This window comes from Camelus ferus, chromosome 4, assembly GCF_009834535.1.
Source record: "Camelus ferus isolate YT-003-E chromosome 4, BCGSAC_Cfer_1.0, whole genome shotgun sequence".
In the NCBI taxonomy this organism is placed as follows: Eukaryota; Metazoa; Chordata; class Mammalia; order Artiodactyla; family Camelidae; genus Camelus; species Camelus ferus.
In genome coordinates, this window is record NC_045699.1 from 51,698,344 (window position 1) to 51,770,432 (window position 72,089).

The 72,089-nt window shown below is 41.3% G+C and overlaps 1 long non-coding RNA gene across 1 annotated transcript; it reads left to right on the forward strand.

The window, feature by feature from the left end:
- The first annotated feature begins 21,408 nt into the window (after window positions 1-21,408).
- On the forward strand, window positions 21,409-49,086 carry LOC116663208. Its single transcript, XR_004319379.1, has 4 exons — window positions 21,409-21,742; window positions 23,280-23,445; window positions 40,313-40,516; window positions 46,542-49,086. It is a non-coding gene; the product is annotated as an uncharacterized LOC116663208 (long non-coding RNA).
- The last annotated feature ends 23,003 nt before the right edge of the window (window positions 49,087-72,089 follow it).

Sequence of the window (72,089 nt, forward strand, 5' to 3'; positions counted from 1 at the left end):
GGAAAATTGAGGCCCATGTATTATGATAAAATAACAATCTTTGGAAAGACAAATTAGCAAACTAAGGGAAAGTGCTATGTGAATGAAGGTCCTTATTGAGGCAGTCTCTAATAACAAAGACTTGAAGCAACAGAATTAGTCTGAGGGGAAGGTCTAGGAAAACTGTGGTATGTGTGAGAATACTGTGTAGCTAATGGATATATCCTTATCATTAGGAAAACAAGCATGAAGCAATGGCCTTACCACTGTGTCTTCACTCCTCTACACTTGGCTCAGTTAGCTCCATACACACTGAAATCAAGGTGAAGGCCAGCTGGACTCGGAAGAGTCTTGTTTCCAGGCTCCTTCAGGTCATTGGCAGAATTCAGTATTTTGCAGTTGTAGGACTGAGGTTTTTCATCTTCTTGCTGGCTGTAGGCTGGGGTTCACTCTCATCTCTAGAGGCTTCTCCCAGGTCCTTCCATGTGGCCCCCTCCATCTCAGCACTGGAGAACCTCCTTCGGGTGTTCCTCACTTTCTCTTTTGCCTCCAACTGGAGAAAACTCTGCTTTTATGGGGCTCGTGTGATTGGGTTAGGCCCACACGCATAATGTCTCTATATTAAGGTCAGTGTCTACTTTTGCCATGTAACATAACATCATCATGGAAATCAAACTAAGAGGCAGGTGGTGCCATGGGGTCGTCTTAGAGTTCTGCCAGCCACACCACAGACAGGACTCCCTCTCTCACTTCCTTCAAGTCTTCACTCACTTTTCAGCAAAGTGTTTCCCGGAATCTGTCTGAAATTTCAACTGCTCCTCCAGCCCCCGCCCAAACTTCCACTCCCTTTGCCTGTTGTTTTTTTTTTTTTTTTTTAAATTCTTCTTTAGCACCTATCATCTAATGTACACTATATTTTACTTATTTAATTGTTTATTATCTGTCTCCTTCAGCAGATGTAACCTCAAAGAGATCAGGGACTTTGTTGTTCTCCGCTGTAGTTCTCACTCCTAGACTGGCACCTGGAACACAACAGATAATAAATATGCATTTGATGAGGGAATAAATGATACAAAATTATATAGAGTATGATTACAGTTATTTAAAAATATGAATGCATATAAACACAAATAAAATAGTATTGTTAAAATGGTAAGATTTTAATAGCTTATAAATCTGTTTTCTAAGCTTGGCACTGCTCTTACATTGACATAATAAAGAAAAGGCCCGAAAATGGGGCCATTCTCTGGGGAGTGGGAATTAGCCAAGTATGACCTACGTCGTGAGCAGATAGTTTTGAGGTAATGCTAAGGACTCAGCATCTCATTGTAGGCAGAAAAACATGCCAGAGGCGATGTGGTCACAGAGAAAGAGCGTGGGAAACGAATCGCCAAGACCTGGACTTGAGTCTCATTTCAAGTATTTACTAGCTGAACCTCCTTCCTCACTTTAGAGATGAGGACACTAACTACTTTCATCACTGGGCTGCCATGAGGATGCTGGAAGATGCTCAGTCTTGCTCGCTTTCACTTCACCCAGTCTTATTCACCTTTGTGATTTCCAAGAGAAAGACTTTCGTGCTGTACCAGCTTCTCTTCTTCATCTAACTTCTGTGCAGTTACAGAACAGGACTTTCTTGATAGGGTAGGATGATTTTTCAATAACAGTAATATCACCAAAATTTTTTAAAAGGAGATATTGGTTTCCAATAATTTAACTAGCTTAAAATAACAAATCGAAATTCCTCTGTGGATAACAAAGTTTCCTGTTGAGCTCCAAAAGATTCTCCAGCAGTCTCAAATTATTGTACCTCGAAATTGTTTCAATAACCGCGTTCTATAAGACAGGAGTTTGTAATATCAGGTATTGATCAATACAAGATTGGATATTAGCTTTTTAATCAGAAACGGGGGAAAATGAGTTTAAGTTCTGATCCTGTCAACTTCTCACTATTTGGCCTTGAATCATTCACCTTACTTCTCTTGGCCTTCTGGTACATTCTGAGAATCCTTGCATGCATGAGTAAATGACTCTTTGTGAAAAGATAATTCCCACAGCAATAAAAGCGATTACATTTTAAGCATCTAGTATATTCCAGGCGCTGTGCTATATTCTTTACATACATTATCTTAAAAGCACAAAACAAGCCAATCAACTGATACCGTTGTCTCCATTTTATCCGCAAGAAAGCTGAGGCTTAGAGAGATTAAGTAAATTCTCGAGAGTGGCACAATGAAATGCTAGAGTTGCTCTACTGCTATAATCTGTTAACATTATTTTGAATTTGGATTACTCTTTTCAATGCATTTACTCTCTGGCCCAATTTTGTGTCAAAGAGGATTTGGTTCAACATTCTATGCCTTTATCTAAGTCCTTAATTTTGAAAAAAAATAACAAAAGTTTGTTTGTTCCTTGCTACATCCCCAGTACCTAGCACAACATCTATTAGGTAGTAGGTGTTCATTAAATCACTTTTGAATGAATGAATGATACGGGGCAAAGACAAAGCCCTGTGCCAGGCCTCTACTGACATACAGTAGTATTGGTCCTTTTAGTTACAAATATGCTGGACTATGTTGTTGAGATATCATCATTTCTGTACTTTTATCTACAATTATTAAAGGGAGACATTCTGAAATGTTTTGCTGTGGTTAGGTACACTCTATCTATACTTTCCCCCTAAATCTACCATTCTGATAATCTTATTTTACAAAAAGTTTAAGCTGTATCTCATGTTTCATGAATATATTATTTTTATCATCTTTCTTCTCTTAGAGTTCACAAATACTCCATTTTGTCACTTGACCCAGTAAATTACTTGGGATAGACATTTAAGCACAATATATATTTTTGCAGCACACTCCTGTTGGTAAGGCAAGATAGTATTTTTCTCTCATAATTCTTATAAGATTCCTGGCAGAATTTTGAGGCTACATTTGGGAAGTTTTCTCAGCTGCAACAACAACAACAATAACCATTTATTGAAAAGCAGCATGTGTAAACACAGTGTAGACCCCGACCTGTTATTATCAAATTTAATTCCCCCCAAATCTATGAAGTAGGTATGACTGTCTGAAATGTACAAAACAGGAAGCCAAGACCAAAAGAGCTAAATATTTGCCCCAAGTCACCCATATGGTAAGTAGTATCAGGATTTAAAGCCAGGTCTCAAACCCCAAAGGTTTTGTTTTTAATGAATATCTATGTTTCTAGGCCAGGAAACATATTAAAAACATCCTAATGTTTTCTTATGATTACTTCATGTGTATTTGGCTTCTGTTTTCTTTTGTTTGGATTAGGCTAGGTTATGCTGCAGTAACAAGTAACATCAATGATTTTAATGTTGTACTTATGTATCATATGGGTTTACATGATTGCAATGACTGGACGATCATGCTGGAAAGTCATACACAGGCAATTCATTGTTTTAAACTCAAAAATGATACACATCACTTCTGGCGACACTCCATGGCCAGAGAAAATCACGTGGCCAAACCAAACGTCAAAGGATGAGGAATCACAAACCTCCCTTGGATCTGGGAGGAGATAACCAGCAGTCAGTGGATAGTGGTAGTGTCTCCACAAATCCATGTGTTTTCTGCCCTTTTCAGAGTTGAAAATACTCTCTTTTTTAACACAGGAACAAAACATGGGTTGTGAAGTTCAGTTTTCATTAAAAATTATACCATTTTATATTTTCTTTTTTATTGAAGACAGTCAGTTTACAATGTTGTGTTGATTTCTGGTATACAGCATAGTGATTCAGAGATATATAGATAGATTCCTTTTCATATTCTTTTTCATTATAGGTTATTACAAGGTATTCAGTGTAGTTTCCTGTACTGTACAGTAGGAACTTGTTGTTTATCTATTTTATATATAGTAGTTAGTATCTGCAAATCCCAAACTCCCAATTTATCCCTGCACCCCTCCTCCCCCCCGGCAACCATAAGTTTGTTTTCCATGTCTGTGAGTCTGTTTCTGTTTTGTAAACAAGTTCATTTGTGTCATTTTTTTAGATTCCACATATAAGTGATATTATCATATGGTATTTTTCTTTCTCCTTCTGGCTTACTTCACCTAGTATGACAATCTCCAGGTCCATTCATGTTGCTGCAAATGGCATTATTTTATTCTTTTTTATGGCTGAGCTGTATTCCATTGTGTGTGTGTGTGTGTGTATGTATATATATATGTGTATGTGTATATGTGTGTATATATATATATACACACATATACATATATATATATATATCTCCACAACTTCTTTAGCCAGTCATCTGTTGATGGACATTTAGGTTGTTTCCATGTCTTGGCTATTGTAAATACTGCTGCTATCAACATTGGGGTGCATATATCTTTTTGAGCTAGAGTTTTTTCCAGACGTATGCCCAGGAGTAGGACTGCTGGATCATATGGTAAGTCTGTTTTTAGTTTTTTAAGGCATCTCCATACTGTTTTCCATAATGGTTGTGCCAAATTACATTCCCATCAACAGTAGAGGAGGGTTCCCTTTTCTCTACCACCTCTCCGGCATTTATTATTTGTGAATTTTTGAATGACGGCCATTCTGACTGGTGTGAGGTGATACCTCATCATAGTTTTGATTTGCATTTCTCTGATAATTAGTGATACTGAGCATTTTTTCATGTGCCTGTTGATCATTTGTATGTCTTCCTTGGAGAATTGCTTGTTTAGGTCTTCTGCCCATTTTGGGGCTGGTCTGTTTGTTTTTTTGTCACTGAGTTGTATGAGCTGTCTGTATGTTCTAGAAATTAAGCCTTTGTCAGTCACATCATTTGCAAATATTTTCTCCCATTCCATAAGCTGTCTTTTCATTTTGTTTATGGTTTCCTTTGCTGTGCCATGTTATATTTTCTTATAATTATACCATTATATATTTTCACATAAAAATTATGCCATTAGATACAGTACTTGTATCTTGAATCTTACAGAAATTAAGTAAGCACTTTTAGCTGTCCTTCACACTTACCACAAGAAACACGTAGATCTAATCATTATTTCCTAGCCAGTTGGTCACCTCCATTGTTTCCCCATTTTATACATATTCTTTAAAAATCTGCACTCATTAGAGCCCCCTGAAATTACCTCATGAAACTACCCCTACTCTTTTTCAGCCTTATGAAAACTTACTGTTGTGAAACCATAATTGCAATTTTGTGTGCCCGATGTCCCCAGAGATTTTTTTTTTTTAATTCTGGAGATTAAGGATGGTTGGAAAAGAAGGACTCAATTATTTATTCCTCCCCCACCTTTATTAACAAGCTGTTGGAGATGAGAAAAATAAAGGAGTTAAAAAAAAAAAACAAACAACAGAGAAGCATTCAGGAAGGAAAACCCAACACAGGGCAAAAGTGGTGAAGCAAAGTCAGGAGATGACAGCTGTGCAGCGTATCTAGAGAGAAGCCAGCTCAGATCACAGGAGGGGGAATGGAAGACAGAAACTCTGGGAGAGAAGGTTTCCTGGCAGTCTGTTACATTTGAAAGGTAAACATACAATTGATCTCATGGAAAAAACCAAAAAACAAAAAACTAAGGATGGGCACACTGGAGACCACTCATGACAAAAGCAAACATAAAAACCAGGCAATCATTAACTGTAGGTAGAGTAAATACGTTGTACAAAATGGAATTATAACTGCTGAATTTGGCTCTGCCTGGTACAATATTGAAACAATAACTTTAAATACTGCTATTGTTTAAACAGAGTTAGACAGAGCTGTGGTAACTTATTTCCAAGTATCTCCCATCCTGCATGCCTTCTGCAATGAGACTCTGCCAGTCTTCTCACCCAGAGGTGGAGGTGGTTCCTCCTCTCCTAGGGTGCAGGCTGGCCTGGTCACTTACAGGGACCCACCCACTGGCAGAAGTGAATGCTGAAGCCCTGGAAGGCTGGACTTGAAGAGACAGTGTAGCTTCCGTGTTCAAGCTTTTGGAGTGCTTCCTCCTGGAATGCTTCCTTGAGACGGCCATGTTCTGAGGAAGCCCAAGGAAAGCATGTGCAGGAGTGCAAAGGAGCTCTGAGCGAAAGCCCCGCGGAGTGTAGCTCCCAGCCAGTCCGCCGGCTGAATGTGGTCTCAAATGAAGCCACGTGAGACCAGCAGAAGAACCACCCCACTGATGCAGAGCATCACGAAAAATAACAAATCCTTATTTCCTTAAGCCATTAATTTTGGGGTGATTAGTTATCCCCAAATGGGCAACTGAAACAATATCTGTATCGGGAGGCAAGGAGAGATGGGGTGACATGAGAGAGCTAAATCATCAACTAAAATGCCAGGAAATTAATAAATCATAGCTTCAAAGAGAAATCAAGAAGAAAAGCTCTAGGACTGCAGGATGAGAGATGTGGTGAGAGATGCCAGAAGAAACAATTTAAGTGTTTTAAGTTGTTGCCTGGGGCCAGACCGTCGGGTAGGCCAGGGGAGTGCAGGTTCTCATTATAGACCTTTTAGTAGTGTTTGATTTTTAAAATGTGAACATGAGGTGCTTTGATAAAAGTAAAATTGATATATATTTTAAACTTTTCTCTGGGATATGCAATCAAAGGAAGAAGCCAGGGCATACGAAGGCCTCCGGGCCCGGCAGATGAATGAGGAGACAGCTCTAATTTGGTCAATTGCTGTCTGCGGACCATCCTGCCTGCCCCTCAAGGCTTCTCTTCCCAACTAGGCCTCGCTTTTCAGTTTCAGTTCTTAGCAACCAGTTCAAAATGAGGATGTCTTTTAATGTACAGGCGAAGGCTTACGAGTAACTTAGAAGAAAAAAAAAAAAAACAAAACCAGGAGGCAGCCATAAACTATCCTTTTGTCTTTGGCTAATTTCTTTCATGGTTCCCTGTCTTTTTAAAACAAAAAGTGCAGAGAAAAATCCCAGAAACCCTTCGGCTACTAACACCTAAAATAAAAGGATAATATATTTAAATCACTGGCTCTGAGAACCTCTAAATAGTCCCAGCTCTGTGCAATCTGCTTGCTGGAAGACTTCTAATTCTTGTGTGGTCTTCGGGGTCCCACCTTGTTTGTGGCTATTCATTATCATCTTGACATAAATCTTAAGGAACTTGGGGTTCCTCCAGTAATATATAGATAGGAAAAAAAACTTGGGAAAACCTGCTTATTCTTATTTCTTCCTTCTTTCTCTTTACAATTCTTGATGCCATTCTTTGGCCTCTTAAACTTGCTTGCTTAAGCCAGCCTTTATTTCTTAGAGCAGCACATTCTGTGGCTTTGGCTGTGCAGGTCTGACCACTGGACAGCTTGGCTGGTTCATGCTTTTCAAAAAATCAGTCAAAGCAGCTGTTTGGCAAAGAGCATTGAGTGATTTTTCTTATTTTCCAGCAGAGCTGCTGTGGAATTACACCACTTCAACTCCATGCTCTCTCCTTCCCCCAAGTATCTTGACTCACTCTTTAACTGGCCTTCCTATTCCTGCCCTGTCCTTGCCCCCACCCCCAGCTTAACCTGCTTTCAAAAAAGCACCCCAGGATTATGTTTTCTGATTGGGCATCTCCAGGATTGAAGGTGGAGCTGTTCTTTGGGAACGGGTCATGGAATGGGTGGACGGTCAGTTTGCATGCAGTGATGTTAAGATGGAAGGTGTGAGTGAAGGCCCCGTTTCTGCCGTCTCCATCCCCGCCAGCGTTAGTTACTGGGCCAACCTCGGCCAGTCTAGCACCATCCCAGCTTGTGACAGGCCCACTACCCCTGGGACTTGGAGTTGAATCTTATGCTCACAGGCTACTCTCTGCCCTGCCAAGCAGAACAAGAACAAGAATTAAAGCCAGTGGCAGAGCACTGTTGTGAGTCCGACATCAGACTGGCTACTTAGCGCGAATCCTTCCACCAGTCCTGAACGTTAGGTGTGCTTGTTCCCATTTTGCAGAAGAGCTCACCCGCTGGCCCAAGGTCACGTAACTAGCCAGAGGTAGAGGCAGGATTTTGATCTGTATCTTTCTGGTCCCCAGACCTCAGTCTGCTCTGTCACGTTGCTCCAGATACTACTGGCCTTCCAGGTCCCGCAAACACATACTGCTGTGTTGACCTGAAATAAGCAGGTCCAAAATGGCTTAGTTCTGTCTTACACCGAGTCTCTCTTCCTAAAGGTGTGAGTCTCTCACTGCCGCACTCTTTCTAGTGAATTAAGCCCCCTTCATGGTGACACTTGTCTGAATTTGGCCAGTCCACTGAAATCTGTTCCTTGAACCCCAGGCAGCTTCGGCAGAGGCCAGTCTAGAGAGCGGCCAGTTCCCTCAGCCCTGGCTGCCTGGTCTTGCCTGCCTCCCCTCCCTGCTGCCCAAGACATACGCATGTCATTGTATCCTGAGCACTGGGTTATACTTAGTGTGGGACAAAATGAATCAAGCACAGATTGTGACCTCCAGGAGCTCCTGTCTGTCGGAGGTGGCTGAGATGCATGGCTGTATGCCGCTAGTAACAGTCCTCGTCACTGGAAGCCCCTGTAGAGCTCCCACTGTATGAAGGGCACTTTAAGAAGGTTATTTCCCTTTGTCTTCACAGTAGCCCAGTGACATAGGCTCTGTTATTATCCTCTTTTACAAAGAATGAAACTGCAACACGTAGGTAAGATTATGAACCCAGGCAGTTTGGCTCCAGATCCGAGCTCTTGAACACAACTGGGTTTAGTGGAGATGCTGCATAGGTTGCAAGAGAAGTACAGCTCATAGGAACTGAGAGGAGATAGGGCTGTGTAAAGCTAGGAAGGCTTCCTGCAGGAGGCAGGACTTGAGTTAAGCCCTGAAGGATGGGTAATATTGGACCATAAAGGCTGGGTACGCAGGAACGGAATTTCAGAGGGAGAGACTAGCAGTCAGCTGGTTGTTCGAAGGCTCTCGTTGCTCAGACCTCAACCTGTCTCCTCTCTGAGTTTGACATGAGCCATCAGCCCAGCACTGGATGCCCAGCAGTGTGGGAGGCTGGGTGGTCCTTTTGTCTATCAGTCTAAACATGTCTTTGGAAAAATACCTTTTTCCCCCTTTAACATGCTGCCCGGTTTCCCTCCTGGTTTATTACTATCTCTGGGCTGTGGAGTCCTTCCTTTAAGGATGTCAGTATGAAAGGACCTGGAGTGAGGATTTGACCCAGGTGGGAGAGCAGCCATCACCGTGTCAGAGGAGAGAATTCACTGCCCTGCCTAGGGAAATACTTTCGGTGTTGCTCAACCCCAGCGGGGACAGATGGCAGCAGGCCATTTAACCTCTGTGCCTTTCCCAAATGTGACGTGTCTGCTCATCTTGTTGATGACTGAACTGAGAGGGACACCATACTGAGAGGGCTGGGGAGAAACCTGAGAATGGACTCCTTATCCCCCTCACCCCTTCCCATGCCCATCTGCTCCAAGAAAATGATCATGTCAATGATGAACTTGTACCCCGTGCTTCCCACCGATGGCGCGGCACAGAGAGACAAGCGGGGGTAAACGTAATCCCCACCAACATAGCAATGCCCTTGGCCACAGCAGAAACTGGGTTTTTCTTAATCCTCTAACTTTAAATCCTTTCCAAATACAAACTCATTGACCAGTTAGCGTCATCTTGACAGAACTTTTTATTCACGTCATCTGATGGCTCCTCTCCAGATGTGTCATCATGGGTTGCCTCTTCTAAGTGTAGTCATTACGGTTTCTTGTTTTCATTTTCTGCTGAGTTACTTTGCCTGCTCCTGATGTTAGAAATGAACCTCTTCTCTCTTTCCTAAGCCTGAACTCCAGCCTCACTGTTTATATTCATTGTGTTCCAAAATAATTAGTCACTTGCCTTGGCAGTGTATCTTTAATGTGAGTTTTCTCAAGAGATACTCTCAGAATCCTCAAAACAAGGAGACTCAAAATCCTTCAGGTTCATAAATGGATTTTTACACTGCTTTTGTGTGTGTGTGTGTGTGTGTGTGTGTGTGTGTGTCCGTGTGTGTGCACACATGTGTTTTACTTTCTTCATCTCATTTCTGTTGTATCTCCCAGTGAACCTGGTACATGACTAGCCTCCCTTCAGAAGTTCAGGGCGCCTGGAAAGAAGATGTGGGGTCCTGAGGTGGGCGGTGCCCTCGCTTCTGTGGAGTCACATGAATGTAGCAAACGTTCCCAGTAAGTCCTAGTAAGTCGAAGGAGAAAATGGAATGAAAAAAGAGGGGGTGAGAAATGTCCTGTAACATGTTATTCCTCTCGGCTGGGGAGCACCACATGCAAAACTTCTCCAGTCACTATGAAGAGTCAGTTTTTTGAAGAAGTTCAGTGAGGTGATATGAAGTCATGTAACCTTACTGGACAATTTAAGTTCCCAGGACTCATGTTAGTTCAGGTGTGTTTTCCCTCCTGTAAGATCTTCACCATCAACTTGCCTTTTTATATTTATAGGGTTGCTATTGTGTCTCTTGTCCCTAAAATTTCCTAAGCCATATTCTCCCAATGCACTGGACTCCAGGCAAAGGGCATCTTTGAATTCCCGGTAGTGTCACCGGATATTTGTCTGTGTGCTAGTTGAATCCTTGTGCAGCTTTGAATCCTCCTCCCAGAGAAGTGCGGGGTTTTGGCTCTTGCAGATTCACTTAATCTTTTGCAGTACATGAATGATCCCTTCATTCTAAAGGCCACATGGTTGATTTGGTAATTTCTATAGATCTGTCTCTCACCAGTTCGCTTTTGTCTGCTCCTTCCTTTTCTGTTACTTAATTATTTCGTGAGATTTTTACTCCACCTTATTTACCATCCCCCGGTCAGGCCATTCTCTATTCTTCTCAACTTCAGAGCTTTACAGCCTAGCCTCCAAGAGCCTGGGGTTTCATCTCTGCTTCTTGCGTATCGTCCCCCGTCCTGCTAACTGAAGCAGAGACCAGGCATTATGTAATTCCTCACTCCACTGGTCATTTGTAGGGCTGCCTTTATGGGGATTTTGTCTCTGAAGACCTCATTCCATGGGAACTCTGATGTCCAGAAAGATGGACAGCAGAATTGCAGGTCACTGACTAGAGTGAGAACTTGTCTGCTGTTAAGTTGTCCATGTTCGTTAGTTTGGTTGGAAAAGCATGTTTTTTTAGACTTCTGTGCACAAAGACTTTTTTTTTAATTACACAAATTGTATTTTGATAATAGCATCCTGTGAGCTTTTAAAATATTTCAAGATGGTTTTATCGTAAGGGCTATGAGCTTTTAATCATATTTGTAATTTAATAGTTTTATTTAAACTATATTTTTGTTAAAAATGGCAACTTGGTAAAACAAGGCTTACAGTATCAATTCCTACTTATTTTTTATTGAAGTATAGTTGCTGTACAATATTATATAAGTTACAGGTGTACTGTATAGTGATTTACAATTTTTAAAGTTAATATTCTATTTATAAAATATTGTCTATATTCCCCATGTTGTACAGTATATATCCTTGTAGCTTATTTTATAACTAATTTTAAAAAACTGCAGCACTGAAATCCCATTTTGATTCAGACTTAAATATAATCAGTTAAGCTAATTCTAATACATTTTGCAAACTCAGGGCTTATAAAACATTCAGGAAAAAGACCAATTCAAGTTATCTTTCAAGCACCTACGTTCAAAACAGTTTGCTAATTCAGTGTTGGAAACTTTAACCAGAGTATCAAAATTAAAGAGATAAGAAACAACTGTATGAGAAATTCTGGAAATCTCAAACCTCCAATTTCCAGTCTTTTCACTTTCCAGTTCATCTTTTTTTAATTGCTGCTATAATGCTCTTTTAAAATATAAGCCAAATCAAGTAGCTTCCCTGATCAAAAGCCTTTAGTGAGTTCATTTAATGCCATAAATTAAGTCCAAATTCCCAGAACTGACAATGCAAAATCTTCACAATGTGGTTTCAGCTTCCCTTATTCTCACATTTTCGCCGTTTATTTCCTGCCTCTCTTCCTCTGTCCCTCCCTCCCTCCCAGAATATTAAACATCCACAGTAGAGCAGACATAGTGAGACACAAAGGGGACTGAGTCATCCCTCAGAGATCCCCAGTCTCCATCCTTCTGCAAAGGTCCATAGCATGTTCTACATACCCTGGTCCTACTGTCTTCGCTCCACCATGTTCCCACCGGTGCACTCCGGTGCTTCCCCCTAGATGCCATCTCCACTACCAGTCTCTCCCTATCTCTACTCTCTCCACCTGAACTCATCTCCTTCCTGAACACTCCACAGCCTAGGCTGCCCGCCTTTGATGTGCTTCCTGTAGTATATTTTTCTTTCATTAAAAAATTCTTTCTTGCAGGGAGGGTATAGCCCAGTGGTAGAGTGCGTGCTTAGCATCCACGAGGTCCCGGGTTCAATCCCCAGTGCCTCCCTTGTAAATAAATAAATAAGCCCAATTACCTCCCCCCAAAAATGAAAATAAATAAAAGATAAAAAATAATAATTAAAGACATCATTAAAATTTTTTGGGATCATGAAAGCATTACAGAATCACTATGTAAGACTTTGAGAATGGAGGTAAGTGTAAAAAGAAAATATGATACATGGTCTAGTGTACAGGGTAGTCAGCGAGAATCTGAATATCCAGAGTCTAGTCCGCTCTCTGCACTGAGGAGCTGAGGGACATTGAGCATCGCATTTACCCACTGTAGGCCTCCTATTTCTTCTCCTCTAAAAGGTGGGAACTCAGTTCCTCATCAGGGAGGACCATTCTGGTTGCAGAACTCTCTGTCTAGTTTACAAGTCTACAGATGTGTTTTGCACGTCTTGGCTCCTCTGTTGGGCAGTGACATGTTCTTGTGGACACACCCAGTGCTTGGCCCAGAGCGAATCTGCCAACCATCTTGGAAGAATAAAGGCATGCATTGAGAGTCTCATAATTTTATCCCTAATAGACTCCACTTGTAATCATTTTCAGCCATTATATCAAATTTATCTAGCTTATTTAATGAAACATGCTGGACTTGAATGTTATTATTAGATGTAGGGTTTATTATTCTGGTCTCTTTTGTGTTTCTTTCTCTTCTAACTTAAAATGATAGCACTGAGCAAAACATTAGATTCTATCCACTTGAACAAACACCCTACACATTACTTAAAATGATTTTGTTCAAAGTCATTGCAAACCCATACAATGCATGAGTCTATGTTTAATGCTATCCTTGCTTCTGAAATTTGAAGTTTTTTCTCTGTCTAGAACTCTGTGATTTGAAGAACTGGGCAGGGGGGGTGGGAACCGAGAGTAGCAACTTCATCGTAAGGTTATCCGGCAGTAACTGGGTAAGGGCATAGATTTATAAATCCCTATAGTTCTTTAGAATTTCTGTATATTTGGGGGCAGGTGGGAGAGGTTGTTCTGTAACATTACCTCTTTCCTAAATGTGATAGCCACATTATCCTTCCTCTATGTTTGCTACATAATTACCCTTGAGAGTAGTCTCTGGGTCTTATATAGGCAACCAGTAGATACTTTGTTCCCTCTCTGCTTCCCAGTGTGGAGGATGGAGTGGGATGAAACCAGAGCCTAGTCCTGGGACTGCTACTTGTTGGCTGGGTGAAGGTGGGCAGATGGCAACTTCCCTGTGACTCAGTTTCCATCTCATTAAGTTGAGTTGCCTTCCTCTCCAAATTGTGGTGAAGATCAAATAAGATGGTATGATAAAACTACAAAGGCCCTTTGGAGGTGGCGGGGGTAATTCTCCTTTAGCCCTGTCCCCAGGGTTCTCGGGAAAGCTATCTCATGCCCCGTCTCTATCCTTTGCTAGGGACAGAGTTCAGTGATCAATACATTTTGCTTTAACATTATGGTAACACTAACATGTAAACAGAACGTCTGCATTGATGTGTTCATTGCTGTCATCTATTATTTCCTGTTATTGGAAGTTTTTCTCTAGGCTCCCTAGAAATGTATTAAAACTATTCGATTATAATCCTATACTCAGGGTAGTTAGCACTTTTAAGAGAATAAACATGAAGTCCCTCTTTACCATGCCAGTATAATATCCTTTTATTCCAGAGGGATGAAAAACAAATGAACAAACAAAAATAGTTTGTTATCGTCAAATGGGATAGAGCACTAACCAAGAAACGACAATGGCTTAAACTGTGAAAAATAAGCCTCCCTTTTATTTGCTCTCTTATCGTATGAAAATTCACCACACATAACTTCCCCCACCCCCATCAAAATAGAAGCATACCAATCAAAAGAAGAAACTCTGGGTGTGCTAGTCTTTCTCCCACTCCAGTTTTATTGCGATGCAGTTGACATAGAACATTTTTATTAGTTTAAGATATACAACATAATGACTTGATACATGTGTACATTACAAAAGGATCATCACATTAAGTTTAGTTAATATCCAACACCTCCCGTGGCCATGAATTTTTTTTCTTGTGAGAACTTTTAAAAACCTAGTCTCTTCACCATTTTCAAATATACAGTACAGTATTGTTAACTATGGCTGAGTGTTGTCTTCTAAACTGGTCTACCAGTATCCTGTTCGATTATGCCACCTGCTCCCTGCCAACTGTTTTTTTAACCAGAAGCTTCCAATGCGAAACAACTGCTCTCTGCTAATTGAGCAGATTCCTGCCATAAACTCTGTTTTGAAATAGCAGTTTACTTCGGTAACACAGGCTGATGTGTTTGAGTTGCTGAGTTTTTATTTGATTTCACAATATATATATGAGAGCACACATAAAATTTTTTTTCGTAGGGATTATCCTATACATTTTTACAGAACAAGATTCCCAAACCCAGCTCCGGAGAGTCAAGCAGTTTGCCCAAGGTTATGTAACTGCTGGAGAACTGAGCTGTGACTTGCTCTCAAGCCCCAGATTCCACATTTTCTTCATGACATGCCTGATCATTTTCCCTCATCTCTAGGCAGTAGCAGCTTCTTTTCCCCCATCAATACTCCTGTAATTCTGCTTTCTGGACCATGCTGCTTCTCACATTGAAGGATGCAGTTCTATCAGTGACTTGGAGGAATCAGTAAATGTCATGGCCCCTGGGCGTGAATAGTGCTCTATCACAGAAGTAAGAGGAGAGAACAGTCTTAAAATGAGGCGCAAGGACTTTATTTATTTGAACTGTCCCATCGAGGCCATCTTCACCAACTAGGTCTCTAAGTTCCCTGCTTGTTTGGTTCCGTGGGAATGACACTGTCTTTCACGAGGCTTCATGGGAAACAGACAGACATTTCAAATCTCATTACCTGACAAAGTCAGGCTTCCTAATAGAAAGAGAACGAAGGCAATTTATGTGGGAGGAAAAAGTGAGTCAGTTTGCTTTCTGACTAAAAGATGAGAGAACGCCAAACCATAAATCCCAGGTAGACCTGTATCTTCTCAGTTCTGGGGCTGCCTCCTGACTCACCCCATAATGGGAACAAATGCTTTCTGTAGGGAACTTGTAACAGACCATCTCTACTGGAGACTGCAGACCTTTCTCAGCTTAGGTGACAACGTGGTCCTGAGGTGGTTTAGAGCAGATGACACACATAACCTCCTGGATCCTCTCGTGACCCTACCATGGATGGAAGCCTGTCCTGGTTTCTACCTTTCCAGGCAATCAGTTAGCTATTATTTTATTGGGATCGAGGTAATATCAACATGGCATCTAAAGGAGAGAAGAGAGCAAATATATGCAGTTCTGTGTGAGGGACCGTGATCTGAATGGCAGTGAGATTAAATGACTATGTAGTAAGCTCTAGCCACGGGTCAGGCACTGAGCTGTGTCCTCCTTTTACCCATGGTCTTTCTTTTAATTGGCGCAGCCACTCTCCTATGAGGTTGGTAGAATAAGGACGAACATAGATCTGGCTTAACTGAACTGCTTTATTGCCATCCATAATTTAGCCTCCTAATCAGTCTGAACCAGGTCCTGTGGGAACCAGTTTTAAAGACAAGGGTCCCTCGTGGAGCATTTTTCACTGGCAGGTCCTCTAATCTCTCTTGGCTTTACATTGGCTGTCGGCTAGGTGATGGAGGGTTATTTGCTCATTTCTTTTTCAGACTGGAATCTTCTGATATCTGAAAACTAACTAGCCACCTGGTACAACATGGTGGGCGACATTAAAAGACAGACCATTTGGAGTCAGGGAGATCAGGTTTTGAATCCCAGTCGTATCTCGTCATCGCTGTGTTGTGCTGGGCAAGTCACTTTACTTCTCTGAGGCCCAGTTTACTTATCTGTAACATGAAGATGACAAAACCTATCTCACTGGGTTGTTTTGGAGGTTGAATTCGATGTTTGTCAAAGGCACTAGGGACAGTGGATGGTCAGCCAGAGGAACAAGGCGAGAGTTGAGGAGGAGAGCTCTGTGAGAGGTGACCCATTAACCAAACGTGTAGTATCAGAGTGTAAAGATGATGCAGGAAAGGGTGAGTGGTCAAGGTGTTTCCAGGCATCGTGACCCCTAAACAAAGGCACTGATGTGGGGAAAACACTGATGACAACCGAAGACAACAGCTTTTCCAGGGTGGCCTCATTAAACGTTTAACTGGACCAGGATATTTTGTGGGTTTCCACACACGGCCAAGAACCTTACACTGTGTTTTGTTTTTTCTCTGAATACCTCCCTCACCATGCAGAGACACAGACTCAAGGCTGGCTGGAAAATCTACATGCTTACTCTGTCAGAGAACACAAACCGATTATTGTGGTTAAAGTATTTTCTTGCTCTGATATGTCTCGTTTCAGACAGCCTCTCCTGCCCTCCCCGAGAGGGTGGTGGGAAGAATGAGTGACATGATTTACCAGGAAGATAAGGGAAGGGGGCTTCAGGTGACCTATAGGCTCTGTGAAGTGGGAGGTCACTGAAAGGTCAGGCTGAAACGCTGCATTCCAGAAAGCTAATACTGGGTGGGGCGGGTTGTTCTCACTCCCCCCCAAGAGGCAGATGCACTGCCTACAGCATTTCAGGTTGTTTTGATTATCTGTGAACTCACGTATATTGTCCTCTCTCCTCTGAGTGGCCCTGGCCTTGTTGTCCCGATAGTGGGAGATGCAGAGGAGGCGCACGATGTGGTCTCTGCTCTCGAGAACCTTATTTAGCTAAAAAGAGAGGCTGGAAAATGAAGAAATAATATAAGATGTACTCAGGATGCTCTTGAATCCTGAGTATCACTGGAATAGGAGACCAAATTATGTTCTGGCAGACACTTATCACTGATGAAATACTCATCAACCCATCTCAAAATGGAGAGAAAGAACAATATTTTAACATCCATATACTGGTGTGTATTATAGAACATATAAATCTGGCCATTATACTATAATTACCATTTTATATGTATCTATTATATACATATGTATCCAGCTATCTTTCCTTCTGACAGGTCTTTATTTCGATTTGATTATTTGTCCTTTAGTGTTTGCCTTTGATTTTTTTTCTTTATTTTGTGAGATAATCATGAGACTGTAAAGCCACTGTTTCTTCGGGTTCCATACGTGGAAGAAATAAGTTTGTGGGTTGCCCAGACTTTTGCTTTCTTAGTGCCACTGGTCCCTGGGAGTCACTGGTTTAAAGCAGGAAGAGGAGAGTTTATTCTTGGGGGGAAGGAGGAGCCTACTGAGGAAGAGGTGGTGATACATGGAGATGGTTAGGTGAAGCCAGGTTAGGAAGTTAGATTTCACATCGTAGGAAATCGGGGACCATTCACTGTCTTGAACTAGAAAGTGACAGTGAAAACCGTATTTAGGGAGGTGAGTTTGTCATCGTGATATGAGATGGATTAGAGGAGTGTGAATTAGCCATTTATTTTAAGAAACATCACTTAGAGAAATTCCACCCCAAGTTACTAAAGGCCAGGTGATATTCAAGAAATTTTCAAATGAAAGATTCAACTAAGAGGAAAAACCTCAAGGAGTGCAGTACTTGAGACTAGTCCCCGGGTTTCCAAGCCTCTGCTGCTTGTAGAGTCAGAACGTGAGAAATGGGCTCTCCCTTTCTCATGGGAATGAGATGCGCCTGCTGTACCACATGGGGCAGCAAAGTGGGCCAGAGGGCAGGCTCGGGTCTAGTGTTCATCTTGGCTCCGTCTCTCAGCAGTTGTGCAACCCGGAGAAAGTTAGGCTTCATTTTCCTGCTATGAAATATGTGAAACACAGTATTACCTACATCACAAGGGCGTTGTGAAGATTAAAAGAGATAATGCAAGTATTGTGCGCATCAGAGTCTATGGCCCAGGGCAGGCTCTCAAGAAGCAAAGTTACCGTTTGCATCGGTGTGCTGGTTGGCAAGACACTGACTCCCTCTGAGCCCCAGTCCACTCAGCTGTGAAAGGAGCGGGATCAGAACCGCCTTGAACAGTCATTGTGAGAACTAGAAGAGATGGCTGTGGAAGCACCCTGAAACTGTACTTTGCTCTGTGGAGGCTAGAGTTTATGATTACAGTTGTGCATAATAACTATGTCATATAAAAACCATGTGTCTAGAACCTGAGCTTACATAGGTTCTTTTACATTTAAATGATCCCCTGGGTTTACCAGTGATGGGATAATCTATGCAGTGTTCATAGGTTAGGGCGCTAGATGGTTCCAGCTCCCACGCTCGGCACTGGGCAGTGTAGTGGACAGGCTCGGGGCGCAGCGTCTGGAGACTGGGCTCAGCCAATTACTGTCTGTATGATATTGGTTAGGGGACTTAGCCATTCTGGCTCTTGGCTTCTGCATCTTGACAAGAGTAGCTATAGACAAGATATCAAAAGAGAATGAGCATCTGGTCAAGAGGAAGCTCTCAACACATGGCAGGCGTTTTTACTATGGAGGGAGGGAATGGCACACGCAGGGCAAGCCTTCTCCCAGGTCACCGTCCTTCCCTTTCATTATTGTCCATAGCTGAAGAAAACCATAGGATCAGGACAAGACTTTTGGTTAGTGGAAACTGACTTTTATTGTTTTCCATCAGTAAATATTTCTGTAATTGCTAAAACACATCAAGAAGGGGGCTCTCAGACTCCCATCTTCTAGATGAAAAAGCTGAGGCTCTGAGAATCTAACATTTCCTGCCCAAGGAACACAGCTAATCAGAGGTAGGCTGGGATTTGAACCCAAGTATTTTCCTTCTTACCATGTAAGGTGAGAATTACCCATAAGTTTTCTGCTCTAAGTCTCAATATTTGTCACTGCTATCCCTCATGCAGCCTAGATTATATATAAAATTATATGGGTAGGTCCTTTGTTCAAAATATGTTTGGGATGACTTTTGATTTTAAATGTAATGCCATAAATCACCCATCTATTAATTAAGACAAATTCCTTTGGGAATTTATGTTTCCATAGTGATATGCCATTCTAAACAAACACTATAGCAGACATTGCAATCCATATGAGAGGGGATGAGGGTAGAAATGAATATTTGTTGAACGCCTTCCACTTGCCATGTACACTACATACGTTATTCCATTCAATCCTCAGAGGATGTATCTGTTATTAAGTAGTTATCAGGTGCCTCTTCTCTTTCCAGTGTTCTGGGTGTGGAGGGTCTAGAATCAAAAGAAACAGAACCCATGCCTTTGCAGGAAATCAACAATCTTCGGGGAGAGATAAATTGGATATATATGCCAGGTGAAAAGGAGTGCCGTGGGGGAAAAAGCACAGAAAGGGGATGGGGAGTATTGGTAGGAAAATAGGTGTGTTTGTCCCCATCCAATAGGAAGGGTCTCACAGAGGCAGAGGCTTTGAAAAGACATAAAGGAGATGAATGAATGAGCCGGGGTGACACCTGGGGAAGAGTATTTCGGGCAGAAATAAATAGTAAGTGCTAAGGCCCTGAGGTAGGAATATAACTGGTCCATTTGAAGAACAGAGGAACAGAGTGGCTGGAGTGGAGTGAATGAGCAAGAGACTAGTAGGAGATGAGATCAAAGAGCTTACAGGGGCCCGAACAGATAGGGCCTTGTAGACCTTTGTAAAGATGTGGGCTTTTATTTTGAACGATTGAAACCACTGGAAGGTTCTAAGAAGAAGGAGAGCAGTCTAGCTGCTAAGAGCATAGCGAATGTGTAGAAGGATTTTGCAACAATCCAGGTAAGGCAGGAGGGTAGCTTAGACATGAGTGGTGGCTGTCTGAGAGAGGAGAAGTGGTTGGATTTGTGTGATGTACTGAAAGGTAGAGCTGATGGATGAGATAAAGACTATGAGAAAAAGAGAGGAGCCAGGGGTGACCCCAGGGCTTCTGGAACTGGAGCTGGAAGATCAGAGTTGCCTTTGCTCAGGGCAGAGAAGACTACTCAAGGAGGTGCTGCTTAGCACCTCGCTCACACCCACACACTGAGGCTTTCCCCTACGTGACCTTGCCTCCTTCCAACTGGGCGAAATCCACAAAATGATGAAATCGCGTCACTCAAGTTCATAAGCAGGCATGGTGTGGTTGGAAGACTCACCAAGGGCTCTGAAAATGATTCTCTTTCTTCCCCTTTCAGACTAATTAGGAAACAAATTCTTGTTGTGAAATTCGAGTGCTCTAGTAAACCCAAGCCAAACTCTTGGTCAACTAGTTGATTATGGAAAATAGGGTTTTCCTGGCAACTCTTCCATGTGCTTCTACTGCTTTTTCCCTATCGCAGAGATGGACCTCAGTGCCAAATTACTTCTTTTTCTCCAAAGTACATCTCCTTGGATAACCTCTCTGGCGGGTGTGGAACCACCACAATGGTTATTCATGGTTGGTCTTTAGACTAAAAAGCATCAACCAGGGGAAAACAAATGAAAATGTAACTGTTTCATTAGACTCACAAGTGGGTAACTTCAGTGAAGTTGCAAGGCGTGGCATCCTGGGACGCATGGATTTAGCTCAGCCTTCTGTGAGGATGGTGTCTATGTTATTGGCCACTCTGGGTCCCAGAGTTGTCAAGGCAAGACTTACCCCTCCCAAACCAGACGTCTCGCTATCCCTCTGCCTGCAGAGCTTTTCTAATTCAGACAAGGTTTGCAACAGACAATAAAGGGATGAGTTGAATGTGATTAAATCCCCACGCTGGAATAAGAACTATATAGCTAACTCATAGTCAAGTAGGGCATATTTCTATATCATATACCATAGATAAACATAGTGCTGGTGTCAACTCCCAATTTTCTTTCTCTAAATAATAAGTGAAAATATTAAGTTGGTATATTTATTCACTCATTCATTTATTCATTTAGTTAACATTTTAGCAACCCTCGTACACCAGGCATTGTGCTCAGTCACTGGAGTGGCTTCAAGAAGCTCTCACCAGCTCTCACCATCTATCATGGGAAGGGTCAGAGTGGAAAGTACATACGTCCATGATGTTCCAGGCACTGTACTAGGTCCTGAGGGTACAGCAGTGACAAGACAGATAAGGTCCTTGCTCACATAGATCTTATGAAAAACATACAAATATGATTAGAGATGTGATTATTTCAGAGAATGGTGCTATATAGATCCCCAAAAAAGTGATAACTGAATAGAAGGTGAATGGAGGTAGAGAGTTGAGATCTTTTACAAAGAGTGGTTAGGACAGGGATATAATGATCGGAAAGAAGGAACACAAACGTGGAGGCAGTTATGGAAAGAGGGGGGGAAGGAACAGAGAGAAGGCTAGTGTGGTTAGAGTTTAGCAAATGAGGTTGATCAAGGGCAGAGGAAGGGGTCTGAGCACCGGGGTTTTGCAGGTCATGATTAAGGAGCTCTGTTTTTTATATTAAGTATAATTGGAAGCTATTGGAGGGTTTGATACAACTTAAAATGTATGATTTAACTTTATGCAGGGCAGAGAATGGACAGGAGGGGCCAAGATGGAAAGAAGGAGACAGTCAGGAGGCCACAGCAGGTGAGAGATGGTGACTAGGACTGGTGGGTAGTGGTGGAGGTAATGGAAAGTGGTAGAGAGAAGAGTAAGAGAAGTGGAATGCCCAGAGATGGCCCCTAGGTTTGGGGCTGAGCCACTAACTTAAACAGGCAAGACTGGAGAAGGAAGGAGATCATGAATCAAGAGTGCTTTTTGGAACTTGTTAAGCTTGAGATGGTAATTAAATATCCAGGTCTGAAGCTCAGGGGAGAGGTCAACATGGGAGGCGTTAAAATAGATGTGGTATCTCAACGTTGTGATCATACTGCTCAGACAGAGACTTAGAGACAGAAGAGAGGAGGGCTGAAGACGGAGCTCTGAGGCATTCCAGCATCCACACCGCAGGCAGTGGAGGAACGACTTACAAGAGCAGCTGAGCAGCATCAGAGGAAAAATAAAAGACTGATGTCACAGAAACTGAGAGAAGGGATTTCAAAAAAGGAGAGGTGGTCATTTTTTCCAAAGGCTGCAGAATGTAAGCGTTTAAGGAAAATGCTAATGGATAATTGATTGCTGGATTTCGCAAAATAGAGTTCATTGGTTGTCTTGACCATGGCCCTTTTAGTGGAGATGTGTATAGGATATATGAAAACACAAAGAATAAGTCATTCTGGAAAGTCACTCTAAGGGAAGTAATACAGAATTTGGAATCAAAAGTTTGAAAGTGAGTTAGGCAAAGACAAGTGTCGGGGGAAAGTATTTCAGTAGAGAGCTCAGTATAATTAATCAAAGTTACAGAAATGTGGTGTAGGGGGAGCTATGAGCAATTTGGTCTTGCTGAATGATAAAGTACTAAGCTGGAAGCTGGGGGGAAATTCCTTTCCAGGGCTAGATCATGAAGGGTACAGTGAATGACATCTGGAGGAAATGAGGAACTACTGAAAAGTGTTTAATCACAGAAATGGCATTATTTCATCTGCATCTGCAGCGAGGTCACTCTGCAGCCTGGACTGTAGCAGGCAAGGTGAGAGTCAACAGTCCCACAGATGGACTGCTCAGGTGTTATGGTAAAAGATAACGTGGATAGCTGTTTCAGGTAGAAAAGAGAGAGCACATCCCAGAAATAGTGAGGATGGAAAATTGGCAGGTCTTGATTGTGGGTTAGTCAAGAAGGCCTTCTAACTTTTACTCTTCAGTGACTGGGTGAATGGCAGTGCCAGCACCTGTGGTGGGCAAAACTGAAGGGGCACCTGGCTCAAACAGAGGGTTAGTAAGTTCACTTTCTCACCTGTTGACACTGAGGTGCTTGTGGGGCACGCTGAGGGAGTTTTCTAGTACTGGGTATTAATTTGGAGTTTTGTGAAGAGGTGTGGATAGAAGATAAACACACACCTATTCTAGGATCACTGAAAAAATATACAAGGTATTTAACAATTCGAAGATTGATAACTAGCTCTTGCTAGTTTTAGTAGCACAGTGGCAGTGTGATGAGTCTGATGTTTGAATTTGGAAAAAAGAGAGAGATTGGACAGTCATTAAAAGGATATGTAAGATTGAAGAGATAATCTCTCTTGTTTAGGATGGGAAAAACTTCAAAATGTCTATTGGCTCAGGAGAAGGAATGAAAGAGTGATTCAGGAGGGAAGTGGACTGACTGAGAATGACTAGACGAGGATGTACCCAGGACTGAGATGAGCGCTTGGCTGTGATCCAGAGCGAGGACAGCTCAGCCTCGGACACTGCAGGTGAGCAGCTGGTGTGAATGCGGAGCAAGCGAGAAGGCCCGGTTTTCCAGAACCCTTGAAAGGCACAAGATCGTTTCTGAGGATGACAGAGGTGGGTGTTGGGTAGGGGACTTGAGAGCAGTGGAAGTTTGAAAGCACATCAGTGAGAGAGAGAAAAAGGAGATGACCAAGACCTGATAAGGAGACTGATGAGCCCCTCCTGGCTCGTTTAGGAGAGCGTGAGTGTGTGGAGCTGTCAGTCTGTGGCTGCCTGCTTCTTCTGGAAGCACTAAACAATGCAAGTATAGAAGTGGAGAAAAAAATGAAAAAGTAAAATACTGAACCCAAGATAGGTTTATGCTGAAGTAAAAGATGAGAGGAAAAAAGAACCAATGGAGAGAGTAGTTCGATGTCTGGTAGAAAAAGAGAATGGAAAGATATGAATGAGCCAAGGTACCAAATAGGTTGAAGGACACTTAAGACCAGAATTAAGATATTGAGGGACCTGGAAGGTGGTTTATGTGAGAAACTGAAACTTAGTATTTCAGAGGAGGAACATTCCAGGTGATGGCAAGTTCTAAGGAGTGGCCACAAGAGTGAATGACCAGGTAGAGTGAGATGAAAAAGAGGGGAAAGCCTTAAGGGCTACTGGTGTTAGATGGCTCAGCATGGAAATTAATGCCATTCTCGTGACAGAGATTTATGTGGGGCCAGAATCCACAATACATGAAGGGGAGGGACCGTGAAGCCAACAGAAGACAACGGTGGGTGAGAACAGAGGCTGGAGGATTAGGAGTTTTTACAGGAAGTGGATGAACAAAAATCTAGAAGCAGTATGGAGAAACAAAAACCTCAAACCTACCTCCTGACGGTTTTCAAGGGGGAAGGTGGAAGGATTAATGTATGATAAGCTTAAATATGGGAGAATTTATTTATAATGGAGGGTTCCAGAGGTCTTACTGGGAACATTTGAAAGAGAGGAGCAGTAAGGGGGTATAAATATGAATTAAGCAGAAACGACGATGGGGCTTTGTTTTGGACAGCCAGCACTAGCGGGAAGCTGGTGGAACGTGCTGGCTGCAAAGACTTACAGAGAACATTGGCATAAAGCAGTAGTCAGTGAGGTCTAGCACTGCCGGCACTTTGGCAGCCTGCTCTAGTGACTGGTGCAGGGGTAACCCTTCAAGGTCAGAGACTGGGCCGTGGGCCACGTGAAGCCTCCCACTGGCACAGACACAGGAGGCTTTTAGCTGTAGGCACTGAGTTCTCTTCCCCGGGCATGGTCAACTTCCTTCTCTTTTTCTTCCACGTGTCCCTTGATGTTCTGCTCCCTTGCCCTTCAGCCACGAAATGTCAGTCTCTCTATCAGTCTGTGCTTTGCTTAAGTCCCCCTTCAGTGCGCACTTTGGGTACAGACTTTATCACCTGATTCCTATGCATACGTGTTACCTCCAGCTATGTATGCCAGGGCCTGCTCTTCACTCTTTAAGCAGGTGCACCTTGTGTTTTTCTCTTTGAGGGGTTTTGATGCTTTCGATGGGGAGAATAATTCCTCATGGGAACTGAGAATGAAAATTGGTACCTTCTTCATTCTGCTCATTGGCAAAAATATTGAAAGCGGGACACTTCCTGTGTAATTCCACTTAATTGTCCCACTTCCACAGTGATCACGCTGTCATCGGGGCTATGTCATGACTGTTGATAACATACAAAAGAGTATGTGCTTTTCTCGGGTATAATTTCTGCAGCCTTAGAGAAATCTAGGGTGCTCTGTGTAAGCATAAATAATGTAAGAATCACCCGGAAGGCCTGGTAACTCTACACTTCTCTTAATAAAAGGCAGAGTGCAATTTATAAATTCTGGCTGCAGCCGCATCCCCCAGAGCCTTGTTCTCACCATGCAGATCTGGAAGCCTAGCAGAGGGCAGAGAGTGAACAAATCTTTGCTCTAGGATCAGAGGTTACTTCTGTGTGACTTGCTCTCAAACATCATTATCTCTGATGCCCTGACCTGTCCAACTGCTGGAATTTCCATGCCCAGACCTACCTGGCTTAAACCACCTCTGCTTACTATTTAAACTTAACCTGAACAGCATTCCTCCAGTCCTGTTGGTTGCTTTGGGCTTAACCTATTGCCTTGTATTTCTAAAAGATGGAGAAATTGGGCTTTGGTGGGAGACCAAGCTGATCAAAAGGGCTTGAAACTGACTCTAGAAAGTGAGAACCAATCTAAATAAAAACTACAAATCCATACACTGGGATAAACAGCATGACCGATATCCCTACCTTTTGTTCTGCCCCTGCTAAATCATTACCCACTTACATAGACCTGGTCATATCGTCACCCTATCCCACAGCCTTCTGGGGTTTCCTAACAAACCATGGGAACAAAATTCAAAATCCTTAGCAGGACCTTCAAGGCAATGTCTTACCAGGTTTTAATCTGTCATTGCAATCCCATTTCTTGCCCTTATATTTCAGTCACATTGTAGTGACTTTTCCAATATGCACAGAGTTCTTTTTTAACACTGCTTTGTCTTGCATATGTAAGTACCTAGTTGCAAACTGCCTTCCTACCATCTTTTGCCTGAAGAACATCTCTACAACCTTCAAATTCCATTAAGTCCCAATGTAACCTTCCCTGGAAACTTTCCTCAATATCTACAGCCAAAGATGATGGCTCCCTTCTATGTGGTCTTTATATATATGTCTATTTAAGTGTTAACACATTTCTAGGGTAGACTGGCTAGAAAAGCTTGGGCACGAGCTGAATCTGCAGTCCACAAGTCAGATTTCTTTCTCTTCAGTGAAACTTCAGTTCTGCTCTTAATGCTTTCAGCCAATTGAATAAGGCCCACCAACATTACTGAATTTATATTAGTTAAAATCAACTAATTGCAGCCATTAACCATATCTACAGAATATCTTTACAGCAACACAGTATTATACAGCAGTAGTACTACAGCCTAGCCAAGGTGACACAAAACTAACCATCACAGAAAAATATAGTTACCCATGGGAACCAAGGTCTCAGATACTTGAAAGCAGCTGTAGCAGAAGGATCTTACTGTGGGATCATATGGAACCTATCATTGTTTTTTCTTTACTGGTCACATATAGCAGCTATTAAATATTTAGAAATAATTTAAGGGATATATTCATTGCTTTTTGTATTACTAGCTTATATCTTTAGGCATTTGATTTCAAAACTAAATCTTTGGAGAGTGACCAGAAACAGCCATGTTCTTTAAAGACTTTAAAGCAGGATTATGACTAAAATAAGTGAGATGAGGAAAAGCATGCTTGTAACAAATGAAAAGACAGAAATCTCAGTGGAGAAAGACACACTATTTTGAAGAACCAGAAGGTTCTAACTAATTCTAATGTAATACTGGGTTTAAAAAACATTTACTCACCAAAGAGGATATAAAAAATGTCCCACGGCATACGTGATTGGAGAAATGCAAATTAAAACAACAGTGAGATAGTAATACACATTATTAAAATAGCCAAAATCTAGAACACTGACAACACCAAATGCCAGCATGATGTGGAGAAAAAGAACTCACACTCATTGGTAGAATACAAAATAATACGGAAACTTTGGAGAAAGTTTGACAAAACTAAACATACTCTTATGTTATAATCCAGCAATTAGGCTCCTTAGTATTAACCCAGAACTGAAAACTTAATGTCCATAAAAACCTGAATACAGATGTTTATAGCAGCTTTATTCATGTTGCCAAAACTAGGAAGCAACCAAAATGTCCTTCAGTGTGTGAATTAATAGACTGTCCAGACAATGGAAAATATTATTCATTGCTGAAAAGAAATGAGCTATCAAGCCATGAAATGTCATGGAGTAACCTTAAAGGCGTATTACTGAGGGGAGGGTAGAGCTCAGTGGTAGAGCACGTGCTTGGCGTTTGCACGGTCCTGGGTTCAATCCCCAGTACCTCCATTTAAAAACAAACAAATATAATTACCCCCCTAATTTTTAAAATTTAAAAAAAGGCATATTACTAAGTGAAAGGCCAACCTGAGAAGGCTACATACGATGTGACTCCAACTATATAACATTCCTGGAAACTTAAAACTATGGGGACAGTAAAAAGATTAGTGGTTGCCAGGGGATGGTGGGGAGGGAAGAGTAGATAAAGCACAGATAATTTTAGGGCACTGAAAATATTCTGTATCATACTGGAGGACATCATTGCTCCACACATAAGCCAAACACAGAAAGACACTTGTTGCATCATCTCACTTATATGTAGAATCTGAAAACATAATTGATTAAGTTGAACTCCCAGTGAGAAGAATGATGATTACTAAAGGCTTACAGGTGGGGTAAAAGGCGAGCTGCTTATCAAAGGGCACAACTTTTCAGTTATTAGATGAGTAAGTTCTAGAGACCTAATGCACAACAGGATGACCAACATTATTATAAAGAGGTAGACCTCAAGTGTTCTCACCACACAGAGATAACAAAAAGGGTAACTGTGAGATGATGGATATGTTAATTAGCTTGATTGTGGCCACAATTTCACAATGTATATGAATACTAAATATCACATACACTTTATGGATAATCTTATTTGTCAAGTGTACTTCAGTAAATCTGGACAAAAACAGAATTCTCTATTCAGAAAAAAATAATCTCTAAAATGAAAGTGAAATGCAGGGAAGAGTATATAGCTCAAGGAGTAGAGCACATGCTTAGCATGCATGAGGTCCTGGTGTTCAAGCCCCAGTACCTCCTCTGAAAGTAGATAAACAAGCCTAATTACCTTCCCCTCCAAAAAAAATAATAAATTTTTAAAAATGAAATAAAAATGAAATAAACACAATTTTAGATAAAATAAACTTGAGAGTTCACCTGCTTCAGAGTTGCACTACTAGGAGTGCTAAAGGCAGTTCTTGAGGCTGACAGAAAATAATACAAGATTATATTTGGCTCCTCAAATAGAAGTGACACATATTGGGAATGACAACTATGGGGTAAATATAAAAGTTCATTTTTTTCCTCTTAATGTCTTTAAAATACATATGAACATTTAAAGAAAAACCCATAGCATTGTTTTGCAGGTTGTACAGTGTGTGTAGGTAGAATGTTTATGAAAACTATAGCCTTAGAGATCAAAGGGACTAAATGGACTTCTACAGCTGCAAATTTTCTACTGCAGACTATGAAAAATTAAGAATATTGTCATCTCTAGAGCAATCACAAAAAAATGACATAGCTAAGACCCAGCAATCCGAACCCTAGTTATTTACCCAAATTAAAAGAAATTTAACAGCACAATCTGGAGATCCCAGGTGTCAATCAGTATGAGGATGGGTAAGGAAACTGGCATACACATACAACAGCATACCACTCAACAATAAAAGTGCAAAGGCTTACTACTTGTGCATGCATCATCTTGGGTGAATCTCCCAGACACATCAAATCTTACATGAAAGATACACACTGCATGATTCTATTTTTATGATATTCTAGAATAAGCAAATTAATTTTTGTTGAGAAAAAAATCAGAATGAAATTTATCTCCAGCGTAGTAGGGGTAGCAGTGATAGACTGGAAAGAGGAAAGAGAGCGCTATCTGGAGTTATGGTAACATTCTGTATCTTAATAGGGACTTGGGTTACAACAGATGTATGCATTATCAAAACTCAACAAAAGTAAAGTTTTGTGTATTTCATTGTATGTAAATTTCACATTCAGAGAAAGTGACCATTATTGAACTCTAGTAATCATATGCATGGTGAAGTAGAGGGAAATAGAGGTCTGTAATTTGCTTTAAAATGCCTTAAAATAGATAAGATGATGTATGTAGTGTGCAGGAGTGAACAGATAGGTACGTAAGGAATGGAAGTCTAATATATGTTAATGATAGAGACTGGGTGATGAGTATACAGGTATTGATGGAAGGATTCTTTCAATTTGCTGTCTGACAATTTTTATAATGCATGGTAGGGGGAACTAAATGGATGAGCAAGCATTCAGAAAGGTTTAGAGTTTGGTTGTTTAGCTGTAGTTTCAGAAACGTAAGTGTTTTATTTTTAAAATATGGTATTGGCTACCATATTTGTCTACGAATAATGATCCTATGATGCAGAGATAAAGAAACACAGAAGTGTTCTTAGACATTCCTGAGAATCAGCTTCGGCTTGGATGAAAGAATTTCTAAAGTCTGGCTTTGAGAACCAAATGTTTCTTTTAGCATGGAAGTAGATTAGGTTAACCTCTCCTTTTCTCAAAACCCCAGGGCTTGGAGCAGGTGGAGTGTGACTTTCAATCTGAAACTGAGAAGTGCCTTCTTTATTCACCAGCCGTATCTGGAGGAATCAATCACTTGATTGACGGAGTCCTAAATGACCCGGTGTTTTACGTTGCATAATAGTACTGCAGGTGTCTTTCAAAAGGATGTTTCAGATAGGACAGTGAGCCCCCTTCCTTGGTAAATCACACTTGCCCATACACAAATAAGTCCTTTGTTTAAGTCCTGGGGAGTGTGTTTAAAAAATCTACCATCTCCACTTGGACTTACAACCGTCTTAGTTCTATTTTTCTTTTTGATGACAGACACATTTATACCTATTCTTCACTCAAAATCTTCCTTTTGTCTGAAATAAGGTAGTAGTTCTATAATTCAAGAATTTCATTATTCTAACAGATAAAGCTTATTATCAAAGTTTTGATTTGAAAATTAGAAGATGGTGTCTCACAAGTCATGGATTTGATTTGGCTTGGAGAAAGATTTGTGATTGGGAGGGATCTGAACTCAGCCCCTCTCTCTGTAGAATAAGAACAGAATATTCAAGAACAGAGTCGTAGGGTGGACAGGAGCCCATAAAAGAACACTGATGGACAGAGGTGAATATATGGTACTGATGGTAGTAATTCTTGACCCTTACTTGGGAATGAACATTGAAAAAAAGTTAGAAATGGATATTACAACTCCTAGGATGAAGATAATTTTCTTCATATATACCTCTCTTCCCCTTTTCCTTCCCTTTCTCCTACTCTTCTTGTGCCAATATACTGTAGGAAATGGATTGCTATATATAATGTACATTATATATATTAAATATACTGCATCTTTTTTATATAGGTAGGCAGTTGTCAGTCTCAAATAATGAATCATAAACACAGGAGGTTGGAACCATCACTCTGATCACTGCTTGGGTGCAGAATTAAAGAGGAATGTTGTAGAAGGATGAATGAGAGTCTTCATGCCAGTTATAGGTAAATGTTAAAAATTGTACTGGCTCATTTATTTATATCTCATCTTCTTCCAAAAATAATTTGATTTACCTTAAAGTATACATATACCATATTGTCAAAATGGGAATAAATAAAAATCATGTAGAGGAAGTAAATACATGTATAAAAATACTTGCAAAGTATACTTATTATAATGTGATATTACAGTTAATTGTGCATTTCTTCTAAGTGAGTGCAAAAAAAATCACAAGTCATATACTCCAACAGGATAAAGGAAGCAGAGCAGTTCTCTAGTAAAGAACATCTTTGCCTGTGCTAAATGTTTAAAGAAATTTAATATACTCATACTATGCATGAATATTTATGGAGCTCTTTAGTTTAAAAAGCTCTCTTTTTTCCCCACTAATACAAGTTTTTAAGTATTTTTGTCTCATTCTACAGAAGAATAGATTGAAGCTCAGAGAAATACAGTTTTATAACCAGTAAATTACAGAGCAGGAGTTCCAGCCTGTATCTTAGAACTCCAAATCTTGTGCTCTTTCCGCATCCCCATGTAAGGGACATTGGCCATGATAATGGATGCTGTTTTCAACAGTACACTTACTGAAGATGCATACGGGATGGAGGCAGCATATGACCATTTCCTAGATTGACCCTTGGTTAAAAGCTGAGGGTATAGAGGTTAAAGCAAAACTCATCAAGGGACTTGATGTTTGGGATAATTTACTGAAGACTAGGTATTTCGCCAGTCAAAGAGTAGCATCCATATAGAAAGGGAGCTAGAGGGACAAATTCCTTGATAAATTCACGAATCTGCTGGGACTCCCACTGCCCAGATTCAACAGAAAGAGGACTTGGGAGTCCTCTGATACATTCCAGATAGGTCAGGGGCAAAGAGCAGGGTGGAGGGCAAATCTGGAGGTGTACACCAGAATGAAGATGGATGGACATTGGTACAGGAATGAGTTGTCTGGAAAAAGCACACAGAACAGAAATTTGGTAAATGCTGATCAGAGAAAGACCTATCTGCTCTCAACACAGCTGGGATTAGTTTTTGCATAGATTAAGTTTAAAAAGAGGAAAAAAGAAAAACTTTTCTTGAACACCAATATATTCCAGGGGTTGTGTAGGTCACTTTCTATATATCTGCTCATTTAATTCTTGCAGTAATAACATTGGATATAATTAAGACTCAGAGGGGCCTAGGAATTTATCCCATAAAACAGCTAGTAAATAACAAATCTTGAGATTTGAATCTAGGATTTTCTAACATCAAACCTTGGACTTTTTCCAAACCCTTTGCAATTTTCTGCCCACTTTATATGTCACCAGAGGAAAGCCATAACACTTCTGCACTGAAGTAGAATCTTAATGTTTCTGAAGAAGCAGGTTTGGATTACTACATATACAAGTTGGCTTACTTATTTATACAGTCATGGTTCTATCAAGACCAAAAGTTACCACTCGAGATTATGGTAGAGAGTATTTAAATTTGGAAACTTCCGAGACAATAACTAGTCATCTGCCTTTCCCATAATGATAGCTGCCATTTACTGAATATTTAAAATATAGACTATTCACTTTCTATGCCTTAAATCAATTCATCCTCATACCAATCATATAAAGATAAATTTTGAAAGTGAAGCAAAGAAGGAGAATGGAGAATGAACAGAGTAAAAGGGGTAGTGACAGAAGCTAGACTTCTCTGAATAAACCTTGTTTCCTCAATTAGCAAAATAAAATAATGAAAAAATTTAAAAATCCCAAAACAGTAAGAAGAGAGATGTTTTAAACTGGATATAAATTTGTTAGCATAGCACTATAGAGAGGAACATTTTCAAGTGATTTAAAACAGGGTACATCCCTCTAAGGATGTACAGACAAACTACTCTAAGGACAAACCCCCTCAAAACTGTAAAAAGAAAGTTTGAAACTATTCGGTGTAATAATTTTGTGAGTAATACTGACTGTTATTCTGAAAATGTTATACATACAATGTATTTTATATATAGTTAATATGATATAATATAATAAAGTAATTCACTGTCATTAGGACCTAAGATTTTTAGCCTAGGAGAAAAAGAAATATAAAATCAAAGAATTTAAATAAAATCCCAATATTGTCATTGGAACTGGAAATATCAGTATGTAGTTATAACATATAGCATTGTACACTAAAAAGACTTAAAAATAGCAAATATGGTAGCAAGAAGCACCCCTGGCACACAAATTATGTAAGTATCTTTTCCTACTAGAGTAGACAGATAGGAGAAATGGAGTCTAGGTCTATAACAAAAACTGTACAGGATGATCTTAAAACACCTTATTATACCAGAAAGTAAGAAAGCTATCAAAAACTACTTGGGTGATGTCAAAAGGACTCAAGAACCAATGTAAAGAGACTTTTCTGGACCAACCTGAGGCATTTTGTGAATCTAAACGAATAATAAAATCTATGGGTTAAAAAACATCAAAAATATGAAAAACCTGAAGGAATTACACCACCACAGCAATACAATTAAAAAAAAAAAAGAAAATACTATGAACAACCATATGGCAATAAATTGGACAACCTAGAAGAAATGGACAAGTTAACATACAGTACACCAAAAATTAATCAAGAAGAAATAGATCATTTGAACAGACCAATCACTAGAAGTGAAATAGAATCAGCAATAAGAAACCTCCCTGCAAACAAAAGTCCAGGACCAGACAGCTTCACTGGAGAATTCCATCAAACATACAAAGAAGAGCTCATACCAGTCTTTCTCAAACTCCCCCAAAAGATTGAAGAGGAGGGCATACTCCCAAACTCATTCTATGAAGCCACCATCACCCTGATACCAAAGCCAAACAAAGACACTACCGAAAAAGAAAACTATAGGCCAGTAATGTTGATGAACATAGATGCAAAAATTTTCAACAAAATATTAGCAAGCAGAATCTAACAACTCATTAAAAGGATCATACACCATGATCAAGTTGGGTTCATCCCAGGGACACAAGGATGGTTCAACATAAGCAAATCAATCAGTGTGATACACCACATCAACAAGACAAAGTACAAAAATTGTATGACTGTCTCAATAGATGTAGAAAAACATTTGATAAAATTCAACACCCATTTATGAAAGCCTTCCTGCTAAAATCTAAAACAAGACAAGGAAGCCCACTCTCACCACTTCTATTCAATATAGTATTGGAGTCCTAGCCATGGCAAGAAAAAGAAATAAAAGGGATCCAAGCTGGGAGAGAAGAGGTAAAACTGTCACTGTATGCAGATGACATGATAATATATACGAAAACCCATAAAGGCTCCACACAAAAACTACTAGATAAAAGAATTTGGCAAGGTAGCAGGATACAAGATTAACATACAGAACTCAGTGGCATTTCTTTACACTAACAATTAAGTATCAGAAAAGGAAAGTAAAGAAACAATCCCTTTTAAAATTGCATCCAAACAATAAAATACTTAGGAATAAATCTGACCAAGGGAGTGAAAGACTTATATGCAGAGAACTACAAAACACTGACTAAGGAAACTAAAGATGACTTAAAGAAATGGAAAGATATCCCACATCTTGGATTGGAATAATGAATATTGTTAAAATGGCCATATTGCCCAAAGCAATCTACAGATTTAATGCAATCCCTATCAAATTACCCAGGACATTTTTCACAGAACCAGAACAAATAATCCTAAAATTTATATGGAATCACAAAAGACCCAGAATTGCCAAAGCCAAAGCTGGAGGAATAACCCTCCCAGACTTCCCACAATACTACAGAGCTACAGTGATCAAAACAGCATGGTACTGGTCCGGAAACAGACATATGGATCAGTGGAACAGAATAGAGAGCCCAGAACTAAACCCACAGATTTCTGATTAATTAATCTATGACAAAGGATGCAAGAATATACAATGGAGTAAGGACAGTCTCTTCAGCAAATGGTGTTGGGATAACTGGACAGCTGCATGTAAATCAATGAAATTAGCACACTCCCTCACAACAGACACAAAAATAAACTCAAAAAGACTTAAACATAAGACACTATAAAGCTCCTAGAAGAAAACATAGGCAAAATATTCTCTGACATAAATCATAGCAATGTTATCCCAGGGCAGTCTACTCAAGCAATAGAGATACAAGCAAAAATTAACAAATGGGACATAATTAAACATAAGCTTTTGCAAAGCAAGGGAAACCATAAGCAAAACAAAAAGACAACCTATGGAATGGGAGAAAATATTTGCAAAAAGTGAGACAAGGGCTTAATTTCCAGAATATATAAACAGCCCATACAACTTAATACTAAAAAAAACCAAACAACCCAATCCAAAAATGGGCAGAAGACCTAAATAAGCAATTCTCCATGAAGACATACAAATAGCCAGTAGACAGGTGAAAAATCTCATTATCACTAATTATCAGAGAAACGCAAATCAAAACTACAAGGAGGTATATCACCTTGCACCAGGCAGAATGGCCATCATTCAAAATTCTACAGATGGTAAATGCTCAAGAGGGTGTGGAGAAAAGGGAACCCTCTTGCACTGCTGGTGAGAATGTAGTTTGGTGTAGTCATTATGGAAAGCAACATGGAGATTCCTCAAAAAACTAAAAATAGACTTACCATATGATCCAGCAATCCCACTCCTGGGCATAACCCAGAGGGAACTTTAATTCATAAAGACACACTGCACCACCCCACAACCGATGTTCACAGCAGCACTATATACAATAGCCAAGACATGGAAACAACCTAAATGTCCATCAACAAATGACTGGATAAAGAAACTGTGGTGTATTTATACAATGGAATACTACTCAGCCATAAAAAATGATAAAATAATGCCATTTGCAGCAACTTGGATGGACCTGGGGATTGTCATTGTAATTGAAGTAAGCCAGAAAGAGAAAGAAAAATACCATATGATATCACTCACGTGTAGAATCCAAAAAAAGACAAAGGAACTTACTTGCAAAACAGAAACAGACTCACAGACATAGAAAACAAACTTATGGTTACTAGGAGAGGAAGAGGGTAGGAAGGGATAAATTGGGAGTTCAAGATTTGCAGATACTAACTACTATATATAAAATAGATAAGCAACAAGTTTACACTATATAGCACAGGAAACTATGTTCAATATCTTGTAGTAACCTATAATGAAGAAGAATGTGAAAACAAAAGAAATGTGAAAAACCAACAGTAACACATTTTAAAAGAAAGAAAAAACAAGTGGGACCTTTGTACAGCAAAGGAAACCATGGACAAAACAAAAGGACAACCTACTGAATGAGAGAAAATATTTGCAAAATGATTTGGCTGATAAGAGGTTAATATCCAAAATGAATAAACAATTCCTATAACTATCAAAAACAGAAACAAAAAAAGCATACACACACACAACCCAATAGAAAAGGGGGCAGAAGACTTGAACAGCTTCAAAGAAGACATACAGATGGCCAACAGGCACATGAAAGGATGCTTAATACCTCTAGTTATTAGAGAAATGCAAATCAAAACCACCATGAGGTATCACCTCACACCTGTCAGAATGGCTATCATGAAAAAAGACCAGAAATAACAAATGTTGGCAAGGATCTGGAGAATAGAGAACCCTCATGTACCATTGGTGGGGATGTAAATTCATTCAGTTGCTATAGAAAACAGTACAGAGGTTCCTGAAAAAAACTAAAAATAGAAGTACCATATGATCCAGCAGTTCCACTCCTGGGTGTGTGTGTGTGTGTGTGTGTGTGTATCAGAAAAAAACAAAAACACTAATTCTAAAAGATATATACAATAGCCAAGATATAGAAGCAACCTTAACTGTCCATCAACAGATGAATGGATAAAGAAGATGTGATACAGAAACACACACAATGGAATATTACTCATCCATAAAAAAGAATGAACACTGCCATTTGCAACAACACTGATGAACCTAGAGGGTATTATGCTTAGTGAAGTAAGTCAGACAAAGAAAGAAACACTCTTATGTTATCACTTATATATGGAATCTAAAAAATAAATGTATATAATGTGAGAAACAGCCTCACAGATACGGGAACAAACCAATAGAGAGGAAAGGGGTAGGGCAAGATAAAGAGTGTGAGATTAAGAGATACAAACTACTATGTATAAAATTGTACATCCTGGGGAAATATAGCCATTATTTTGTAATAAGTTTAAATAGAGTATTACCTTTAAAAATACTGAATCACTATGTTGTACACCTAAAACTAATATTCTAAATCAACTGTACTTCAATAAAAACAGGGGGAAAAGTCAGTGGCAACCTTGAAGTATGCTGAAGAATCAATTCTCATTTTTCTGAAAGCTGGTAATAGAGAAAGAATCAAGTAATCCACCTGCTTTTCCTGTACAACCTCAGGATAAGCAAATGTCCTTGTGGTTTATTTTTATAAATCTATCCCAGCTCACGAAGGAAGAATTAAAAAATTACCATTTTGCAAACCTCTAGTAAATTGTGGATCTGGGTAATTATAATGACTACTAACATCATACCAAGAGAGAAAAGTGGACACTATGTGCCTCCTATTGGAATTACAAAATAGATCCTATGAAGTATTTTTTGCCAAAGCATCAGCAGTAAGTCAGATCAAGCTTCTGGATATAACTATCAGTTTTTCGGGGGGGGGGGGGGGGCGGGAGGGGTGATACAGTAGTAGAGGAACATGTTAACTATTATTATAAAGTTGGCATTCAACAAAATCCAGAATGTGAGAAATACTTCAGAATATCACTAATGACTTGATTTCTTCACAAATAAATTGTAAGGAAAACCTAAGAGGGAGGAGAAGCTATAGCTTAAAAAAGATCTGAGAAACTCATAAAAATGAAATGTGTGGATATTGTTTGGCTCTTGATTAAAACAAAACAAATTGTAGAAACAAATGTATGATGAGATAACTAGAAATATTTGACACTGGATTTTTATGATATTAAAGAACGATTACAAGTATTTATGAATATTAATGAACACAACATACAATTCTGTTCTTTAAAAGAATCCTTATTTTTAGGGATACTTACTGAACTAAAGAAATAGTAAGATGTCTGTATTTGGTTCAAAATAATGCAGGGACTTGGGGGTTGGAGTTATGTGGGAGGGTTGACAAAAGTTACTCTGAATTGGTATTTGTTGAGAATAGGAAGTGTGTGTGGGGGGCAGGTCCATTATATTTCTCTTTATATCTATATTTGGACTGTTACAGAGTAAGTTTTTACAATGGTGTTTCAGTAGATAGGATTACCAAGTTCCACATGTGGATGGTTCAGAGATCTATATAATTTAAGAAATTGAAAATAAATAGCTCATCCAGTTACCAATTTAAAACAGTTCTTCTATAACTCCTTTTACACATAATGGGTATGAATCTTGGTCTATAAACTCCAGTATGTAAGAGAAAAAGCATTTCCAAAATTTTTCTGAATTTTTGTGAGGTTCTCCCGGCCTCATCTGCCTGGATACCCAGCACGGCCACTCCATCTTTGGGGTCTCATCTCTCCGACAGACTCTGACCCTGAAAGGAAGCATGCTTCTCCTCTGCTCTTGCATTCCACAGGTTTTCTGGGGTTCATCTCATTCCTTCCACCACTGACCCTCAGCCCCACACAGGGTGTGGAGTGAAGTCAGGGGGCCAGATGTCTTCCAGGCACCTACTCCTGTCTCCTACGCCTACCTTTCCCTCCACTCTTTTTGCTTTCCCATCTCAAGAACACAGTTCCAGTCTCAGAAGCAGGACGCCTGGTTTGTATTTTTCCCTCTGCTCTGAAGTCACTTCTATTTCCCTGAGAGCTAGGCGTTGAAATTCAGAGACCAGAATGAGACTCTGATTTCCTTTCTGAAACAACCCCTTCCCAGTGGGAATGAATGAACTCCTAAGTGCAGAGCTAGGCAAGGGAAGGGAAGGTAGTAATAATAAAAACAAACATCATTCTGAAAATAGTAACAACAACAAACATTAAGTGGCAAGCACTTTTCTGAATGCTTTACATGCATCAATTCGTCGAATTCTCATACCAACCCGACAAAGCAATTAATACTATCTCCATGACGTGGATCATGAAAGTGAGGCAGAAAGCGGTTAGGTTACTTGTCCAAGATTGCACAGGTAGTAGGTGGTAGCACTGGAATTCCAATCCAGGCAGTCTGACTCCAGCTATGTGCTCTTTAAAACATTAAGAAAGACAGGCTGGGGGAAAAAAAAAAACAACCCAATGTATGTGAAAATGCTAGTTGAGGTGTTCTGTGCAGGTATAGTCCATTTTAAAAAAAACCATCAGAAGCATAAAACCAGCTGCCTCTTTATCATTTTCTTTTCTCCATCCACACACAGCGTAGGTGATGTGGAGGAAGAGGGAAGCGTCATCCCTCCCGAAGTCTCCCAGGTACATCTTGCTGTAGCACTGGAATTTACACGATTAAATTTCCATCTCATTTCAAATGATGACACGAGCCTTTAGTTCAACTAAATGTTCTGATGGACCCGCAGTGGTCACGGAAGCGGGAGTCCTGCGATGCAGACCCCAGACCACCTGACTGACCGAGGTCATGCTTACTCCCTGACCACACCAGGGAGCTTACCTGCGTTTTGACCTGAAATTGAAGGTGGATGGTTGCAAGGCCCCTACGAGCATCTGACCTGACGGAGGGAGAGGAGCTTCAGGCCTTGGGCCTGTCAGACAGATACCTTCCCACCAGCTGTGACCCTGCTGGCCCTTACGCAGCACTAATGAAAAGGCTCGAGGAGTACCAGATGGAACACACTCGAACCTTCCAATCAGGGTTCTTCCATCCCCTTCGGCTCCTCTCCCCACCGTGCATCATCTGCATTAAAAAGCCCAGTGGATCCTTTTCAGCTGCTTCCCATCAGCCCACATAACGTCCTTCCTGACACTCCTCTGGGAGAGTCCCATGTCGTCCGTGTAATAAGACGGAGGAGGGTGCGAATAATTAGAACTTAGATTGTCAACTCGGTCTCTAAAGTCAGTCACACAGAAAATGCGCCAGCTTGACATATGATGCACGGTGTCATTTTATGGAAATAAATGATCTAAACTGCTTAGTTTGGGGTAAAACGTGATAGCATATTTGATGTGTCCCAATCACTCATTTTTACGGGAGCAGAAGCAGTAACACTGATTAAGATGAATTCCTCGGAGCCAATGTCAGTTAATTCAACTTTGGTTGTTCATGCAATATGATGCATCTAACTTTGGCTTTTCTTCTCTTCCCGTCACCCACCGTCAGAGATGATACATTTAATTTTAAAAGGCACATGTAGACATAAATGCATTTAGGACTAAAGATGCTCAGGTATATGTAAGCACAGTGGTCTCTGTATGAAATTGTCATCGAGATACGACTGTATATTGCAAATTCGTTATCGGAATCCTAAATTGATGCATAGAAAACACACACCCAGACACACACACCTTGACGGAGGTTAAACAGCTCTCCTCCCCTTCTTGTCATAATAACTTCACATAATGATAGTGCTGTCATTATAAATATTTAGAGGCTTCTGCATCCTGATAATTGGATTGTGAATGTTGGCAAACTCGGAGAATAATTTTTAAATCAGCACAAGCATCGTGTTCAAAGCGTTTTCTTGGATTTTCAGAATGAAAACCAGAACCGTCCTCGATTTCTTAGATGACTGGGAAGCATGAGAGATGCAAATACACCCAGCACTCTTGTTATTCCTACGTCTCCCTCCAGTAAACTGAAAACAGTACCTCCCCTCTGTGAATCTGCCACCCTCCACATGCTTGGCCCGGATGCCGTACACCTGCTCAGCGTCTTCCGGAACCCACTGGAGCATATGGTAAGACTCACATATTGCCTCATCCCAGGATGGCTTGGGAACGCTGGTCACCTGGGCTCTGTTTTCAAGTGGTGTGACAGCAGCTGTGGGAAGCCCGGAGAATGACAGGCTCTCACTGCTCTTCTTAGCAGTGGGAAAGGAGAGCAAGGGGAACAGAAGGGACACATTTTCCTATACCCGGCAGCTCTGACTTGACTGTTCTGTGAAAGAACACACTGCTCACTGGCTTGCCCCACTGTGAGCGGCTGTGATACAAGGGAAACCCTGTTGTTGTTTTTAAACTGCTAGTCAATTGTAGTAGGCAAAATTACGGCCCTTAAACATACCCAAATTCTCATCCCCAGAACGTGTGACCACGTCACCTTCCATGGCCAAGCAGAATTAGGTAGATGGACTTAAGGTTGCTAATCATCAGACTTTAACATAGGGAGATTATTCTGGATAACCTGGGTGGGGCCAGTGTAATCACAAGGCTCTTTAAATGGGGAAAGGGTGGCAGGTGTCAGAGTAATGCTGTGTAAGGACGTGACCTGATGTTGCTGGCTTTGAAGATGGAGGCAGGGGGCCACTGGGCAAGGAATGTAAGCAGCCTCTAGAATCTTCAAAGGGCAAGAAACAGATTCTCCCTAGAACCTCCAGAAAGGAACAGAGCCCTGCCCACAGCTGGATTTTAGCACAGTGTGACTCACGTTGGAACTCTGAACTACAGAAACGAACGGAATAAACGTGTCTGATTTTGAGCCACTGAGTTTGTGCCTATTTGTCAAAACAGCAGTGAGAAACTGATACATGGAGTGCTGGCTTGAGTTGTGGTTCTCAACTTCGGAGTGCATCCAAATCATCTGGGGAGCTTTTAAAAGTCCTCTGGTGGGGGACACACCTCAGAGCCATCATGTCAGAATCTCTGGGAGTGGAACCCCAAATCAGAATTTTATAAACTCCCTGCAGATTTCAATGCACAAGCAAAGTCAAGAAGCAAAGATTTAGTGGTTAGAATCCCAACAGTGTTTTTTTCCTTCAGGGAGTTCAGATCATTTCGTTTGAAACCCACCCCTTGTCATGACTCGCTAGGACATGAGTGTCTCTTCCCAGCTGGGCCATGCCCCCCTCACTCTGCAGGCAGGACAGCCTCCAGAGTGGGGTTCAAATCCCATTTCTATGGTCTCAAGATTGAGCCTGGACAGTGTATTTCACCTACACACTAAATGCACATGTACACATACATATTTGCATCTATAAAAACATACATGTATGTGTATATATGCACAAACTGCCCTTCTATAAAATGGGAAGTTGTTTGTGAGATTTTACATGTAAAAGTTTGGCATAGAGTAAACGCCCATAATGGAAGTATTTTAGTTGAAGTACTTGAGAGCTACTAAAGATGGTTTTTTAAATCCTCCTCTGGCAACATTAAAAAATACGTGTTTATTTGCCTCTTTTATATTTTTCTGGACCTATGCATCCCCAAGAATGTTCTAATGTGGGAGCCATACTTAAATTTGTTTTATGGAAGTATTTTTTTTAATATTAAAACACTTAGTCATCACCCGTAGGTGAGGCTTGTCTACATGTCCCTGTTTGCTTCCAGGCTCAGATTGCCTGCTATGACCTCAGGCAGTTTCCATCACCTTGCCTCCAGCCTCTGTTTCCATGTTAACAAAATGGGGACCAAATTTCTCCTCTCTCCCATAGCTGTTGTGGGGATCAGAGAGAGCAAGTGTGAAGTATCTAGCACAATGCCTGGCCTGCAATCATGACTTAATGAAAATTTTACAGTACTGTGGTCAAGTCCAAATCCAGCGATTGGGATGGAAGAGTCAAGTGGAAGTTCAGTGGGGGTGAGATAGGGGAGAGAGTTGCTAGGCCTGGTGTCAGCGAAGAGATTCAGGGCTGGGCCAGATGTCCTCATTTTGCAGGTGCCAGCAGGTGTGGCAGAGGTGGGCGCAGCTGTGTGCAGGGGTTTCTGGCCTGAACATGACGCAGAGCCAAGCCTCAGGAGAAGTGGTGACCTAGGACACCTGGTTGGCTGCACGGACACTTAAGAGTGCACTAGGCCAGCCTGTACCCAAATAACACAGGTGTTTTCCATTAGCCCTCCGTCCTTCATCCCTTGAGGGCAGGGGCTGTGTGACCCACAGCTCTCTGTCATCTGACTCCCCAGCTCAGTTCCGGGCACACAGCAAATGCACAAGAAAACCTTGCAGGTTCATCAGCCCACAGAAGTCACCTAAAAATGATTAAGAGAAATGTAACACATTCTGTCCTCCTTTCAGCTGCAGTGAGTGGAAGAAAGTAGTGTGGTTCTAAGAACCAGGGTGTTAGGCCGGAGTTTGGGTCACAAAATTAGTGTGTGGTGAGCTCAGGCTCACGGTTTGATCTTGGCTGGTTTGCCTGTCTTTCCTAAGGTCAGTTCATCGCTTCAGGAGTGACGGAGTGATAGCAGTACCTGCCATGTCTCTCTCACAAGATTAGTGCCCTGGTCAAGTACAGTGAGGGCAAAGGTTTTCCATACATTTGAAATAAAGTCATAATTTGGGGAAAAAGTCATATCTGGCTTGGAAGAAAAGAGAAAACGTTTTAAAGAAGCTATCCAAGCGACATGATACTATATATAGAAAACCCTAAAAGCTCCACACAAAAACTACTAGAGCTGATAAAAGAATTTGGCAAGGTAGCAGGATACAAGATTAACATACAAAAATCAGTTGCATTTCTTTACACTAACAATGAACTAGCAGGAAAAGAAAGTAAAGAAACAATCCCTTGTAAAATTGCATCCAAAATAATAAAATATTTAGGAATAAATCTGACCAAGGAGATGAAAGACTTATACATGGGGAACTACAAACATTGATTAAGGAAATTAAAGATGACTTAAAGAAATGGAAAGATACCCCATGCTCTTGAATTGGAAGAATCAATGTTAAAATGGCCATACTGCCCAAGACAATCTACAAATTTAATGAGATCCCTATCAAATTACCCGGGACACTTTTCATAGTAGAATAAATAATCCTAAAATTTATATGGAATCACAAAAGACCCAGAATTCCCAAAACAATATTGAAGAAGAAGAATGAAGCTGGAGGAATAACCCTCCCAGACTTCCCACAATACTACAGAGCTATAGTAATCAAAACAGCATGGTATAGGCATAAAAACAGACATATGGATCAATGGAACAGAACAGAGAGCACACAGATAAACCCACAGAACTATGGTCAATTAATCTTTGACAAAGGAGGCAAGAATACACAATGGAGAAAAGATAAGTCTCTTCAGCAAGCAGTGTTGGGAAAGCTGGATAGCAGCATGTAAATCAATGAAGTTAGAACACTCTCTCACACCATACACAAAAATAAACTCAAAATGGCTTAATGACTTAAATAGAAGACAAGACATATTAAACCTCCTAGAAAACATAGGCAAAACACTCTGGCATAAACCTTAGCAATGTTCTCCCAGGGCAGTCTACCCAAGCAATAGAAATAAAAGCAAAAATAAATAAATGTTACCTAATTAAACTTATAAGCTGTTGCACAGCAAAGGAAACCATAAGCAAAACAAAAATACAACCTACAGAATGGGAGAAAATACTTGCAAATGATGCAACTGACAAAGGCTTATTAATTTCTGGAATATATAAACAGCCCATACAACTTAATACTAAAAAAAGCAAACAACCCAATCCAAAAATGAGCAGAAGACCTAAACAAGCAGTTTTCTAATGAAGACATACAAATGGCCAATAGGCATATGAAAAAATTCTCAATATCACTAATTATCGGAGAAATGCAAATCAAAACTACAATGAGGTATCACCTTGCACCAGTCAGAATGGCCAGCATTCAAAAGTCCACAAACGATAAATGCTGGAGAGGCTGTGGAGAAAGGGGAACCCTCCTACACTGCTGGTGGGAATGTAGTTTGGTGCAGCTGTTATGGAAAACAGTACGGAGATTCCTCAAAAAACTAAAAATAGACTTACCATGTGATCCAGCAATCCCACTCCTGGGCATATATCTGGAAAGAACTTTAATTCAAAAAGATACATGCACCCCAGTGTTCATAGCAGCACTATATACAATAGCCAAGACATGGAAACAACCTAAATGTCCATCAACAGATGACTAGATAAAGAAGCTGTGGTATTTTTATAAAATGGAATACTACTCAGCCATAAAAAAGAATAAAATAATGTCATTTGCAGCATCATGGATGGACCTGGAGATCGTCATTCTAAGTGAAGTAAGCCAGAAAGAAAGGAAAATACCATATGATATCACTCATACGTGGAATCTTAAAAAAGGGGGGGGGAGGGGGACACTATGAACTCATCTACAAAACAGAATCAGACTCACAGACATAGTAAACAATACCGGGGGAAAGGGGGTGGGAAGGGATAAATTTGGGAGTTTGAGATTTGCAAATGTTAGCCACTATATATATAAATAGATTTAAAAAAAACAAGTTTCTTCCGTATAGCACAGGGAACTATATTCAATATCTTATAATAACCTTTAATGAAAAAATATGAAAATGAATATATGTATGTATATGCATGACTGGGACATTGTGCTGTACATCAGAAATTGACACATTGTAACTAACTGTACTTCAATTTTTTAAAAAGGCAAAAAAAAAAAAAAGAAGGAGAAGAAGAAGAAGAAGAAAGAAGCAGCAGCAGCTATCCAAGGGTAGTAGCTAGAGAAATTTTAAATTCTTCAGGATTCAGACTCCTGTTTTCCAGATGCAACTGGTAGAAATGTGCTAACAGTGAACACATTGGGTGGGGCATAAGCTGTGAAGCTACTGACGCCTGGGCTCAGATCCCAAAGCAATCGAATTTGCTCACTTATGTGGAACCTCAGCCAAGACACAACTTCTCTGACCTTCAGTGTCTTTTTCTATAAACAGGAGAGACAATCTGGAGATGGTAGTGCTGACTGTTATGAACTTTCACTGCACGCCTCTAACAGTGCCTGCAATGTGAAATGTAAGAACTTAGCACCCTCCCCCGTTTCCTGGGGGCTCTCTGAAGAAGCCCAGTTGTCTGGAGGGCAGGTGATAGTTGGAAGCCTTCTACTACAAGGCAGTAATTATTTCAGTTATAATTTTAAAGACATTATAGTTATGTATGTACATATATACATATAACATATATAATTTATATATAACTATAATATGTACATACATGTGTTTGTATGTATGCATATATGTGCATATCTATAGGCATTCCTACAGAAAAAAAAATACACAAGACTAATAAACCAAAATCTCTATTAATCCCCTTTTTAGAGATGGGTTTCCTTTTTTAAAAAAATCCATTTTCACCAGTGAAACATGAAGCCGAACTATTGTCCTATCTGACTTCAAGGATCAGACAGCTGGAATTCGCTCCCCTGAGGCACAGTCAAATCTAAAGCCATACTCAGGAGGCTCTAGAGAAATGCACTTAACAGCTCTGGTGATTTGTGGGTTGGCAGCCTCTTCCTGGGTTCTAAGTGGGGCCAGATCATCTGCCTCCAGCCACCCCTAAAAGGCCCCCCCTCTCTCACTCTGCCCTTTACCCTTGCCGGGAACACACCGCTGTGGCATAGAGTCTGAGAAAGGACGCAGGGCCAGGGAGCAAAAGGTGGCAATCCTCAAAGCTCAGCACTTCCTGCTGTGAGCCGTTCGCACAAGGCAGATTATGGAAACTCTGCTTCTCAATGTCCTCATCCGTGAAATGGGCATGGCCTGAGTTACAGTTATGTCACAGCATTGAATGACATCATGCTTTAACATCTTCATATATTTCTAAACTATGAAACATTATTGTGATGTCCTATAATATAAAAATGGAAGAGTTTGGAAAAACGAGAACGGAAAGTACGAGATTGAATTGCTTATTGCTCCCTTCGAACCGCATTCCTAGTTTCATAAAATCTCCTCGGTTTCATCCTTTGCTGTTGTACAGTATCTACTCACACTGCAGTTGGTAGCTCAGGAATGTTTGTAACGAAGGCCCTTCATTCAACAGAGATTTATCACGGGACTACAAAGTGCCAGCCCTGATCACACCGGTGAACGGAACAGACAAAAGATCTGCCCCGTGGTGCTCACCTGACTTTTGGAAATCCCAGCGCTGGTGACCTGAGAGAGGCCTCTGACACACAGCTGCCCCAGTGGTTTGTTTCCCTCATCTTCTGCCCAACATAATCCTGGGGCCCAGATCTCTCAAAAATCCACCACGTGGCTTTAGTCCAGGGACAGGCACTTGGCATTTAGGCCAGGCCAGTGTTTGGTGTTCAGAAGTTGGACAGGAACCATGTGCTGAGTGCCAGCGATGCTGTTTGGGAACGAGTATCTGGGTTTAATTTCCACTGTCTGTCAGAGGGAAGCTTTGATCAGACCCTGCATTTTTTCACTTCTCCTAAGTGACTAGAGGCTACTACAGGCCATTACCACTGCCCCCGTGTGAGCTCGGGGTTGGCCATGACATCAGAGATTTATTTACATGAATTTCCCCCCAGCCGCCCTGCGTATGCTTCTCTCTCCCCGCTCCAGTGGTGGTACAGCTAGTGCCAGGGGCTCAGTGTGGGACTGAATGTGCGTCCTGGAAGGTACGGGGTGGGAAATGGGGCGGGGGACCCACACTACTGCAGAAGGAAGTGCAGACCAGGAGTAAGTGACTGCAGCTGGCTCCTAATGGCTTTTCTTCTCTGCCGTCATTTTCCTTTAAGCCCAAAAGAAACTCTTTGTAATACGTGTTAAAATTATGGTTCAGATTTCTGATGATCAAGTTACATAGATTAAAGTAATGGAGACCAGACTCCGCATCAATTCAGGTATAAATATGGATGAAATGAATGTACATTATCCACTGTTATAAATCTGTGTGTTCAAGGAAAGACATAAATCTCCCAAACCTTTCCTACGTCGGGGTATGAAGGGTTTTTTTTCTTTTTCCCAGTGTTTTCGATGAAATTATGATTTGGAGTAATTTGCTGGTTTTGCAGAAACCTCTGGCTTTTTTTTTTTTTTTTTTTTTTTTTTTTTACAAGAAAGGGTAGAGTGTATTATTTATAATGGCAAGTCATTAAAATGCTCCATCCAGGAAGTCATCGCTGCAGAGGGGGTTGGAGAGGAAAGGGGTAATACGGCATTCCAGATGTGCATGTGTGGAGAAGGGCCATGAGTTTGGTTAAATTTATAGCACCTGGCTCCGCTGTAAAGGGTTCTTGCCCTGGGGGCATTTCTGTTTCTCCCCCCTCCCCATGGCCCTATCAACACTGTACCCGGAGGGACTCAAAGGCGTCGGTGCGTGATGGACACATGGCCACAGGATGTTGTGGTCTGGACGGGAAGACGGCGTTCTCGCTCCTGCTAAGCCACAGGGCTGATGAAAGTCTGAGCTCCTTGTAGTCTGGGGCCCTCACAGGGGCAAGAAGCCTCCTGGTAGGAGGGAAAGAACAGAGCCCAGCGCTCCATGGAAGCATGTACCCCAGCGGTCAGCTGAATAGCTGCACGTTTGGTCACCTCAGTTTCGCCCTCTCAGGTTTGCAGTCTATAAAATAAAGATGATGACGTGCATTCTATAAGGCTGGGGTGAGGACCCAGTGAGACTGTGTATGCGGACACACCGAGCGCCCCTCCTACTGCTGAAACTCCCAACCTGTGGCTTAATTGATTTGCAACCACCATTGTCCCAAATGGAACCGCCTCACAGACCCTTAGTCATCCAAGGCCCCTGCTGACCTCACATGGAGGGTCCACTGCTTCTAAAGTCCTGCCTAGTAAATGAAGAGCTTGACAAGGAGGCCCAGCTTCTGCCTGTGGTATTGGCCCAGTCTCCCTCCTGTGCGCCATCCCAATCAGCCGAACGCCACTTCTTCCTCATTCTAGCCAGCCAGAGGGCACACTGGGAGAAGTGGGGCACACCCCTTCCCTGTGAGGGCCAACCTGGAAATGACCGACCTCCCCTCCTGCACATTGTGCTCGTCAGAACTTAGGCAGGTGGTCCTACCTAACCCTGAATGGGGCGGGGAAAAGCATCCTTTAGCTGGGTAGCCACGGACCTAGCTCAGTTCCCTTACCATGGAGGAGAGGCATAGGGATACTGGGGGATAATTAGCCGTCCCTTCTAGGGGTGGGGGGTCACAGGGAGTTGTGCCAGAACGCAAATGGAACCCACATGTTTGAAGAGAGATTTAGGTTCTGCAGGGGTGGAGGAAGGAAGACTATAACCCATGGATTGTGAAATCTCTTTATGCCTAGTAATCAGATTAACCAGGATGCAGCTATGTGTCTCACTTTGATAATGTGCACATTCCAGAGGCCAAGGTCACTGGGCCTGTCCTACCACAAGTCAAGTCAAGTTTACGTTCCTCTGCAGCCACAATAAGTCATCCTGTGCCTCCCCACTGCCCAAAGTGTTTCACCTCTCGCACACTTCCCACGGCCTGCTGTACAGCTGTTGATTCCCAATTGCTGAATGAATGAGTAAGTGAATGAACGAATAGATGAGTTAGAGTGAAGTAAAGGACAAGTAGAAACTGGGCAAAGAGATGGTAGAGAAGTCAGTGGGCACTTTCAAAAACAAAGCCAAATTAAATAAACAACAAGGTCCTACTGTATAGCACAGGGAACTATATTCACTATCTTTGAATAACTTATAACGCAAAAGAATATGAAAAAGAATATATATATATATGTAAATTGAATCATATGCTGCACATCTGTAACTAACACAACATTGCAAATCAACTGTACGTCAAGAAAAAAACAAAACCCAAAGCCAAATCATCTCCACTCACCTGAGCTACCACCTCCCTTACTCTTAACGGATGTCCTTGCTTCTCATTTATACAGAGAAAAAAAACAAAAATTCTCTTGTGGCTGCAGCAGCCCAGCACACTTACCAGCCTGTGTGTCCATCCTTTCTTCCTTCCTTTCTGTTAAGCTGAGGGACGTATCCCACGGGACCTACCGTTCTTCCCTTCGGCTCCTCGGGGTCTTGTTCCACCATGATGCCACCTCCCAGGCATCTTCACATTACTCCTCCTCTTCTGGCTCCTTCAGACTTTACGTGAGTTCATAGTTCTCCCATCTTTAAAAAAAAGATAAAAATTCATTGAAACCCTACCCACAGTCGTACTGACTCTCCCTCCCCTTTCATGGCCACACTTCATGAAGGCGTTGGCTGAAGGCACTGTTCCTCCTCCTCTCACCCCCAACTCCCTTCCCATCCGTCCCACTGAAGCTTGGCTCCCGCCCCTCCCACTGCCCTGACTCTGCTGGTCAGTCACTGAGGGTCTTCCTGCTGCAGTTGCCAAGGGCGTCCTGTAGTTATTATCTTCACTTGGTCTCTTGGAAGCATTTGACCCTGGCAGTCACTCTCTTTGTAAGAAGCTCCTTCCCATGCTTTCCATAAAACACCGCCCACCCTGGTTTCTCTCCCACCAGGATGCTGCTTCTGTGTCTCCCATATACTCTCTTCCCCTGCTCAGCACTGGGGTTTCTCAGGCACTGTTCTGGACTCTCTTTGATTCTCACTCTGCACAGAGATCCTGGGACATCACGTCCACTGCAATTATTTCTACACATATATAATCTATATGTGGGTGATGTCCAAATACGAAGTATTTCCTCTCTCTAGATCTAACTGCCTCCTGGACTTCTCCATTTAGTTATTCTAGAGGCACCTAGAGTACGTCACGTCGAAACTTAGATTCAGACTCTGCCACTCCCGAGCCTTGTGCCTTGCTTGTGTCTCATTTGCAAAGTGGGAGTAATCATGATTCAGGATGATGGTGGGGTCAAGTGGACTGATACAGAAGAATGTCATATGTGTACTGTGAAATTCTGTATGCATGTAGAGGATGACAGTTTATATCAACCAGTAAGTCCCCACTGAGTACCTACAGTGTGTCCAGCCTGGTTCTGGATGTTGTGGGGATTACAGAAGAGAATAACCCACGAGCTCCTGTCCTGAGGACCTTACAGATTGATTGGGAAAGGGGAAGCGAAATGATGAAGCACTAAACTGTGATTTAGGCAGCAGAGCTTCCAAAAATGGGAAGGCCAGTGTCATCACCAGTGGCATTGTGAAAAAGCCCTCTGTTTCCTTCCAGCCCCACTCATCCTCTTAAAGATACTACCCTGCCCATAGCCTGCAGTATATACAGCCCTGGTGACCACACGCCCTCTCACCCACAGCCAAGGTTATTTGGACTGATACCCGTCTGACCTGGGCTGAGCAGATCACAGTGTCGCTCCCAGGGAGACGTCATTCAGGCAGCACTGAGAAGGGGTAGTGTAGAGATGACTCCAGATTTTATGCCATGGGGACATGTAAGTAAAGGTTATGGGGACCAAAGCTCAAGAATCCGGCAGTGAAAGTCTGTCCACTGAAGGGAGAATGGAGCAGATAAGCAGAGAGAAGAGGAGATGTGGACCATGTGGTCCCAGGGAGAGCAATGGGCAACAGAAGACCAAGCGGCTTCCCAGTTCTCAAGACCTGGCTGGGTTTCCTGCAGTCGTGTTAGCTTGCATCTCAAAGTCCTGTGCTCGTGCTGTTATCACAGGGTGTCGTGTCTCATGTATGTTCTTTAAATTATAGCAAGGTATTTCTATATTATGCTCCAGTGTAGATTTAAACTACAGTCTGATTCAAGTTGACCAGAATATATGAGGACTTGATGTTTCTCTACCTCTGGTTCCTAGTGGAAATTACTTTCCTTCATGCATCTACTGTACATTAATTACATTAATAACAGTACTAGTATTTTGCTTTTGTAGTGGTTTACCATTTACAAAGGGATTTCACGAACATGATCCCATTGGGGTCTCACAGTAACTCTGCACGGCTCAGAGTGGGTAAGTGACTGATTTGGAGTTACACAGCAGAATTAGGACATAAATCGAGGCTGCCTGACTCAGTCCAGTTCCAAGTCAGGTTAAAAGTATAAAAGTTCACTCAGTGCACTGTCCGACCTAGGCCTGAGTGAGGTATGTGTGCAGAAACCACTTGGAATATTGCAAAGACTCTTAAAGTCATTCTTGTTCGCCTTTTGTATTCAAATTCCCAAGGTTCCGACAGAGGAGAAAGCCCAAATTCAGCTCAGGTCACCACTATTTTCTGATTTTTTCTTGTGTATTAGCTTTGAGCTGGGCCCTGATTTTTTAGGAATAGACTCGCAGAGAGTCTGACACATCTGCATTCGAGCAGGCAGACAATCAAGCCTGCCCTGTTAAAACATCAAGTGTAACTTTCCAGAGCTTCTTTACAGTGACAGGGGTTGTGTTACCCAGGGACAGCAGTCCGTTGTTTTGTGCAAACTCCCCATCTATTCAGCCCCGACATCTGGCTCACAGGACACCTGATCTAGAGGATGCTGAAAGCAAAGTATCACAGTAACTCAGGGCTTCTGCTGCTCAGAGCAAGAGCTTTCATGTAATCTCATAAAACTTGCAGAAGCTGCTCGCTCATTCCCAAGACAGCCTCCTCACTCCCATCTCTTTGGAGAGGAGGAAGAAAACCAGTGCTGGTCACCCTTTCCGAAGAGTGAGCCGAGGAGATGCTCTCACATATCCCCCGTCTCAGGAGAGCAGAGAACTTCCGGGGAGGAGGGAGAGGTGAGCTCTGCGCAGTGGGCCCTGAGGACAGGCTTCGGCTGATGGATGCTCAGCAGCTGCTCCCTGCTGCCCCTGTGCTCCGCCCTCACAGCAGACCCCCTGCCCCTCCTCCCTTGCAAACGCGGGAATTGAGGGCTAGTTACATCAAACAAAAGTGGTGCAGGGTGACGGCTGGACTAGAAAGTGAGCCTGGCGGACAAAAGGACCCTTAACTACCAGTCACACCCCCAGCAGCATTTCTGCCTCCTCCCAGGTTCCCCAGGTAGAAAGAGAAACCATAAACACCAGCTCCCTGATTAAAGCAGCATAAAACAGGGCCACCAAAGCTTCGGTTGTAATCCAACTCCCAGGCTGATCATTGGCTGCCTTTCCAAGAAATAAGCTGGTCGTAAGAACAAACGCTGACGCCCCTCGATTTTTAAGAAATGGAAAGAACTTTCAGGCATGGCATCGCCCTTCAAGCCTCCTTTGTGTGTGAGAACCTCAGAGCAGATCTCCGGATCCTGGGGGGCCCAGCACATGGGCCTGTCTCCTCTCAGGGGAAGCGCCAAGCTTCCTCTTCCTGGGCCCTCCAGCCGAGGCTCAGCCGCTCAGAAATTCCTGCTCCTGGGAGACCTGAGCTCGAGAAGGGCAGCGCCTTAGGGGGCGGGGTGCCTGTTACTGCGCCACATTTTTGGTTAGAGCAGAGGTCAGCCTGGCCCGGCAGTGCTGCAAATCCTGCCTCTGAGTCAAGCATCTTGGGAGGTGCCTGAGCCAGTTTGCATGCTGCTTGTAATCCCAGGTGGGCTATAATCTAATTTATTTGGCTCCCAGAGGCCCCTTCCTTCCTATTTGGGGGCCCCAAAGACTGACAACACCTCCACAACTCAAAAGAAATCAGAAGTCAATGATGTCTCCATCAGAAGGAGCCCTCAGACCTTAGGGAACCTGGCACTGTCCCGAGGCCAGCAGCGGGGGGAAGAAAGGGTCCCCCAGTCCCAGGAAGGACAACCAAGGTCACAGAAAGAGGCAAGTGTGGCCGTCCTCCCAGGGACACTGGAGAGATGTGAGTGTTCGGTGTGGCCAAGGCCTGTAACTCAGGGAAGAAAAAAATCTTCCAAAAGACCTATCAGTCTGTCCTATCGCTTATTCCCCCAAACTCCCAGAAAAAGGGTAACCTTGGAAAACCATCTTTCATCCAGTGTCATCTAAAAGGAATCCCACTTCCTTCTGTGGCTTTCTTTGCTGTTTCTAAGATGCATTAACTCAACAATTATTTCATAAGTTTGTGGAACATGCAGGCTCCACACCCTGGAAAGGTAAGGGTTAACAAGACGCAGCTTGATGTTGTGTTGTCCTTACTCTGCTTGGGAGACGATGAGTGCACTGACAGTTACAATTCAGAGTGACAGGGAAACACAGGACACTGGTCCCCTGGTAGACGGTGGGAGAAGACTTCCTCTGGGGTCCAGTGCCACCCAGGAATCCCAGAAGAGGTCACAGCCAAGGACGATGCTTTGGAGCAGAAATGCCACTGAGATCACCAGGGCAATTAATAACTGACCCTCACTTAGTCTTTTTAAGAAGGTGCTGTTCTGAGCACTTCGTATGTGTTGACGTTTTATCCTCACGGTAACCTCGTGAGGTATGTAATTACTACCCTCACCTTATAGGTAGAGAAGCCGAGGCTCAGAGTTGTGAAGTAGTTTGTTCGAGGCCATGAGAGCAGCACGCCTCAGATTCTCACCCAGACAGCCCGGCTCTGCCGACCACGGTCTCAGCCCGTTCCCTCCACGACCTCTACTGCGGCGATGAAAATCTCACGTCGGGAGCCAGAACGCGCAGGGGGGAAGCAGAGAATGAGGTATGAAAGGGGAGAGCAGGGGCTTTGGATACTGTTCTGTGTCCTTACTTCTCACACTGGGGAGCAGATACTGCCAGGGGGTATGATGACAGGTCAGGGGACATGACAAGCCATCATCTGTTATTTTGGAAGTATAAATGTATAGAAAAATGTCTGAAGTTTGCATTCTGAAATCATTTGGTTGACACACCACACAAAAGCAACGAAGGGAGGAGAGTATGCTCAGCATGTGCAAGGTCCTGAGTTCCATCCCCAGTACCTCCTCTAGAAATAAATAAACCTAATTACCTACTGCCCCCCCAAAAAACTAAACAAACAAAAAACCACAAAAGCAACAACAGGCAGCTACTTGATCCTTCAAGTTGTATTTGATCCAAAGTTTGTTTTTGGGTTTTTTTTGGGGGGGGGTGGGAAGGGATAAATTGGGAGTTCAAGATTTGCAGATACTAACTACTATATATAAAATAAACTAGTTTACACTGTATAGCACAGAGAACGATATTTAATATCTTACAGTAACCTATAATGAAAAAGAATATGAAAACAAATATATGTATGTATATGTGTGACTGAAACATGATGCTGTACACCAGAAATTGACACAACATTGTAAACTGACCATCATTTAAAAGAAAACAACGAAGTTTTGTTTACTACACAGGGTTTACAAAGCAAAACAGGCTTAATTCTATTTCGTACCAGTGAATTCTCTGATAACGCAGAAGTATAGAAAACTGTCCTTTGTGTGTGTGCGTGTGTGTGCATGCATGTGCGTGTGTGTGCGTGCGTGCGTGTGTGAGAGAGAGATTTGGAGCTTCTTATTTTCATTTAAAGTATAATGATCTTGAATTTAAAAGTATTTATCAGTGATTAAACCTAGACGTTTTACACCTTAACTTGAAAGTGGGAAAAACTCTGAGCAGAATCTAGAAATCACCTGATCACTGAAGGAGCACAGACCAGAGGGGCCTCACAAGGTGTGACTCTAGAACAAACACTCACTCTTGCTGCAGAGAAGCTGAGAGAGAGAGGCCAGGTGGAAATGGAGACAGGGATTCAACGGATGCGGTCAGTTTTCCAGGTGAGAGCTGTTGAGAGCTGCGGGCCCAGAACCTGCATGTGGATGAAGAATCTACTAAAGGGACGAAGAAGCTTTAAGACTCCAGGTCACGAGTGGCTTTGGTCAACCACAGAAACTCTTTCTAACCTGGCTCTATATAACTCGATGTCTAAGATACTCCTAGTCAACTGACTCAGTGTTTCAAGGCTCTAGTTTCAAATTTCTTTTGGAGAGGAACAGAAAACGGCAAAGAACTCCCGCTTCATTTAGCTGAGGCCAGAAGAGGGGCTCACCAGATACGACTGTGGCAGCCCAGACCCACCTACAGGTAAGGGGTACTCAGAAGGGGGAGGCAGAGCATGGTTTTTCTTTAGTAAGCATCTGCCTGTGAAATAGGAATTGGGTTCTCAGCACAGTAGAGGAAGAAGGAGGATGAAATAGAAGGAAATTAACATTTGTTACAAGGTGGCAATGTGGAGGTCACTATGCAAGGCTCTTTGCACATCTGCAACTCTTGCCGGTCCCCCTGTGTCAGGAACAGCTCTTCCTGCTTGATCGACGAAATGAGGTGAATTTCCCATGATCATGTGGCTGTGAAGATAGCATTCAAGATTCCAGACAGATGCATCGGCCTCCGAAACACCAGCCTGTCCTGGCCTGTGTGTGATGCTGTCTGCCCTAGCATGCAGGGATGGCTGGCCTTTGGGACCGCCCCTCTTGGAGTAACATTTTCCTTCCTGGCAAGAAAACAGGAAGCCCCCAATATAGTCTCCTGCTAGCCTCTTTCTGGAACAAGTAGGTCTTCCTCAAGTTCTTTTCATGATTAAATTTTATCCCTAAAGGCCTCAAATTAGGTCACTTATATCTGTGAGTTCCAGTTCCACTTCACCTATTTAATTAACCAGCTTTAAAGCAGCGCCTTCCCTCTGCCAAGCCCTAGGCCATGTTACAGGCTGTACAAAGGCTGACCCTGCCCTCAAGGAGGTCCCAGCATAGAAGAGACATGGGTATAAATAATCATAACGTGCCAGGCAAACACAGGATCATATTCAAGATACATTTGGAATGATGCGGAAATTGTAGAAGAAAGCATCCAAGGAAAACTTCATAAGTAAAAAGACATTTGAGCTAGGCGGGAAGGATACACGGAAATTGAATGTGTGGCATTAGTGTGGGTGTTCCAGGTGGGGAAAGGTATAAACGGGCTGGTAAGGAGGAGCATGGGCGGGCAGGGAGCAGCAAGAAGCAGCGTGGTCGTGATGAAACCCCACCCGAGGGCCTAGAGAAGCAGGCATGGGACGGTCTTCCTCATTGTGACCGACATCTGAGAGTTGGACCGGGGTCCCGGCTACTCTTGGGAGTGGCTGTGGCAACCTTCAAGGCTGATGCAAGGCTGAGTCCATCTATCTTTGTTGTAGACTTTCTGCTTTTAATGAGCCCCTGGCCATCTGAAATCCACCTTATCTCCTGGTACTGTTAACAGACCTCATACTTGCATTCAAAATGGGGTCAAAAAAGAAGAGAAGAAAAGGGCAATTGATTTGTATGTTTCAGTCATTTCCTCGGGAACACGCTGAGCTCTCACTCTGGGGTGACTGTGAGAGAGGCCCTGCACGTGATGAGATCTGTCAGGCAGTGGCTGTGTGATGCCAGGGACCTGGGGGAACAAAACTACAGGCGCTTGCTGATGTCTGCGTGCCCAGGGAGCTGTCTGCGTGCAGCGCAGTAATGGGCAAGTCTGTGTCCCTGTGGACAGGAACCACTTGGCAAGGGGATTCTAGATTTGAATCAGGGTTGGACCGATGCTCTGTAAGGCCCCTTCTCAAATCTCAGAATATACAACTGTGTAAATGCACAGACGCACACCGTGAAATGATGCCTAAGGATATGTAGAGTCAAGAGGCAGGTCCCCATGTTACCCCTTGTCTTGACTGTTTCCATTCCAAATACCGTGCAGCTACCATAGTTCCCAAAACATAAATCTGATCATATCACCCTCCCTTTCTCACTTAGAAGCCTTCAGTGGCTCCTATTGATCGAGAGGAGAAAGCCCAAAGTCACCCAAGACTTGCCGTGACCTCAGCTTCCTTCTCCAGCTCGTCTCCTCGTTCTCCATGTCAGCCTTTATGGTCCGTCCGTGATGGGCAGTCTGCATTTCCTACACACACCCTCCTGCTCACAGTGCTTTCCCCCACCTTGTCCCCTGCTCACTCTCTGTCTCTCTCTTACACAAACAGGTCTATAATCTCTTTCTCCATCTTCCTGTCCAGTTAGCATCCCCTCCTCCTTCATTTCTTTTTTTTAAAGACTCAGCTCAGTTCTTATTTTCTTCAGAAACCCTCCCTGCCTGCACTAGTCTCAGAGTGGTGCCCATATTTCAAACCTCGTCCTTAGACCACTGAGTTCTAAACTAGCTGCTTACACGATTTCTTCTCTAAACTGTCACCTCTCAGGGTCAGGTACTTGATCTTATGTATCTGTGAACCTCTCATGCCAAGCACAATACCTGGCACCGTGCTGTGCACAGACTGTTAACTGCAAAAATACTGGGTGAAAAGGCTGGACGGATAGTAGATGGAAATGTCTAAAAACTAGGCGGAATTCCAGGATTCTATTTCCAGTTTTGACGTGGCGGTTAATCTTATGGATCAGCTTGACTGGGCCAGCAGATGCCCAGGTAGCTGGATAAACAGTATTTCCAGGTGTATCCGTGAGAATTTCTGGAAGAGATCAGCATCTGAGCTGGTGGCCTAAGGAAAGCAGGTGACCCTCGCTGATGTAGGCGGGCATCATCCAAGCCCCTGAGGGGCTGCACAGGACACAGAGGAGGAGGAAGGCTGAATTCCTTCTCTCCTGGCTAAGTCAAAGATCTCTGCCTTCAGCGCTCCTCAACAATATTCAATGGACATGAGGCCATGGGAATGGATGAACTCACCTAGAGAAAGATAGGAGAATATGAGCAAAGACCTAAAGAATGCCAACATGAAGAGGAGTCAGCAAAGGAACCTGAGAAGCAGAAACAAAGTGGTAAAAGAGGAGACTGTCAGGTTCCAGAGGCTAAGGAAAAAGAAAGTTCCAGGGAAAATAAGGTGCTGGCTGGAGACTGTCCATTGGATTTGTACCAAGGTGGTTATTGATCACCTTATCAATGGCAATTCTAAAGGAGCAAGCCTGGATAAAATGGGTTGAAGAGTGGATGGGAAATGAGAATTTCTAGATACCACATGTTATGACTTTTTTTTCAAAGAGCTGGCTGTGAAAGAAAGTAGTTTTTAAATGTTCAATATTGATAATTATCAGAGAAATGCAAATCAAAACTACAAGGAGGTGTCACCTCACACCAGTCAGAATGGCCATCATCTAAAGTCCACAAATGATAAATGCTGTAGAGGCTGTGGAGAAAAAGGGAACCCTCCTACCTACACTGTTCGTGGGAATGTAGTTTGGTGCAGCCGTTATGGACAACAGTATGGAGATTCCTCAAAAAAACTAAAAATAGACTTACCCTATGATCCAGCAATCCCACTCCTGGGCATGTATCCCGAGAGAACTCTACTTTGAAAAGATACATACACCTCAATGTTCACAGCAGCACTATTTATAATAGCCAAGGCATGGGAACAACCTAAATGTCCATCAACAGATGACTGGATAAAGAAGTTGTGGTATATGTATACAATGGAATACTACTCAGCCACAAAAAGAATAAAATAATGCCATTTGCAGCACCATGGATGGACCTGGAGATCATCATTCTAAGTGTTGTAAGCCAGAATGAGAATGAAAAATACCATATGGTATCACTCATATGTGCAATCTAAAAAAAAAAGAAAACAGAAGACACTAATGAACTTATCTACCAAACAGAAACAGATTCACAGACATAGAAAACAAACTTATGGTTACCAGGGGGGAAAGGAGGTGGGAAGGGATAAATTGGGAGTTCAAGATTTGAAGATGCTAACTGCTATATATAGAACAGATAAACAACAAGTTTTTTCTGTATAGCACAGGGAACTATATTCAGTATCTTGTAGTGACCTATAATGAAAAAATACGAAAACGAATGTTAAGTATGTATATGTATGACTGAACTATTATGCTGTACACTGGAAACACACATTGTAAACTGACTATACTACAATAAATTTTTTTAATTTAAAAATGTAGTTTCTATTACAAATGCACTTAATTGATGAATTTTGTCTTTTTACTCAATTTCTATCCACATTGCTGGCCTGTAAACATCTTAAGATCAGACAATAATGTCTTTCTTGTTTACTTCTGGATATTCAAGAACCTAACACACTTCTCAGTTCATGGTAAATCTCAGTAATATTTGATAAGTGATTAAATATGAGTAAATAAGGATATACAGAATATCTCAAACAACTATTTTCAGGAAAATGTTGAAGTTGCATTTAGAATACATTCATGACGTTGGAAGTTAATTTGTTGGAAGCAACTATATTGCCATGCTCTGTTACTGTCAGGAAGACTCTTCAGGCTGAAGAAACCATAGTCGCTGCTCTGCCACTTTGGGGGGAAAATTTCCACTATGACTTGTTTCCTTGAAACTTGCCCTTCTTCTTTGTCTCTAATGCTGCTGCCTTAGCTCCAGCTTTAGTAGTCTTCATCTATTCTAATGCAGGTTTTAAGTGCTCTAGGCACTTATAATCTCTTTGCTGCTATCTGTAAATGAAAATCAAAACATCACCAAACTGTAAAACCCAAAGTTTATGTATATGCTGATTATCAACGAAAATTTTCTCTGTATTTCACTGCTTGCAAAATTCTGGATAAATCACATAGCAGACACAGGCTCATTCACTTCTGCTTTATTAGCACCCTAAGCATGAGGTTAACCCATCTACTGAGGAATTTATTATTCCTCCAAGCTTGCCTCTCTCCAGTTCACCCTCTTCCAGAGTGATGGTAAAACACAGATGCAGGGGGAGGGTATAGCTCAGTGGTAGAGCACATGCTTAGCATGCACAAGGTCCTGGATTCAATCCCCAGTACCTCCATTTTTAAAAAAGTAAATAAACCTAATTTACCTCCCCCCTTCAAAAAAAAAAAAAACATACAGATGCCACCTAATTCACATGAAATCCTTCATTGGCTCCTCATGACCTATAGGACAGCATTCTCATCCACTGCCACAATGCATATGTACTCCAGCCATTCTGAGTTGTTTGTATTCCCTGAATGCCCCTTGGGAGCTCACAGATTCAGACATTTGCACGGCCTGATCTCTCTGCCTGGAATCTCTTTCTCCAACATCACCCACCTTCCTCCATCTCTCCAGATTCAGCTAAAAAGCACCTGCTCTTCCAGACTTTCACAGGGCCTTGGGAGGTGCCCCCTCTGTGCCACTGCAGCACATCCTGGTTTTGCCTAATCTACCCATTATATTGAAACTAGCCTCATCTTTCCCGCAGAACTCCTCCCAAGAGTGACAGCCAACATTCATTGACCGTTTAATGAACTCCACATGGGTCATCTCATGTAATTCTCACAACCACCATATGAAGAAGGTACTATTATTACTGCATTTCACATATGACAAAGTTAAGACCGTAGTGACTTAGGTCACACAAATACCAAGAGATAGACCAGGAATGTGAACCAACTATCTGACACCAGAAATACTTACTCATAACCACTGCACTGGACTGTGAGCTTGAGGGCAAAGACTGAACCTCACTCATCTCTATGTTCCCAGAGCTCTGCACTAGATTTTGAACAAGAAGAAGCTGGTAGATGTTTGTTGTATGAAGAGAATGAATGAATACATTTACTTCATCATGGTTTATTTCTCTTATCACCTAGACATTGAGTTAGGAAAATTAATTACGTGCAGGTTAATTTTTTTCTATAATGTTCTAATGAGAGAGTTCAGAATAGAAAGAAGTCCAGCATAAATCAAAAGGGTGGAAACACTGGAAGGCTTTCCACATGGATGAGGAGTTAATTTGTTTGGTCTCATGCCAAGAGCTTGAATTAGGGCCAAGGGAAGAAAGTATCAGGGAAATAGTTTTTACTCACTGGGAATTAAAACATTTTAACTTCCAGAGCTGTATAAAGATGGAATGGACTGCCCAGTAAGGGGATGAGGCCCCCATTCCTGGGGGGTGTGCAAGCAGAGGCTGACAGGACCACCTGGTGAGATGTTGCAGAGGAGCTGCAATGATCTAATGAGGCATTTTATGGGATGACCTTGAATCTCTTTTCCATCCAGAAATCCTGAGTCTAAGAAATAGAAAAAGGAGAGCGGAAAAGAAAGAAAATCTGAACAGATGAAGAAATACATTTTAATTTTCCTGTTGCTATAACTGAAAGTCTAAATTTATAGAAGAGCAACGTTTGTTGGGATTTATCTATCAAATCAAAAAGAACATGCAGATGGAAATAAGCTAATTGAAAGAACTTACTGTGTGGACCTTTTCTTTAAGGAATCAATTCTGCTTCCATAAATTGTGAGGATAGAGAACTAGAAATGGGCACCTTCCGGTGGGCCAGTTTTGAGGGCAGAAGAGACAGGCAGAGGAAAAAAGTTCCAGCAGGGTGAGGTGGAAGCAGTGAAGGGGACTGTCACACTGGCTGGTGGGGTAGGACTTTGTGAATAGACTCCATGCTTCTGCAGAGGTAACAGACCAAAGGATGACAGCTCTCACCCCAGAGGCAGGGGAGAGCACCTCTATCTGTTTCTAGGGTCTGAGATTTTCCTGGGCTTGTGGGAGAAAGAGAACAAGGGGAGACCCAAGAGTGAGAAGCACCATCTGGTGGGGCCGCAGCAGTCCGGGCATGCTGGAGAGGCTGCGCGCCGAAGTGTGGGCTTGACTGTGGCTATGGGAAGGGGGGCAGTGTCAGAGGACGTGCGAGTGCCCGGCCTCGGCCTCGGCCTCAGGGAGGGTGAGTCTGGCATGAATGCGGTCATCAAGGCTACCTTTGGGAGGCCTTCTAATACCAGAGAGCAGTGCGGATTAGGAGATGGAAGTTGACATTCTAAAAACTTGACTGGTACGGCTGAGCCAGGAAATTCCTTTTTGTTACTATTTCCCTTCCTGGAACTATAACTTTTTAGCAACACCTTTACATGTTACTTAAGCAACTTGAGAGAAGAAAAACCCTACCTTGATTACATTTGTTTCCCTAGAGTGTAGCATGGTGCCTGGGACACCGTGCACTGCTTCGTAAACGTCTGAATGAATAAATGAGTGAAGAGTCATCACTAATCTTGTATGAGAGCCTGTGTGAGACACTGGATGGAGTAGGGGATGGATTCTACAATGAGGAATTCAGCACCCATGTTCCTAAAAAGATTGCTGTCAAGTGGGGAAGCTGCAAATGCATATGGTTAATACAATGGAATAAAGGCTGATGCAGGAGGAGGCAGTGCTGAGTTTAGACTGAGCCTGGATGTTATTTGCCTCAAATTCTGTATGAATACATTGGTATTTTGACACCAAAAGGGTCTTTTCTCTCTCTTTCTCTCTTTTTCTCTCTCTCTCTTTTTTTTTTTTTTTAACTGCTGATTGTTGCTCTAACAGGCTGGCATTTTGAATAATTTAGAAAATGTTAGAAGGCAGGACAAGTATAAATCATACTCTCACCACTCTGGGGCAACTTATTATTACTATTTAGGCTACTGCTTTCCAGATGTTTTCTTTGCATTTTTTCCTTCATAATGGAGATCACACTGCACCTAGGATGTTATGTTATTCTTCCTCCTCCCTCATTTACCATATCATTAAAATATTCTTTCTAAGCATGATGCATGACTTTCTGGTCATCTTTTGTATGTCTGGACCTACAGTTCATTCAGTAACTCTCTTTCTGTTGAATCTTGTGTTCTTCAAATTTTTAATATTATAAACATTAGATTCCTAGAAAACTAATTCCCAAAGGGCAGAAATCATTTTTATAGTTCTTGATGCCCTTTTCCAAATTACCCTCCTCTCAGTCCATTTGGACTGCTATATCACATTTCCACAGCTTATAAACAACAGAAATTTAGTTCTCACCATACTGGAGCCTGGGGAGTTCAAGGTCAAGGCACCAGCAGATTCGGTGTCTGGTGAGGGCTCACTTCCTGGCTGATAGATGGCCAGCTCACAGGGCAGAAAGGGGAAAGGGAACTCTTTGGGGACTCCACACTCCTGCCCTAATGTCTCCAAACTCCCCACCTCCAGATACTGTCACTCTGGGGGTATCACTCCACTTATGAATTCTAGGGGGACACAAACATCATCTATAGCAGCCTCTAGGACAACTGAACCTGTGTGTCCTCTTACTAGCTCCTTGTGAGTGCCTGTCTTACCACATGTAGGGGCATTTTAGAATTTCGTTCTGGCACTATGTTGAGTCTGAGAGTCCTTTCCAGTTCTCTGGCCAGGAGCGTGACCAGATTATATGGCGATATTTAAATTTATACCATACTGCTTTTCCAGATTACCAAAACTAATGTGATTAAATGGCACTGGCAAGGACTGGGATGGTGACTCTTACATTGCTGATGGCAAGATAAAATTATGTTACATTTTCAAAGAGGTGATTTGGGAATACTCTAGCAAACATCAATGACCATGTAATTTCATGTCTGAAAATGCTTCCCAAGGAACCAATCCCATGAAAAAACAGCTACTTTCATCAAGGGGATTAAATGCAGGAGAAAAAAATGTTGTACTTCTAAAAATACTCAACATATAGGGGCATGCCTAATTAAGTTAGGGCACATATTCTTGAACTTGTGATGCATGCATTTTAAAACAGAATGAAATCTTTGTGGAAATATGAGAAAACAACACAAATTGATCTAGGTTTACCTATAATTATATAAATATGATGTCAATATATGGGCAGGACAGAAAAGGTCAAAAATAGAAAGGTTGCCCTCGTGTGTAGAGGTAGACATTGCAGTCACAATTTTTTTTTTTCAGTTGAATACATCATATTTCAGATATTACCTCTGCCACGCACAAAGCACTTTTCATGTACTATTTAGAATATTTCTCATGACATCTCTATTATATTCTTGCTATCACTGTATCCATTTAAGAGAGGATGGAATTGAGACTCAGAAAGGTAAAGTAACTTGTCTAAGGTCACCCAGCTAGTAAAAGGCAAAACACGTCCTCCAGCGCTCTCTAATGTAAGTGCCAGTACTTTTAACCACCATACCATGGTGCCTGAATTCCTTTTTTTTTAAAGGTGATAATTACAATTTATTTATTCTGTATTGTGGTAAGAACATTTAACATGAGATCTACCCTAAGTTCTAAATGTACAATACAGCATTGTTAATGTAATTTTTCTTAAGTTTATACTGATTTGTTTCCTCTTAATTTTCAGCTCTATAAGACAGCTGTTTCCCCTTTCATCCCCAAGCAGAATGGTGTACAAATTGTCCCCTAACTAAGAGATGTATAGTAGATGTTTTCAGGGTGAGATCAAGGTCACAAGTAATATGAGATCTTTACATATGACCTCAACCAGGGAAAGCCAAGGAAATCATACACCAGGTTGTTTTTCAAGTTTCAGAACAAAACCCCACCATGCTAGTCAGTTGAAGGAGGAATCCTACAGGCCTGGAAGAACTTCACAAATATTGGAAAGAATGTATTTGGCAAGAGAGTCCCTGGCCCGAGTAGCCAATTTTAGGGAGAAGAAAGGAAATCCAGATAAAACTGCAAAAGCAGATGTCACAGTAGGTATGAGAAAAGCAACGTAGTGTGAAGTAACACAAGCACCCTCAGATAAAAGTCTGTTCAGAAATAAGTCTTACAGCTACCACCTTGTTTATGTCCATGCCAACACATTCAAGGACAAAGATCAACCAAGAAAGAGAAGGAATAAAGTACAAACTTGGCAAGTGAAACTTCAGAGATATCAGTGCAACTTGACGGAGTGCATATCAAGGATGAAAAACGACAACTGGAAGTTAAGTATATATAAAAGAAATAGAAATACAGAAAAGAACGGAACAGGAGATGAAGTAGTAGAATATGTGTGGACAGTATTGATTATTAAGGTAATTTCGATCTGGGATGAAATAGAAGAGAAGGGGAGAGAGGAACTGATGTGATGTTGCCATGGCACCTACCACCTGACGAGAGGGAGGAAATTGCTGCTGCTCTCCTGTAAGGCTGGCCCAGGACGTGGGAGTGTGGAGGATTCCAACATTTCTCATATCTTCTGAGAATCTCCACTTTAAAAAAAAAAAAAACCAGAGCATTTTATTTACTTGCAACTTACTTTTGGACGTCACCTCCCTAAAGGTCAAGGGAGTAACAAAGAAAAATAATGACATCCGACTCAGTTGGAAACAAGGAAGGAAACTGTGAATATCAAAGTGGGTAACAAATTGGGCAAAGTGACTTTTTAGGGACACTTGATATAGGCATGTCCCCTAGGCTTGAAAATGCTTTTTTTGAAAACATTTAAAAAGTAGAACTTGTTTTCTGAGAAATGGAAGAGTCAAAAATGAAATCCTGTCCAACAAATTAATATGGAAACCGGCTATAAGTCTTGTCGCAGCCTGTCCCAAATTTCTATTAAAATTCCCATGAAAATACTCAGCACAAAAACTCACAACAAAACAAAAATGGACAGAAAATATATTTTTAGAATCTAGAAGAATTTGTACAACAGTTTTTGGATCTGGATTAGGAGAGGAAAAATCATGGCCATCTCTGTCTGACCTTACAAAAAGGCAGAACAAAGGTAGGAAGATATACGTGTCTAATTGCAGAGCTGCCTCCTGGCCCAGAGATGTGGAGATCAGGTAGAATTTAAAAGTTTGTACTGAGAGACAAATGGACATGACGTTGAACCCCATGCTGTCGACTTGGTATTTGGCCAAGTCATTAACTTTTCTGAGCCTTGTTTTTCATCATCTGCAAAATAGGATTCATATATTATTTTCCTTGAAGAGTAGCCATGAAGATTAAATTAGAAGAGGTAATTCATGCAGAGCGCTAAGCACAGTGCCTGGAACATAGTAAACATTCAATAAATACTTATGAATTTTACTCCATCCTTCTAGAAGCTTGACCTCCCAGACAACAGGAAGTTTCCCAAGGTGGTGAAAAGGAAGTGAAGGAGGAAGGGCAATGACATGTAATATCCGAGGATATGGAGTCCCCTCCAACACTGTACAGAGGGGAGGAGAGAGGAACAGCAGGGCTTCTGGAGTAGCACAGACTAGCAGAGAACCAGTGGGCATGACAGGAGAAGAACTCCCCTCAGTAGATCTGCACCAGATAAAAACCTGCTGCACAGAGGAAATTGGGCTGGTTTTGAAGACTTGTCAGCCAAGTCAAGAGTTGTCAGATAACAAGAAGCATTCAAGAGTGTTTCTTCACTGTTTAAATTCCAGTGAGTGCTATAATTACCTAGGAGAATCCCTGGTTTTGCCTGATCATATATTCATCAATTCCCCTCTCCTTTTAAAAAAAAAAAAGAGTTGTCAGATAAAACAGGGAGCCAAATTATATTTGAATTTTAGATAATTTTTAAATGATTTTATCATAAGTATATCCCATACAATATTTGGAATGTGTTAATAGTAAAAGATCTTAATTATTTATCTAAAATTCAAATTTAACTGAGCATCCTGTGTTTTCGCATGCTAAATCTAGCAACTCTAATTTACCCTCTGGCTGCAGTTACATGAAAGAGGCTTGACTTGCACCAAGATGGAGAGTCAGTGAAGCCACAGGAAATGCACACACCCTGAGTCTGAGCCTCTCCACCTCTTAAAAAATGAAGTAAATAGAAATTACAACAACAACAACAATAGAGGGCCAATCAAGAATTTAGCAGAACGGCGAGAAGAAAGTAACTCTGAAGATTCACACAATAGAATTTTGGAAAATTATTAACTGGAAAAAGCAGGAAATTGTTTAGTATCCCCAGATGGCTTAGCATTTTTTGAGAAGGAACAGAAAATTTTAAAGGAGAGAAGTTTACCAAAAAAGTTAAAAACGTGAAATACAATGATCTTAATAGAAAAAGTAGTTGAGGCAGAATTCTGAAGAAAGTAAAATGTGAAGAACAAAATGAAAACAGTCAGTTTTGAAGGCAGTAAGGAGCAGAAGTGATGCTGCAGTAAAGCAAATCATGAAATGGGGTTGAGACTGGAGAAGTATCTCCATCCTCAGAGGAAGAGCAAGGAGGTGGAATTAGGAAAAGAAAAAGACAGGTGTAAGACATAGGGAATGGAGACCAGAACCCCAACATGTGAAATCAGAACAATTACAGTGCAAGCAAAAGCAAACACTCAAGTAAAGAAAACATTCTCGAACTCCAGATCAAGATGGTGACACAGGAAGCTCCTGAATTTCCCTCCTCCCATGGATGAACCAAATATACAGCCACACGTGGAGTAATTCCCTTTGAAAGATATCCAGAAACTAGAGGAATGACTCCACACATCAGACAACTGAGAACATACCCTAATAAAAACAGGTAGGAAAGGCTGAGACACATTCTCATCATAAATCCCACCCCTAACACAGTGCCATGTAATTGGGAGGGAATCACCAACACTCAACTTCTCCCTGAGAAGTGACAAGCTTGAACCACACATTTAGTGCCACAGCTTTTAAGACTGCCACACAAGGGACAGGTCCCCAAATAAACTAGCTCTGAAAGCCAATGGAGCTTATGAGTCTGACAGGACCATAGCAAATAATAAGTTGTTATTGGGCACACAGGCACTCACTGAGGCTTCCCCAAAGAGCTCAGTGCAGAGGGAGCAGGCAAAATTGCCTATCTCCTCGTCTTTCCCTGGAAGGGGCTTGACTGCATACTTTGCAAGCCGCTTCTTGAGGATCTGGCTTCTAATTAGCATGCACCTAGGTGCTTTCTACGATGCTCCTTGGAGCCTGTAAGAGTTGGTGGGCACCTACCCTGCCTTCTCCCTCTGGTTTATTCTGACAATAAAACCAAGTTAGCACCCTAAATTTTATGGCTAACACCCAAGGGAAAGGCTCCCAAATCAAAGGATAGCCAATGAGGCCTGCATTCTGGAATCCCACAGGACTAGAGCAAACAAAGAAGCAGGTTTTAAACAGGTACAGGAATATTCTCCACCCTGATAGGTATGCATGCATGCTTAGTGCAGAGGGAGCAAGCAAAAATGCCCATCTCCCAGTTTCTTCCTGGAAGTTTTGACTGCATACTTTCCTAACTGCTGCCTAAGGGTCTGGCTTCTAATCATTCTGCAACTAGGTGCTGACTACAATCCTCCTATTTTGGACAATGATGGATTTTGACACACCCTCAACTACTGGGAGCCACTAAGAACAAATACAGCAGCTCAGGACCGTCACAAAGGTTTGAGAAAACAATAAGAACTTGGTTCAGGCTGATTAATAAGGTTGATCTCCTACACAAGACCAGTCTGTCAAAACTGGGAGAGATGGCTGTTTTATCTAGTGCATGAAAACCAACACAGAGAGTTAAGGAAAATAAGGAAACAGGGGACCATGTTCAAAACAAAAGAACAAAATAAATCTCCAGAAACTGATCTTACTTAATAAAATGAGATAAGTAATTTACCCAAAAAAGAGTTCAAAATAACAGTCATAAAGATGCTTCACTATGTCAGGAGAGCAATGCATGAACAAAGAGAGAACTTTAACAAAAGAGATAGAAAATATAAAATAGTATCAAAGAGAAATCATAGAACTGAAGAATATAGTAACTAAAGTAGAAATTTTAATAGAGGAATACAACAGCCAACTAGCTCAAGTGGAAGAAAGAATCAGCAAACTTGAAGACAGAGCAATTAAAGGAACAACAAAAGAATGAAAAATGTATAAAGATAGCATAACGGATTTATGGAACATCATCAGCTGGACCAAAATGTGCATTATAAGGGTCCCAGAAGGAAAAGAGAGAGAGAAAGGGCCAGAAAGCTTATTCAAAGAAATTATGGCTAAAAATTTCACTAACCTGAGGAGAGAAAAAGACATCCATATTCAGGAAGCCTGAAAAGTACCAGATAAGATGAATCAAAGAGACCCACACTGAGACACATTAGGATACACAATGTACAAGGACATAAATTGTGACATGAAAAACATAAAAATGTGGGGAGGGGTTAAAAATATAGAGTTTTTGCATGCATACAAAGTTATCAGCTTAAAACAGGCCATAATTGTAAGGTATTTTATGTAAGCCTGATGGACTCACAACACAAATCCTATAGTAAATAGAAGAAAGAAAACAAAACATACCATTAGAGAAAATCATGAAATCACAGAGGAGGACGAGGGCAAAAGAAGAAGGAAAAAAGAAACTGCAAAATAGTCAGAAAACAGTTAAGAAAATGGCAATAGTAAGTCCATACCTGCCAAAAATTACTTTAAAAAGAAATGGACTTCATTCTCCAATCAAAAGATAGAGTGGCTGAAAGGATTTTTTTTTTTTTTTTAATATATGCTGCCTACTAGAGACTGACTTCAGCTTTAAGGACACATACAGATTGAAAGTAAAGGGCTGGAGAAAGATATTCCATGCAAATAGAGACCATAACAAAGCAGAGGTAACTATGTTTATAGCAACAAAGTAAACTTTAAGCCAAAAACGGTTGTAAGAAACAAAGAAGGTTATTACATCATGATAAAGGGGTCAATTCATCAGAAGAATATAACAGTTACAAAGTATTTATGCACCCAACATCAGAGCACCTAAATATATAAAGCAAATATTAACAGATCTAAAGGGAGAAATAGACAACAATGCAATGATAGTAAAGGACTTCAGTTCCCACTTTTATCAATGGATAGATCACCAATAAGACAACATTGGACTTACATGACATGTTAGACCAGATGTGCCTGACAGACATGTCCAGAAAATTCCATGCAACAGCATGGAAGAACACATTCTTCTCAAGCACATATGGAACATTCTCCAAGACAGGTTATATGTTAGGCCACAAATCTTAATAAATTTAAGAAGATTGAAATCATATCTTATATCCTTTCTGAACATGATAGTATAGAACTAGTTATCAATTACAAGAAAAAAACATCAAAATTCACAAATATATTGAGACTAAACAACATGCCCTCACAACCAATGAATAAAAGAAATCAAAAGGGAAATCAAAAAATATCCTGAGATAAATGAAAATGGAAACACCCCATACCAGAAAAAGTAGGCAAGAAATAGAAACAAGGCATACAAATCAGAATGGAAGAAGTAACAATTTCTCTGTTTGTAGTTGACATGTTATGTGTTGAAAATCCTAAAGACTCCACCAAAAGACTATTAGAATTAATTTAAAAGTTCAGTAAAGTTGGAAAATATAAAATCAACATACAAAAGTCAGTTGTGTTTCTATACACTAATGAACTGTCAGAAAGACAATTTAAGAAACAATCCCAGTTACAATTGCATTGGAAAGAATTTAAACAAGGATGTGAAAGATCAGTACCCTAAAAACTATAAAATACTGATATGACAGACACTGAAGAAGACACGAGCAAATGAATAGATATTCCATGTTCATGGATAGGAAGAACTACTGTTATTAAAATGTCCATACTACCTAAAGCAATTTATATGTTCAGTGCAATACTTGTCAAAATTCCAATGTCATTTTTCACAGAAACAAAAACCTAAACTTTATTTAAACAAAATAGCCAAAGCAATCTTTAAAAAGAAGAAAAAGCAAGAATCGTCACATTTCCTGATTTCAAATTATATATTACAAGGCTATAGGAATCAAAGCAATATGCCATTGGCATAAATATAGACACATACATCAATGAAACAGAATAGAGACTCTAGAAATAAGCCCATGCATATATGGTCATTTAATTTTTGGTAAAGAGCCAATAATGTGCAATGAGGAAAGGAGAGTCTCTTCAATAAATGGTAATGGGAAAACTGGATATCCACCTGCAAAAAAAAGACTGAAACTGGACCCTATATCTTATATAATACACAAAAATCAACTCAAAATGGATAAAAGATTTGAACTTAAGACATGAAACTATAAAACTAGGGGAAAAACATAGGGAAAAAGATCCTTAACATTGGCCTTGGTAATAATTTTTTGGATTTGACACTAAAAGCTAAAGCAAAAATAAACAAGTGGGACTACATCAAAAAGCTTCTACACTCAAAGGAAACCATCACCAAACTGAAAAAGCAACCTATGGAATGGGTGAAAATAATTACGAACTACATACCTGATAAAGGGTATGTATAAATATATAAGGAACTGTTCCAACTCAAAAGCCAAAACCAAATAACCCAATTGTAAAATGGGCAAAGGACCTGAACACACACTTTTTTCCAAAGAAGATATTCAGATGACTATCAGGTACATGATAAGGTGCTCAACATCACTAATCATCAGGGAAATGGAAATCAGAACCACAATGAGACACCACTTCCCACCTGTTATGATGCCTATTATCAGAAAGACAAGACCTAACAATGGTAGTGAGGGTGTAGAGAAAAGGGAGCCCTTGTGCACTGTTGGTGGGAGTGCAAACTGGTAGAGCCACTGTGGAAAACAGTATGAAGATTCCTCAAGAAATTAAAAATAGGACTAATATATTATTCAGCAGTCCAGTTTTGGTTATTCAAAGGAAACGAAATCATTATTTCAAAGAAATATCTGTACTCCCATGTTAATTGCAGCAATATTCAATCACCCCACTGAACAATTTAAATATACTACAATTTTATTTGTCAATTATACCTCAGTAAAGCTTTAAAAATGTAATACACAGGCACAAAATAGATACCAATGATAGAAAAAAATAATTCATACCTGTGCTGGAATATAGGAAATTTTCAATGTCTTATGTATTATGTATTGTTTAATTTATTTCTCATTTATTTCTCACAGTGTGAATTTATAAAACCACATTAAGCTAAACTTTTGGTATTATTAATGGCAATAGAATTAGTCAAAAATTTTATTGTTGTACTTTTTCAGTTCAGCAATTCAAAATACCTAATAAAAAGTCAATAGACACTTTCCAAAAAAAAGAAGAGAGTCTGAAGAAGGGGAGGAA